The 72,089-nt window shown below is 38.2% G+C and overlaps 4 protein-coding genes and 1 pseudogene across 5 annotated transcripts; 2 read left to right on the forward strand and 3 right to left on the reverse strand.

The window, feature by feature from the left end:
* Positions 1-29,001: 29,001 nt before the first annotated feature.
* On the reverse strand, positions 29,002-32,707 carry LOC145155549 (mRNA-decapping enzyme-like protein). The gene is made up of 8 exons (XM_079075604.1): positions 32,434-32,707; positions 31,688-31,728; positions 31,563-31,612; positions 31,334-31,478; positions 31,049-31,099; positions 30,853-30,976; positions 30,286-30,768; positions 29,002-29,326 (listed from the first exon to the last, which is right to left on the reverse strand). The coding sequence occupies exons 1-8, from the start codon at positions 32,590-32,592 to the stop codon at positions 29,270-29,272; spliced, it is 1,110 nt and encodes a 369-aa protein (XP_078931730.1). The 5' UTR covers positions 32,593-32,707; the 3' UTR covers positions 29,002-29,269.
* Positions 32,708-33,173: 466 nt separating this feature from the next.
* Positions 33,174-34,312, reverse strand: LOC145106093 (casparian strip membrane protein 1). Its single transcript, XM_079043139.1, has 3 exons — positions 33,927-34,312; positions 33,637-33,760; positions 33,174-33,521 (listed from the first exon to the last, which is right to left on the reverse strand). The coding sequence occupies exons 1-3, from the start codon at positions 34,214-34,216 to the stop codon at positions 33,315-33,317; spliced, it is 621 nt and encodes a 206-aa protein (XP_078899265.1). The 5' UTR covers positions 34,217-34,312; the 3' UTR covers positions 33,174-33,314.
* A 2,602-nt stretch (positions 34,313-36,914) lies between these two features.
* LOC145155565 (large ribosomal subunit protein eL21x/eL21w-like) lies at positions 36,915-38,736 on the reverse strand. Of its 2 annotated transcripts, XM_079075606.1 has the most exons (3): positions 38,450-38,736; positions 37,896-38,172; positions 36,915-37,266 (listed from the first exon to the last, which is right to left on the reverse strand). In XM_079075606.1, the coding sequence occupies exons 1-2, from the start codon at positions 38,684-38,686 to the stop codon at positions 37,915-37,917; spliced, it is 495 nt and encodes a 164-aa protein (XP_078931732.1). In that variant the 5' UTR covers positions 38,687-38,736; the 3' UTR covers positions 36,915-37,266; positions 37,896-37,914. The 2 variants fall into 2 exon arrangements, with proteins under 2 accessions (XP_078931732.1, XP_078931731.1); XM_079075605.1 differs by lacking the exon at positions 36,915-37,266 and having other exon boundaries at positions 37,722-38,172.
* A 3,573-nt stretch (positions 38,737-42,309) lies between these two features.
* Positions 42,310-43,029, forward strand: LOC145106100 (dirigent protein 22 pseudogene; annotated as a pseudogene).
* Positions 43,030-45,915: 2,886 nt separating this feature from the next.
* LOC145118853 (uncharacterized) lies at positions 45,916-46,845 on the forward strand. Its single transcript, XM_079054517.1, has one exon. The coding sequence runs from the start codon at positions 45,916-45,918 to the stop codon at positions 46,843-46,845; it is 930 nt and encodes a 309-aa protein (XP_078910643.1).
* Positions 46,846-72,089: the final 25,244 nt, after the last annotated feature.

The raw sequence follows: 72,089 nt of genomic DNA on the forward strand, positions 1-72,089 counted from the left end.
ACAAAGTCACTCTGATTTTATTATAAAGCATAAACAAAATCGGTCTTTTCTAGCCGTCAAAATAGGGATGTCACACCAACCCAACCGTTTTATTAAAATCTCTTTTTTGAAAACATTTTGTGAAAATTCTCGGATCCTAGTTTGAGTTTGGATTCACACAAGTGCTCCTCCAAATCCCTCAAACCAGGGCTCTGATACCAACTTGTAACGTCCCATTTTCACAAACAAATTCTTCATTTTTAATTTGGGTGAAAACACCATTTTCATAAAACCCAAGTTAAGAAAACCCATTTGTTCCAAAACCCATTTGTTTGAAAATTAGAGTAATATAAGTAATGCGAAATCTCTGATGCTGATGATGAGTGTGTACAGTCACGCCTTTGCCTTCCCACGTCACCAATGGTACCTGAAAAACATTTAATCCACAACTGTAAGACAAAGCTTAGTGAGTTCCCCCAAAATACCACACAACACAAAACACATACAATGCAAGCATGCATGAGCCTTTTCTCTATCTGGCCCACCTCGCAAGGCCTACAACATGCCTGGACCACTCTCTTGAGCCTACAGTATGACTGGAACGCCTCGCAAGGCCTACAGTACACTTGGATCGCTTTATATCAGCATAAAGCTGATCCACACTTGGCCGACAACATATTGTTAGCCCGACCGAGTATCTTGGCCTACAATGCAAAGCAGGACCGCCTCAAACCACCACCCTATATGTCGACATATAGATCAAACAAACAATCAAAGAACACATAAGCACATACAACTATATGTACTATACTACATGTCTAACATCCCTCTACTACATACATGGTATCATACAATACTCTACGAAACCACCGACAAATCACTAATGAATGCATAGTTATATGTAATCAGAGGTGAGATAGACAGTCGAACAGGTGATCCCACTCTAGAGCCAATACCAAAAAAAGGAACAGGCAAGAAAGCCTAGATTAATAGTTCTCAGGTTATCCTATGTGACTACATACAACCCCTAGGGCACTCGACTAGACGATCACCGACCCCTGGTACTCTAACCAGCATACCACTACTCCTATATCCTAACATACAAGGATATATAGTGTAACACATAGTATAGTGAGGAAACTCACCTGAAATGTAGAATTGGATAACAGTGCAACACTCTCAATTCTTTGCACTAGACAATCTCGCGAACCAATGGTAACTAAATCAAAGAACACATCTTGATCAACAACGGGGTTAACTATAGGTTAAACCCAAGTTCAAACTTGTCAAAAGTCAATGGTTAATGGTTAACAGGTCTACGACCCCCACGACGTGGCAAGATCTTGACCATGTCATGGCTAACTATGGACAAAACCGTCGAGCATCTGAGCACCTCCACATCGTGGCTTCTGGAAGTATCCCAAAATCTTCATTAAGTGCTTAATCTTTACAGATCTAAACCCAAAACTTCAAATCTACTTCTTTTCAATGAATTAATAGATAAAGTTTCCAACTTTATCCATTTGACTCTATTGTAAGGCTAGATCTACAATCCTAAGTCTACTAAGTCCTTAATGGGGCCATAACTTATGCATGGACACAAGGTGACTCCAACATGATCTTTTTTCCCATTATACAAAACATATTGACCATAGAGGAGCCATACCAAGCTCTGGAGTTCCTTAAACTTCAAGTGCATCCATGGAAGGGACCAAAACCACCCAATTATGACCTCAAACTTGAATCTAGAAGAATAAGTGCCAAGGTATGAACTTTATACCTTCAACAACTTAGAAATCTGAAGAGAATGTTGGATCTAAACTTTCTCCTTCTTCCCTTGCACCAAGATAAACCTCTACTTTCCCCCAAGCTTCACCAAAATCCAAAGAATAAGCTCTAAATCAAGCCATCAACCAAGCACGAAGGCTAGGGTTTTGTTTGTATAGGTTAGTGGTTGAAGAGGATGTCATAAACCTTGATTTTAGGTGCTTAAATATGGAAGAAACCCTAAAATCATGGGCTTAGGCTTCAGCAGCTGCCACATCGTGGTACCCTTCCTTGACACGTTGTGGCGACCATCAGATGTGGTACCCTTCCTTCAAGTGCCCTGGGATGGGAATGATCTCTATCCTTTCTCGGTATTGCGCTATGTGCTCTTCAGGATCCGTAGTTCCATCGTAAAGCTTCATGCTAGGAGTTTGGAAGCGCTTAGGAACTTCGTTATCGGCTATCGCGGGAGCGAATCTCGAGATCCTGTGACTTGTTGGTGACGTTTCTGGTATTGGTTGAACCACCCCGGGTACGCTTGAGATCATTTGTCTCAACTGTTGAAGTTTCATGGCCATGTTTGGGTTTATTCCTGCATCAACGTTAGTATAGTTAGTATTAATAGTATTGTTGTTTAAGAAGTTACTAGAATCAAGGTTTCTAGGAGTGTTGAAAGGCTCATTGAGATCATGGATCATAGATGCTCGGTTGTCCATAGTTGTCCCCCAGGGTGACGCCACAGTAGTGGAGATTGTGTTCTTCTGGTGATTTTCTGAGGATCCCGCATTATCAAAGTTCGGGATCCTTGGTTGTACAACTATGGGCGTTGTTTCCTGGGATTTTTGAAATTCCGCCTTCATCATTTCCACTTCTTTGAGTAGTGCTCTATTCTCCTCCTGCTGTTGGGTCACCTGTTGCGTCATTTTCCTCATCATAGCGAAGAGTTCTGCAATAGTGACCGAGGCAGTCGGATCCTGGAGTCCTAAAGATCCCAAACTTCCTTGGTTAGTGACCGAATGGGTGATTTTCTTGGAAGTGCCAGGCGTTTTCCTCTGAGTAGGAGGGCCACTCAGAGGAGGTGGTAGGTTTTTGGTTGGAATGGAAGGAATAGGGGACGAAGAAAGGATCAGTTGCGTAGACATGGTTTTTTCAAGGATTTTAAACACCACGGCCCTACGGTGGGCGCCAAATTGTTTTGGTCAAAAATTACACAACTACTAATCAACCAAATTGAATGAGAGGCTATGATGTTCAGATTGTGAAATAGCAAATGATAAAAAAAGAGTGGCATAATGGCTTACAAGGAAAGCCCTTGATCCTTGCTAGGATCTCCGGCACAAAACCTTGTGAGGTGATAATGATCACCTACCTTGATGATTTTATTAATGTAAAATGACGATGACAGAGAATGGTTCAGTAAGAACAAGTGAATGATTGCGTAGAGTAAGCTTCGAGTAAAAAACAGTGTGTTGTGTGCGAGATACAAGTGTCAATATATAGTCTAAGCGAGCCAACAAGATGTCCGATATTTCGGGATCCTCTATGACCAGCTTCACTGTGACATCCCCATTTTCACGGCCAGAAGAGACCGATTTTTTTTATGCTTTGTTTAAAAATCAGAGTAACATTTTAAATAAAAGTGTTGCGGAATTTGTTCCCAAAATAAAATATGATAAAGATTTATCAAAGCATTTCCGTAGAAATGTATTTCATTAAAATCCTCGGGATGTCATGTTCTATACAGATCAAAAGCATAAATAGTACAATATAAGCCTTACTACATTTATTCATATCTACATGCCTATATCCGTAATCCCTCATCCAAAACATCACATCTATGCTCGAGCGCCACTACCTGTAATACATGAAACTGAGTGGGTCAGGCTTGGGAGCCTGGTGAGCACATAGGGTTTTCAACCCACAATAAATAAGTTATTTAATTTCATCAACCAACAATAACCCGATTACCCGTTCCCGTTATCCTCACTTTACATCCCTAAAAACCTATCATAAGGGACCTAGCCTAAGGATCATCATTGGGATGGATAATACTGCTAAGGGGATTCCTCAGCAATAAATGTCCTTAAGGCAACCATGAGGGGGATGGAGTACACCGGTGAACACATTGTTCACAAACACCTACAGGTTGCGAGCCTGCTAGTGTTCCATTGGACTGTCTAGAAGAGTCTGTGGTCGTCATCCATACTCCGCTAGATGACAGAATCAACAACAACAACATCGAGTCCTCTCATCATTTTATCACACATCGTCTTATTACATCTACCCATGTTTTACCCCAACATTTTTGTAGATATAAAATACATATACAATTTAAATCATTTAAAACATCTATAAAAGTCATTCATCCAGCATAGATAGCAAGTATCCAGATAATATGCACACATAGCACGTAATTTATAAAAAATACTTCATATCTATGTGTAAGATGAAAGTAACTAGGAACTCACCTGAAAAGGTGGTGATTCCGAACTCAGACAACGCTTCGCTTCTTAAAAATAATTTCCTTCGACGAAACCTACTATTATTACCACTAGATTTTAGTCTAATATTTACCGTGACTAATTATTAGTCTTATTATTATTATTATTATTATTATTATTATTATTATTATTATTATTATTATTATTATTATTAGTATTATATAAGCGTTTAAACAATATTTTTCCAACCACTATGTACAGACAGGGGCCAAACATAAAACACCGGAGGGCAGTACCATTTTTGCATATAGCACTTCTGAAATCCAACAACCCTATGCGGCCCTTTAAACCAGATTTCCCGTACCGCGAGTAGTTAAATAGATTTTATAACGACACTTATATAACTCATAATAATAGCCCAATAATTATTATAAGGTCCTAATAACGTTACTATAATTAATTAAAAGTTATATTAAAAATAGCGTAGACGTAGCTCATTTACAACGGGTTTTTTCTCGAAAACCGGGCTTCGCTCGGAGCAGCGTTCCCGAGCCGAAAAGCTCTTCTTCTCGGAGCCGTCGAGCACTCCGGGGCTTTCTTCTAGCGCTACGGGAGTTCCCTAGGGCTTAGGGGGGGTTTTTGGGAGGTTTAAAGAGAGGGTAGAGAGAAGAAATAATGGGAAAGGTGTGAAGAAAATGAGGGTGAGAGAGGTTCTATCTATAGGGTGAAATATGGCTGAACTTGGTGCCACATGTTACCATCTGGTGGCAAGACTTGGGGAGAAAGCAATGGCCAAGATTGTGCCACATCACCCATTTTCGCACAGCACACTTCCGACTTCTAAAATCCGTAACTTTCGCATACGAGCTCCGTTTTTGACGTTCTTTATATCCACGCATAGGTAAAAATAAGATCTACAACTTTCCTTTTGACTCCGTCGGCTAATTCTCGACCGATCTTAAATTTAACAGTAGAAGGTGACTACACTGTTAAAATGTCCGTGTAAAATTCATGACTTCTACATACGGACTCCGTTTTCGTCTGTCTTTTTGTCTTTGAGTTCCTATTAATGAGATCTTCAATTCTCATTTAGGCCGCGTTGGCCAAAAACCGCTCGATCTAAAATTCGAGTTTCGGGTCGTGCACTGCTAGGCCAAATCTTAGAAAAATCATAACTTCCTCATTCGAAGTCAGATTTGGGCGTTCTTTTTATGCATGCTCTCGGTTTAACGTATTCTACAACTTTTGTTTAGATCACTAAGGCCAAAAGTCGCTCTATCGTAAATTCACTATTTACGCTTCCCGGTGCTGGGCCGGTTTTGCCGTAAAACTTCAACGGGTCATAACTTCTTCGTTATAACTCGGATTTCGGTGTTCTTTATATATCCGGAATCCTTGTTTCGACCACTACAACTTTATCTAAAGATATAGGGCTTATCTCACACTTTAATTTTGACGCTTATTTTTATTCTTTATTAATTATATCTTTATAATTAAGTATAAAGCACATAAATTCACATAATTCACATAATACTCAAATAATTCATCTTTATTACTTCAAAAAGAGTTACATTAGTTGACCTAGACTATCACATCATCTATTTATTCTTAGCCCCGAAACACGGGCGTTACAATTCTCTCCCCCTTAGGATGATTCCGTCGCGGAATCATGCATCAGCAAACAGATGTGGGTAGCGACTCATCATGTCACTCTCTGTTTCCCAAGTGAGATTCGGCCCATTCGAATGTTTCCAACGGACTAGCACTAAGTCGACCATTTTGCGTCGTAACTTCTTAGTCTTACGGTCAACAATTGCCTCGGGCTCTTCAATCAACCTCTTATTCTCATCCATTCTTAACTCTGAGATTGGAATTATGTCGGGAACTTCTCCTGTGAACTTCCTCAAATAACACACATGGAAGGTGTTATGAATTCCATCCAGTTCTTCGGGTAATTCGAGCTTGTAAGCTTGGTTCCCAATCTTCTGAAGAACTTTAAACGGTCTAATAAACCTTGGACTTAGCTTTCCTCGTTTCCCGAATCTTATAAGTCCCTTCCACGGTGAGACTTTAAGCAAAACCGAATCCCCAACTTCGAATGTCATCGGTCGTCTTTTCTTGTCAGCATAGCTCTTCTGACGATCCTGAGCTGCTAACATCCTTTCCCTGATCACCTTTAACTTCTCAGCAGTCTCATGGACTATCTCGGGGCCCATAAACTGCTTTTCCCCAGTCTCAAGCCAACAAGACGACGCACGACACTTTTGTCCGTACAAAGCTTGATAAGGTACCATCTTGATGCTCGAGTGGAAACTATTGTTTTAGGAAAACTCTACCAAAGGTAAGTGCTCATCCCAGTTACCTTGGAATTCCAGGGTACATGCTCTCAGCATATCTTCAAGTGTTTGTATTGTTCTTTCGCTCTGACCATCAGTCTGCGGATGGTAAGCTGTACTTAAACGCAATTTCGTACCCAATTCCTCTTGTAGACTTCTCCAAAACCTTGACGTGAAACGACTATCACGATCCGATACAATCGTCAGAGGAACACCATGAAGTCTTACCACTTCCTTCACGTAAGCATTTGCAAGCTTATCCATAGACCACCTCTCGTTGGCTGCTAGGAAGTGTGCACTCTTGGTGAAACGATCAATGACTACCCAAATCATGTCGTGACCGTTCTTCATCTTGGGTAGTTTAGTCACAAAATCCATGGTGATGTCTTCCCATTTACCTATGGGTACAAGTAAAGGTTCTAAACTCCCATACAGTTTATGATGTTGTACCTTAACTCTTGCACAAGGTACGCACTCGGCCACATACTTAGCAACATCGAGCTTCATCGTCGGCCACCAGTAGTAGGGTTTTAGGTCCCTATACATTTTTGTGCTGTCAGGATGAATTGAGTACATGGTCTTGTGAGCTTCTTCCATCAGAAGATCTCTTACTCCTCCTGTGTTAGGTACCCAAATCCAATCTTGGAATACCTTCAGTCCTTGACTGTTTGTACCGAACACTAACGTTTTACCCAAACGTTCTTCCTTTCGGTTATTCTTCTCTGAAGCTTCTTCCTGAGCTTTCTTTATGCTTTCCACAATTTTCGAGACGACTTTCTCAACGCTCTTGGTCTTTTTCTTTCAAGGTTGACTTTCCGACAGAGAGCATCAGCAACAACATTTGCTTTACCAGGGTGGTAAAGTATCTCACAGAAGTAGTCCTTGAGTAACTCTAGCCAGCGTCGTTGTCTCATGTTCAATTCCTTCTGATTAAAGAGATACTGGAGACCCTTATGATCAGTGAAAAGCTTGCACTTCGTGCCATAGAGGTAATGCTTCCATATCTGTAGAGTAAATACTACCGCTGCCAACTCCAAATCATGAGTGTGGTAGTTCTTTTCATGCTCCTTCAACTGTCGTGATGCATATGCTATCACCTTTTCTCTTTGAGTTAGAACACATCCCAACCCGACTCCCGACGTATCGCTATATACCGCGAAGTCTTCAACTCCATCGGGTAGAGAAAGAATCGGTGTTTCACATAATTTCTTCTTTAGCTTCTCGAATGCTTCTTCGTGCTTCTCGCTCCATGTATAAGTAGCTCCTTTGTGGGTCAAAGCTGTCAATGGAGCGGCTATCAAAGAAAAGCCTTGGATAAACCTTCGGTAATATCCAACTAATCCCAGAAAGCTTCGAATCTCCGTGGGACTTTTCGGTCGTTCCCACTTTATCACAGCTTCGATCATTTCTAGGTCAACCATTGTCCCTTCTTGGTTAACCACATGACCCAAGAATTGGACTTCTCGGATCCAAAAATCACATTTGGAGAACTTCGCATACAACTTCTCCTTCTTCAATACTTCTAACACTTCCCGCAAGTGTCTGCCATGCTCCTCTTGACTTTTCGAGTAAATCATAATGTCATCTATGAACACTATCACAGATTTATCGAGGAATGGTTTACAAACCCTGTTCATCAAATCCATGAATGCTGCCGGAGCATTGGTCAGTCCAAACGACATAACCAAGAACTCGTCGTGTCCATATCTCGTTCTGAACGCAGTTTTCTCAACATCCTGATCTCTTACCTTCAGCTGATGATATCCTGACCTAAGATCGATCTTTGAGAAATAGCTCGAACCTTGCAGCTGATCGAATAGGTCATCAATCCTCGGCAATGGGTACTTGTTCTTTACCGTTGCCTTGTTCAGCTCTCTGTAATCTATACACATTCTCATGCTTCCGTCTTTCTTCTTCACGAATAGCACCGAAGCTCCCCAGGGTGATGAACTAGGTCGAATGAAACTGTTGTCCAACAAATCCTGAAGTTGCGTCATAAGCTCCTTGTAACGACCCAATTTTCGAGTCCAAAAATTTCTTTTTGATTAACTGACTCATAAAAACATTCATAAGAAAATACTGTGAAAACACGTCATCTCATAAAACAAAGCATCATGTCTGAAAACCCAAGTCATAAAATAATACATATCAGAGTACAATCCCAGAAAGCTCCATGCGGAAATCATGTGTGTGGGTGTGATGCGATGCTACGCCGCCGGCTCCTTCCCCTTAGACGAAGAGGTACCTGAAACCAAAACTGAAACCGTAAGCACAAAGCTTACTGAGTTCCCCCATCATACCATATACCATACAATATCCTCGGTATCTTTCAACCGGTAATCATCGTCGGTATCTTTCAACCGGTAATCATCATCGGTATCTTTCAATCGGTAATCATCATCGGTATCTTTCAACCAGTAACTGTCATCGGTATCTTTCAACCGGTAACTGGGGACTATTCCACCCCCTACCACTAGCATACAACAACAAGATATAAACATACAGTCAGGCATATCCGGGTACTGACCTACCCTTTGGTCCTAAGGACCGCTATCAGGGAAACCAATCCCTATCATACACGTAACATGTCATACAAATAAAACTCATGACCAAAGACAATCATCTTCTAAATACTCCTCTTTGGTGGGCCGGCATTGTGGCCTTAGACCCACCCCTACTGGAAGGTAACTCACCTCGTATGAGTAGCTGCTGATACTCCGGGCGGGAAACCTCTGTCTGCTGCTGCTCCGGAAATCCTCCGGCTACAATCCCCACAAAACACTCAGTCAGAAACTGATATCTACTCTTAGGGTAAAATGACCATTTTACCCCCAACCAAGTCCAAGACAAAGTCAACTTCCAGTTGACCCGACTCACCGAGTTGGTCCGTCAACTCGTCGAGTCCCTTCCCTTTACTCGTCCTTATCCACGAATCGACTCGTCGAGTTTGGCAACGACTCAACGAGTTCCCCTTCCTTACGAACATCAATGAACCTTCATCCGACTCGCCGAGTCGTATGAACACTCGTCGAGTTCACCTTCAACTGATGAACAAGTCCTGACCTCAACTCGCCGAGTTGTATGAACAACTCGTCGAGTTCATCTTCAAACATAAGGAGATTGCCTTGGACTCGCCGAGTCTGTTCTAGCACTCGTCGAGTCCCATGAACTCCAGGTCTAAAATTAAGTCCAATGCGTTAGGTCACTGTTTCTGTCCTGCTACAACCCTTCTAACACCCAACTGAGTCCTTTTGACCCTCAACAGATATGGGACTCAAAGCCTTGGACTCGTCGAGTCCCAAGAACAGACTCGCCGAGTCGATAACACCCACACCCTAAATCCTCGATTTCTGATGTACAACACTTGACCAAATGATAGATCCAAGCCCCTAAGCTCGATCTAGCACGTAAAGTTACGAACTTTACGTGCATGCATGGGACTTTTGAGCCAAAAAAGGCTCTAAAATGGCTCTTATGTTGCATGGGGCCTTCCTTGAGTGCAAAAGCAACCCAAATCTGCCTTGTGACCCCTCCCAAGACTTAGATCCGAAGTCTTGACCCCCAACCATGTTTGAAATCATGGTTGGCTACCTCATATGGCTTAAAAAGCCCTAAATCTTCCCCAAAAAGGGATCTAACAAACAAGCAAGCAAGGTACAGACTTTATACCTTTCAAAGACTGCAAATAATGAACCAAACTCGAATCCTTCAGTCTCCTCTTGACCCTTCTATGCTCTTCCTTCTTCCTTGAGGTCAAAACCCACAAAAATCACTCAAAAGCCTTAGATCTTGCACCAAAACACTTAGGGTTTGCTATGGAGGGTTTCTGGGAGCATAAAGGGGCGATGGAGGCTGCATAAGGTTGTTTAAATAGGGTGCAAACCCTCATATTATGGTTTTGTCTAGTCAGAGCCTACTCGTCGAGTCCGGGACCCGACTCGACGAGTCCATCACTTAAATCCCGCGCCTCATCTTGCTTCTACTCGGCGAGTTGGGCCTTCAACTCGCCGAGTCCCAGGCCAAAAATGCAAAATCACTGAAATAAAATACATACCAAGAACCAGGTGCTACAAATCTCCCCCACTTATTTTAGACTTCGTCCTCGAAATCTGCTGCTCAATCCTGGAACAGCTCTGGGTAATGCTCCATCATCTCATCCACCGGCTCCCAAGTCCATTCTAAGCCCTTCCGGTGCTGCCATTGCACCTTTACCAGCTCAACCCTCTTGTTCCTCAGATCCTTCGACTTCCGGTCGAGAATCGCTACAGGCCGCTCGATGTAATTCAGGCTGTCATCGACCTGAATATCCTCTAATGGTACCACTGCCGAGTCGTCCACCAAACATTTCCGTAGTTGGGAGACGTGAAAAGTGTTATGAATCTGACTGAGTTCGGCTGGCAGATCCAACCTATATGACACCCGGGCTATAACCCTGAAGGGTCCAATATACCTGGGACCCAACTTGCCCCGTTTCCTGAATCGGATGACGCCCTTCCATGGCGACACCTTCAGAAGAACCATATCCCCGACCTGAAACTCCAGGTCCGACCGGCGCTTGTCGGCATAACTTTTCTGCCAACTCTAGCAGTCTGAAGTCTGCTCCGAACCTGCTGAATCCTCTCTGTCGTCTTGAGCACCACTTCGGTGCTCCCCATGACCCTCTGGCCAACCTCACCCCAACATATCGTGGTTCTGCACTTTCTCCCGTATAACATCTCGAAGGGAGGACGGTCAATACTCGCATGATAGTTATTATTATACGAGAACTCCGCCAACGGATGGTAGGTATCCCAGCTACCTCCGAAGTCTAAAACACATGCCCGCAGCATATCCTCTAATGTCTGGATGGTCTGCTAGCTCTGACCATCCGTCTGCGGGTGAAAGGCGGTGCTAAAATGCAGACGAGTACCCAGCTCGTCATGAAACTTCTTCCAAAACCTGGAAGTGAACCGCACATCCCTGTCTGAAATCACCGATACTGGCACCCCGTGCCGCGCCACTACCTCCCTGATATAGATGTCGGCCAACCTTTCGGCCGAAATACTTTCCTGAATCGGGATAAAATGGGCGCTCTTGGTCAATCGATTGACGATGACCCAAATCGAATCCACTCCCCGCGCGGTCCTGGGAAGCTTTGTGATAAAATCCATCGTAATGTCTTCCCATTTCCACAGCAGGATATCCAACGGCTGCATCTTGCTGTGTGGCCTCTGGTGCTCGGCCTTGACCTTTCTACAGGTCAAGCACCGCTCCACATACCATGCTACGTCCCGCTTCATGCAGGGCCACCAATAATCAGGACGAAGATCTCTATACATCTTCGTCGCTCAGGGATGGATAGAAAATCTGGATTTTTGTGCCTCCTCCATCAGGATCTGGCGCACGCCTCCATGATAAGGGACCCACACCCTACGGTGAAGAGTCAATAACCCTCGGCTATCATAGTCGAAGGAGGAAACCTGCCCCACAATCCGCTCGCTCTTCCGATGTTCCTCCTTCATGGCCTCCTGCTGGGCCTCCCGAATCTGCTCCAACAGCGGAGTCACCACTGTCATCCTCAGACAGATATCCCTGATCGGCGCTGCCTTGCGGCTAAGCACGTCGGCCACCACATTGGCCTTCCCCGGGTGGTAGAGGATCTCACAGTCATAATCCTTTACCACATCAAGCCACCGACGCTGCCTCATATTCAGATTTGGCTGGTCCATGAGATACCTCAGGCTCTTATGGTCCATGTAAGTCGTACAACGAACCCCATAGAGGTAATGACACCAAATCTTGAGGGCGAACACAACAGCCCCCAGCTCCAAATCATGTGTCGGGTAGTTCGCCTCGTGAGGCTTCAGCTGCCTCGAAGCGTAAGCAATGACATGCCCTCTCTGCATCAATACTGCTCCCAAACCCGAGATGGACGCATCACAGTACACGACGAAATCCTCCATGCCCTCTGGCAGGGCTAAGATTGGCGCCTCGCACAATCTCTGTCTCAGTGTCTCGAATGCGGCCTGCTGCTCAGGCCCCCAGCGAAAGACCACGGCTTTCCTCGTCAGCCTGGTCAGGGGCACGACTATCGTGGAGAAGTCCTGAATGAATCTCCGATAGTAGCCTGCCAATCCCAGAAAGCTTCGAATCTCAGATGGAGACCTCGAAACCTCCCATCTCATCACGGCCTCCACTTTGGCCGGATCTACCGAAATCCCGTTCTGGTTGACAAGGTGCCCAAGAAACTGCACCTCGCGCAACCAGAACTCACACTTGGAGAACTTAGCATACAAGTTCTCCCTTCTCAAAGTCTCCAGAACCTCATGCAGATGCTCCTCATGTTGCTCTCGCGTCTTGGAGTAAACCAAGATATCATCAATAAACACTATCACAGACCGGTCTAACATCGGTCTACACACGCGGTTCATGAGGTCCATGAACGCGGCAGGAGCATTGGTGAGCCCGAAAGGCATCACCACAAACTCATAGTGGCCATAGCGCGTCCGAAACGCAGTCTTCTGTACATCCTCCTCTCTGACCCTCATCTGATGATACCCTGATCGCAAATCAATCTTGGAGAACCAAGATGTTCCCTGTAGCTGGTCAAAGAGGTCATCAATCCTCGGGAATGGGTAACGGTTCTTCACCGTTACCTTATTCAGCTCCCAATAATCTATACACATCCGATGCGACCCGTCCTTCTTCTTCACAAACAGAATCGGGGCTCCCCAGGGAGAACTGCTCGGTCTAATGAATCCCTTGTCTAACAGCTCCTGCAGCTGTGTAGACAACTCCTGCATCTCAGGAGGAGCCAACCGATACAGTGCCTTGGCTATTGGAGCCGCACCAGGGACTAGGTCGATCCTGAACTCCACCTGTCGCTCCGGAGGTATCCCAGGAAACTCCTCGGGGAATACGTCCGCAAACTCTCGTACTACGGGCACATCGCCCACCGTCGCCCTACCCGCCTCCCGGGTATCCATAACATAGGCGAAATAACCTGCGCAACCCTGCTGGAGGTAGCGCCTAGCCCTCGCTGCCGAGCATAAAGTTGGTCCTTGTTGTGGCCCTTCGCCCTGAACCACCAGCTCTCCCCCACTAGGGGTCCTAATCCGTACTGACTGCTGCGCGCAATCAATCACTGCCCCATTGGGGCTCAGCCAATCCATACCGATAATAACCTTGTTCCCCCGCAAAGGTATGGGAACCATATCTACCAGATAACGCTCCTCAAACAGCCTCAAAACACAATCCCGGTAGACCTCTGACGCCCGTACCGACCGGTCGTCCGCAATCTCGACCTCTAGAGGGCAATCCAACATGCCCGAAGACTCTGGAAACTTCTTGCTAAGCGCAAGAGAGACAAATGATCGGGTGGCACCCGAATCAAACAACACCTGAACTGGGATACCGTTCACATGGAACGATCCTAAGCAAGGCACATAATATATCAAAATCACAGCGACATAACATAACAGCATACAAATAAGAAATCATACCCGTCAGCACATCGGGTGCAGCGCGTGCCTCCTCGGCTGTCAGCTGAAATGCTCAGCTCCGAACCATTGGAGCCTCCATCTTGGCCTTCCGGCCATCCACAACCCGTGCTGTCGCTGGAGTCGGCGCCACTGTCGGCGCCGCTGCTGCTGTCAATCTTGGGCAACTGGCCTTTTTATGGCCCTTCTGATTGCAATGAAAGCAAATCAGGTCTGATATCTGAATCGCAGGAGCTGGGGCAGTGCAATCTCTGCCAAAATGCCCAACCTTGCCACACTTATAGCAGCCTGAACCCGGCCCAGTGCGACAAGCTCCCTCGTGTGACCGACCGCATTTCCCACAGCGGTCCCGCCCTGACTGGCCTTTTCGCCTACCATCAGATCCCTTGGGCTTCTTCCCCGAAGCCCCCGTCGTCAACCCCTCCGCTGCCTTCCTCTTCCGGATGTGCTCCAGATCAATCTCCCTCTCCCTATCCCTGGCAATCATGAAATCCAGGGTAGGGTAAGCTGAGAAACTGACATGCTCCCGGATGTCAGCTCGTAACATATCATGGTAGCGGGTCCTCCTCATGTCCTCATCACCCGCATACTGGGGCACCAGCAATGCCCTCTCCCGGAACTTGGCGGTGATCTCTGCCACAGTCTCCGTAGTCTGTCTCATGTCCAAGAACTCCCTGGCCAGCTGCTAAAGCTCCACAGCTGGCGCAAACTCCGCCCTGAACCGGGTCACAAAATCCGGCCATGTCATAGCCTCAACAGCCGAGGCTCCCAGAGAGTCACCAACCGACTCCCACCAATCTCTGGCCCTGTCCCTCAAGCATCCTGCTGCATACCTCACCTTCGACCCCTCGGGGCAGAAGCTAGTCAACTGTGCAGACTCAATGTCTACAATCCATCGTCTGGCAGCAATGGGGTCCTTCGCCCCATGGAAATCCGGCGCACCGGTCCCTTGGAAGTCCTTGAAGGACAGTGTGCGCGATCCTGACTGGCTGGCCGCCATGTCACTCCTGAACGCCCTGAGGCGATCCTCCATCAACTCAATGATCCCTTCCTTGATCGACCCGAAGATAACCGGCGTCGCATCAAGGATACCCCTCGTGATCTCGGACGCGATGAACTCGCGTAACCCATCATCCACATGCTCGGATCCTGCGCCCGAGCCCGATCCTGACCCAGATCCTGAACCTCCTGCTCCATTCCGCGTGACCACCATTCTGAAAATAGCATAAGAATGTCAGGTTCACATATACTTTCGGAGGTCTTGCACACTTTCCAAGTTTCCAGGTTCCATCTAGGCCCTCCTTGATTCGAGTACGGGTCCTCTGCTTTCAGTAGTACGGGCCCATACTACCTTCCACATCTACCCGTACTTTCATCAAGGATTGCTTCAACTTCACCAAGTCCCTTTTACCGATACCCTTTCCACTGACCTCATCCTAGGCTTTCCTAAGACACTCTCCGACCTACCCTCCGCCATCAGCTGCACTAGGATTCCCCACCACTTCCCCTTAACTAACTTGCGGATACTGTTACATATCCGTTCCTTAGCTAGTTGAAGGTGGCCAGGACCCCCATAGCACAAAGCAAGCAGCATTCGTGCATTGGGTAACCAAATCAGGCATAACCTACACAGGCCATCCTACTGCTGACTAAACAGTCCTAGCATACAGCTCATATAACAGGCATGTAAGGCATCCTCCTAGATCCTTAGCCCTAACTAGCATGCAATTCTCAGAATCATATATCAGGCACACAAGGCATCCTCCTAGATCCTTAGTCCTATTCTAGCATGCAGTTTTCTGAATCAAAACCATATAGCATAACATATCAAGTATGGGTATCTTGGGGAAAACTTACTTGAGCCCGGCCGGTCGCATGCATCACACACTTCGTCTTTCGTAAAATCCTTCCATTTAGATTTTAGAAAACCATTTTTCCTTGTAAAAACCTTTTAGCCCCTCAGTTTGAGTCCAGACACCCCCGAGGGTGTGTCCGAATCCCTCAAACCAGGGCTCTGATACCAACTTGTAACGACCCAATTTTCGAGTCCAAAAATTTCTTTTTGATTAACTGACTCTTAAAAACATTCATAAGAAAATACTGTGAAAACACGTCATCTCATAAAACAAAGCATCATGTCTGAAAACCCAAGTCATAAAATAATACATATCAGAGTACAATCCCAGAAAGCTCCATGCGGAAATCATGTGTGTGGGTGTGATGCGATGCTACGCCGCCGGCTCCTTCCCCTTAGACGAAGAGGTACCTGAAACCAAAACCGAAACCGTAAGCACAAAGCTTAGTGAGTTCCCCCATCATACCACATACCATACAATATCCTCGGTATCTTTCAACCGGTAATCATCGTCGGTATCTTTCAACCGGTAATCATCATCGGTATCTTTCAACCGATAATCATCATCGGTATCTTTCAACCGGTAATCATCATCGGTATCTTTCGACCGGTAATCATCATCGGTATCTTTCAACCGGTAACTGTCACCGGTATCTTTCAACCGGTAACTGGGGACTATTCCACCCCCTACCACTAGCATACAACAACAAGATATAAACATACAGTCAGGCATATCCGGGTACTGACCTACCCTTTGGTCCTAAGGACCGCTATCAGGGAAACCAATCCCTATCATACACGTAACATGTCATACAAATAAAACTCATGACCAAAGCATGTAACTAGACCAAGATAATTATCACAAAGACAATCATCTTCTAAATACTCCTCTTTGGTGGGTCGGCATTGTGGCCTTAGACCCACCCCTACTGGAAGGTAACTCACCTCGTACGAGTAGCTGCTGATACTCCGGGCGGGAAACCTCTGTCTGCTGCTGCTCCGGAAATCCTCCGGCTACAATCCCCACAAAACACTCAGTCAGAAACTGATATCTACTCTTAGGGTAAAATGACCATTTTACCCCCAACCAAGTCCAAGACAAAGTCAACTTCCAGTTGACCCGACTCACCGAGTTGGTCCGTCAACTCGTCGAGTCCCTTCCCTTTACTCGTCCTTATCCACGACTCGGCTCGTCGAGTTTGGCAACGACTCGACGAGTTCCCCTTCCTTACGAACATCAATGAACCTTCATCCGACTCGCCGAGTCGTATGAACACTCGTCGAGTTCACCTTCAACTGATGAACAAGTCCTGACCTCGACTCGCCGAGTTGTATGAACAACTCGTCGAGTTCATCTTCAAACATAAAGAGATTGCCTTGGACTCGCCGAGTCTGTTCTAGCACTCGTCGAGTCCCATGAACTCCGGGTCTAAAATTAAGTCCAATGCGTTGGGTCACTGTTTCTGTCCTGCTACAACCCTTCTAACACCCAACTGAGTCCTTTTGACCCTCAACAGATATGGGACTCAAAGCCTTGGACTCGTCGAGTCCCAAGAACGGACTCGCCGAGTCGATAACATCCACACCCTAAATCCTCGATTTCTAATGTACAACACTTGACCAAATGATAGATCCAAGCCCCTAAGCTCGATCTAGCACGTAAAGTTACGAACTTTACGTGCATGCATGGGACTTTTGTGCCAAAAAGGCTCTAAAATGGCTCTTATGTTGCATGGGGCCTTCCTTGAGTGCAAAAGCAACCCAAATCTGCCTTGTGACCCCTCCCAAGACTTAGATCCGAAGTCTTGACCCCCTACCATGTTTGCAATCATGGTTGGCTACCTCATATGGCTTAAAAAGCCCTAAATCTTCCCCAAAAAGGGATCTAACAAACAAGCAAGCAAGGTACAGACTTTATACCTTTCAAAGACTGCAAATAATGAACCAAACTCGAATCCTTCAGTCTCCTCTTGATCCTTCTATGCTCTTCCTTCTTCCTTGAGGTCAAAACCCACAAAAATCACTCAAAAGCCTTAGATCTTGCACCAAAACACTTAGGGTTTGCTATGGAGGGTTTCTGGGAGCATAAAGGGGCGATGGAGGCTGCATAAGGTTGTTTAAATAGGGTGCAAACCCTCATATTAGGGTTTTGTCCAGTCAGAGCCTACTCGTCGAGTCCGGGACCCGACTCGACGAGTCCTTCACTTAAATCCTGCGCCTCATCCCGCTTCTACTCGGCGAGTTGGGCCTTCAACTCGCTGAGTCCCATGCCAAAAATGCAAAATCACTGAAATAAAATACACACCAAGAACCAGGTGCTACACTCCTTCATCTCTATTGGTGCTAATCGGTACGGTGCCTTCGCTATCGGTGTTGTTCCTGGTAACAAGTCTATTCTGAACTCTACTTGTCTATCAGGTGGTAATCCAGGAAGATCTTTGGGAAAGACCTCCGGATAATCACACAACACCGGTATATTCTGCACCTCCTTTTCCTTTTTAGCATCGATAACAAATTCCAGGTACGATGCACATCCCTTGGACAAACATTTCCTGGCTTTCATCAGGGAGATGATTCCAGAATTTACTTTGCGTTTGTCCCCGTACACCATGAATGACTCTTTTTCGGGTGGGTTTACTCTTACTATCTTCTTTCGGCATAGTATCTCGGCATCATTGGCACTGAGCCAATCCATTCCCAGAACGATGTCGAAACCGTTCGATTCTATGGGCAACAGCTCTTCGTGGAATTCGTTTCCGTTTAAGTTGATGACTATGTTCTTAATACGATCACTAACAGGTGCGAACTTTCTACTGGCAACTTCTACAATCATGGCATTATCAAGTTTTTCTACGGGCAATGCTAGTTTCCCACCAAACTTATGTGACACAAAGGAGTAGTTTGCTCCGGAATCAAACAGTATATTGGCAGTCAAACCATTTACAAGAGAGGTACCTAAAGTGACATCTGCTGCCTCCTTTGCAGCCTCGAGCATCATCTGGAAGGCTCTTGCCTTCGGCTTCGGTGGAATGTTGGGTCTTCCTGCCTCCTTCTTCGGGCAGTCCCTCGAAATGTGCCCCTCCTCGTTGCACTCATAACAAACCTTCTTAGTGAACGTGCACTCGTTGGCATAGTGCCCGGGCTTTCCACACTTGAAACAGGTGACCCCTCCGTCACATTTTCTTGGTGCTTCTTCTTGCATTTGTCGCACCATTTTGCTTCGGCTCCTCCTCCTCTCGAACCAGAATTCGAGAATTTACTCTTCTTGCTGGACCTTGAGGATCCATCAAATTTCCTTTTCTCGCCAACCTCCTCTCTCTCCAGACCCTTCTCTCGAATCTGGGTCTCCACATTCTTAGCAGCCCAGATGGCGGCTTTCAGAGTGGTTGCTTGCTTGACCATCGGACCAAAGTCCGCTGGTAATCCGTGGGGAAACTTGTTAACCTTGGAGATTTTGGTTGGAACTAGGTACGGAACAAGCTTCATTTTCTCTGTAAAACTTGCAGGGTATTCAGCGACGCTCATTCTTCCCTTCTTCAGATTATGGAACTCATTGTTGATTTCCAGAAGATCCTGCTCTGAGCAGTATTTCATCTTCAGTTGCACCAGAAAATCCTCCCAAGACATCTTGCTTGCTTCACCCTTGGGCATTGAATCAGCTAGTAGCTTCCACCAGCTTAGTACTCCAGATTTTAATAGAGGAACCGCGAGAGCGGTCTTCTGTCTGTTGCTACACTCGCAACTCTCAAACATTGTCTCCATCTTGGAGATCCAGTTCATGACTTCCACCGGTGTCGGGTTTCTAGATAGACACGGTGGTTTGGATGCCATGAAATCCTTGTACTTGCATCTACGTCCGTCATTTCATCCATCCTGGTTGTTTCGTCTAACTATCGGTGGGTTGGCTTGACCAACAGTCCCACTGTAGTTCCCTCCTTATGACTGCCCATCATTCAGCTCGGGCTGTTCGACCAGTATTGTAGTTTCTTCTTGATTCTGTTGAAGCAAGTGTCTGGTTTCCTCCATTTTACGATCTAACATCATTTGGATCATCGCTTGTACTCCGGCCATCGTGATTGGCTCAGGAGCATCTGCTACAACAGGTATTTGCTGAATCACTGGGGGTTGATTCCTATTCCCATTTGCATTCCCAGTTCCATTGCGGGTTCTTGCCATTTTGATCTATACACCGAATAAGGTGAATTTAGATCTTTATTTAGGATAGACGTTTAAATCACCCTTATCGCTCCGAAACGTTTACATGCTAGTTCTAATATCGTAGTCGTACGTTTAGAATCCTAAACACATAAGGTTTCCAGATCCGGTCGGCAACAGACCATAGATCTGAACAAATAACAGCATATAAGGCATAAATCATTTAGCACATAAATCATATTAGGCATACTTTCCTAAATAAGCTAGTGCTCACATCTCACAATCATCGCTTAGCATTCTAAGTTTAAGTCTAGAAATCCTACAAATTCCTAGTTTGCTTAAACTAATGCTCTGATACCAACTGTGACATCCCCATTTTCATGGCCAGAAAAGACCGATTTTGTTTATGCTTTGTTTAAAAATCAGAGTAACATTTTAAATAAACATGTTGTGGAATTTGTTCCCAAAATAAAATATGATAAAGATTTATCAAAGCATTTCCGTAGAAATGCATTTCATTAAAATCCTTGGGATGTCATGTTCGATACAGATAAAATCATAAATAATACAATATAAGCCTTACTACATTTATTCATATCTACAGGCCTATATCCGTAATCCCTCATCCAAAACATCACATCTATGCTCGAGCGCCACTACCTATAATACATGAAACTGAGTGGGTCAGGCTTGGGAGCCTGTTGAGCACATAGGGTTTTCAACCCACAATAAATAAGTTATTTAATTTCATCAACCAACAATAACCTGATTACCCGTTCCCGTTATCCTCACTTTACATCCCTAAACACCTATCATAAGGGACCTAGCCTAAGGATCATCATCAGGATGGACAGTACTGCTAAGGGGATTCCTCATCAATAAATGTCCTTAAGGCAACCATGAGGGGGATGGAGTACACCGGTGAACACATCGTTCACAAACACCTACAGGTTACGAGCCTGCTAGTGTTCTACTGGACTGTCTAGAAGAGTCTGTGGTCGTCATCCATACTCCGCTAGATGACAGAATCAACAACAACAACATCAAGACCTCTCATCATTTTATCACACATCGTCTTATTACATCTACCCATGTTTTACCCCAACATTTTTGTAGATATAAAATACATATACAGTTTAAATCATTTAAAACATGTATAAAAGTCATTCATCCAGCATAGCTAGCAAGTATTCAGATAATATGCACACATAGAACGTAATTTATAAAAGATACTTCATATCTATGTGTAAGATGAAAGTAACTATGAACTCACCTGAAAAGATGGTGATTCCGAACTCAGACAACGCTTCACTTCTTAAAAATAATTTCCTTCGACGAAACCTAGTATTATTACCACTAGATTTTAGTCTAATATTTACCGTGACTAATTATTATTATTATTATTATTATTATTATTATTATTATTATATAAGCGTTTAAACAATATTTTTCCAACCACTATGTACAGACAGGGGCCAGACATAAAACACCGGAGGGCAGTACCATTTTCGCATATAGCACTTCTAAAATCCAACAACCCTATGCGACCCTTTAAACCAGATTCCCCATACTGCGAGTAGTTAAATAGATTTTATAACGACACTTATATAACTCATAATAATAGCCCAATAATTATTATAAGGTCCTAATAACGTTACTATAATTAATTAAAAGTTATATTAAAAATAGCATAGGCGTAGCTCACTTACAACGGATTTTCTCGAAAACCGGGCTTCGCTTGGAGCAGCGTTCCCGAGCCGAAAAGCTCTTCTTCTCGAAGCCGTCGAGCACTCCGGGGCTTTCTTCTAGCGCTACGGGAGTTCCCTAGGGCTTAGGGGGGGGGGGGGTTTGGGAGGTTTAGAGAGAGGGTAGAGAGAAGAAATAATGGGAAAGGTGTGAAGAAAATGAGGGTGGGAGAGGTTCTATTTATAGGGTGAAATATGGCTGAACTTGGTGCCACATGTCACCATCTGGTGGCAAGACTTGGGGAGAAAGCAATGGCCAAGATTGTGCCACATCACCCATTTTCACACAGCACACTTCCGACTTCTAAAATCCGTAACTTTCGCATACGAGCTCCGTTTTTGACGTTCTTTATATCCATGCGTAGGTAAAAATAAGATCTACAACTTTCCTTTTGACTCCGTCGGCTAATTCTCGACCGATCTTAAATTTAACAGTAGAAGGTGACTACACTGTTAAATGTCCGCGTAAAATTCATAACTTCTACATACGGACTCCGTTTTCTTCTGTCTTTTTGTCTTTGAGTTCCTATTAATGAGATCTTCAATTCTCATTTAGGCCGCGTTGGCCAAAAACCGCTCGGTCTAAAATTCGAGTTTCGGGTCATGCACTGCTAGGCCAAATCTTAGAAAAATCATAACTTCCTCATTCGAAGTCAGATTTGGGCGTTCTTTTTACGCATGCTCTCAGTTTAACGTATTCTATGACTTTTGTTTAGATCACTAAGGCCAAAAGTCGCTCTATCATAAATTCACTATTTACGCTTCCCGGTGCCGTGCCGGTTTTGCCGTAAAACTTCAACGTGTCATAACTTCTTCGTTATAACTCGGATTTCGGTGTTCTTTATATATCCAGAATCCTTGTTTCGACCACTACAACTTTATGTAAAGATATCAGGCTTATCTCACACTTTAATTTTGACGTTTATTTTTATTATTTATTAATTATATCTTTATAATTAAGTATAAAACACATAAATTCACATAATTCACATAATACTCAAATAAATCATCTTTATTACTTCAAAAGGAGTTACAATAGTTGACCTAGACTATCACATCATCTATTAATGCTTAGCCCCGAAACACGGGCGTTACATTCACGAACGTTATTTGACCAAGTATTACGGGTATTTAACATAGTTGAGATGATTCTTCATTGAGGATTGGTCTTCCCTTGACTATTTATGCACATGTATTAGTTAGAACAAAATATAACCGTTAAGAATATTAATAAAAATATTAACGGTGATAGTCGGGATCCTGAAGTGGCTGAGGATCCTGGATATTTGAGGATCCTGAATATTTTGAGGATCCTGGCCCTAACACCATACATAACAGTAGGCCCTGCTCTAGGGGTATATTTCAACGCATGTGCATGCTATGATCCCACCATAGTCTTACATACACTTTTTTTGCTACATCTTCGCTACAGTCTTTCATGCAATGATCTTCCATGTAGGTGTTGTGATCCAACCATAGTCTTTCATACAAGTGTTATGATCCCACCACAGTCTTTCATGCAAAAGTCACATAGACAATCTAACATGACTCTTGGTGTCCTACATAGTATAGTGAGAAAACTTACTTGATCAAAGAACTAAAATACACTTATCAAAATCCTCACCAAATCAGCTACACGAACCTCCTAAACTAATCACAAACAATACCTTAGTCTGCAACTCAATATCTCCCCAAGTTTGACCAAAGGTCAAACTAGTCAAAAGTTAATCAACTTCAGCAAGTCACTACGTCGTGGCCAACCACTAACCACGTCGTGGCAGCTACACGACAAAACATTCGTGAAAACCCATCACCACATCGTGGAGAGCATCATGTCACGTCGTGGTTTCTGGCCCAAGACATCTTAATCGAATAATTTCTAAATCTGTTAAGTCCTTTGCTCAGACTTTCCAAAAGGCTTCCTCACATTCCAAAGAACCATAAAAATCCTTACTTTATGTACATGCATGTCCAATGCATGTATTTCCCAAAACTAGTTCAAAAATGGAGAGAATGGTGACCTAATTCTCATGCATGACTCCAAAAGACTCTCAAGTTCATGATTTGAAAGATAAAACACTCAAGATACACTCAAGGTTGATAAATTTACAAACTTTATCTGGATTTCATCCATAAACTCCAACCAAGATCATAAAAAAGGACTCAAAGTGCAATAAATGTGAGATCTATAAAGCTAGGACCATCAAGAAAAGAACATGGACATTTACAAAGATCCAACATATTCACAAGAGGTTAAGTTGATGCTTGTGTGCTACGAAGTAACTCCACAATTCCTTCATTTTTCCTTCAAAGAGTTAGAAACGCTAAATGAAGCTCAAATATGAAGTTGGATGGATTAGGGTTTGGTTCTAAGAACTTGGAGGGGATGGAGGCTGAGGGCCCAAGGCCCGAGATTTAGGGTTTTGATCCCCATCCGTCACCACTTCATGGCCAATACATGACCACGACGTGACCGCTTAAAAATGATCGTAATTCATAAGATGTTGCCAAGTCATAGTGATCCTCCTATACCACGTCGTGGCCACCAAAAATTCACAAGATTGAAGCTTAAGACTTATACATGAACACCGATATTACAACTGTTTATCCCATGTTATTAGAGGCAAATCAATTCTCAAGCTAAGCCAAGCTATTACACTTGCTAAGTTGGAACATCTTTTACTATGAATTTTGTATTATACATTACAAGGGTGAAAACGGTACTCCCACTAGCATTGACATTTGTATGGCTATTATTCGTTTCTCGAAATTCAAAACTCCTTGAATTTTCTCATTGAAATAATAATTCTAACTAATCCTACTAGCTTTGACATACTTATGGTCCACCTTTGTTTCTCTGAATTCAAAACTCTTTGAATTTTGTCATTAAAGCAAGGATTCCATTTAGATGCTTGTTTCAGTTCATAAATGAACTTACACATTTTATCTTCCTTCGATAATGTGTTTGCACCCATCCATATTTGTTATCTTCTTGAAGATACACAAATACTTACGGTTTTAAGGTCAAGTGTTTTATCAACCAAGATTCAAACTTACATGGATTGATTCTCACTCTTCATGTCATTCTTTCTTCTCACAACTTTTTAGGGCATGTCATGACTTTCAATAGCTGGAACACTCTGATTGTCATCTATCAGTGACTCATATTCCTCAGTAATATAGATTCTATATAACTAGGTCTATGACGTCCTCTATCAAATTTATTAGGAAGAGTTGGAGGTATGACGGTTTCCTTAATAGCCTATTAAAAATCGAATTGATTTTTATGACAACTATAGGTTCTTCATTGGTCGACTCTTGAATCTTAGCAAGATCAGTGTGGCCCTTACTAGCTCTTTTGGATATCAAATTCATCTCAATAAGGACTTCCCTTCCAGTAACAAAAGGTTTGTAAAACAGTTATCCAAAATGCTTGTTGGGATGTCCAACGAGACAACACATCTATAATTGAAGTCATAGATTGTTGAGCATTTTACGAAGAACGCAAGTCTCATAATAGTAGACTTCCATATGTGCTAGTAAGGGATGATCCCTTACTCCACGTTTCAGAGAGTGTCTAATAAACCTTCTTAGTTGGTGCAAGACCAAGGACTCTTATAACACTTGTTCATGGTACAATTTGTGAATTGATTGTAAAGCATATCTATCCAACTATACTCCCTATGGCAGTGTTCTGGTTGGGGAAACTTGTGAAACCTTTTCAAAATTCCTTAGATGATTGACATAGTTTTGATCAAGATGCTCATAATTCTTGTAGGATCTAAGTATCTCATCCTCTTGCCGAGTTGATTCTTAACTTTTTTATGAGAGTTCTGAACACCTAAAAGGTTCCAAACTCATGTTCATACTCTTTTGAAGCTACAAAGTTGTTCATGTATTGTGGTTATTTTGAACGGTTCATTAGTGTAAACTAATTCCAATTGATATTTACATCACTTAGTGATGCAAATATCATATATCTTGATAAACAAGATTTGTATTAATCATAAGACTTGAGGTCGAATGACTTCCAAAATCTTATCTCACTGGATCTTTGGTAATGCAATTTTTTATTCATATCAACAAGACTATGATTTGACAAGTACATTTCATCCAAAATTTTCGATGTATTTGAATTAGTATGTTTTGTGGTCAAATCTGAACGGACAATTAGTCAGACCAATTCCTTCAAATATTCATCTACCTTGAAAGGATATGGCTTGCATTTATCATAAGACTCGTGGTCAAATGAATTCTAAAATCCTTCCGACTAGATCTTTGGTAATGCAACTCTCACTTCCAAGAAGAAGATTCCACATCAGTACTTCAGATTAAAACATTCTAATCAGTTTTGAACTATTGTTCATATACCAGTTTCATAGATTTCATGAGTTTTCTTTAAATAGAACAACATATAAATTGTTCCACATTTAAATTAGTTAGAACAATCTTATGAAATTTGTATAAACAATTTTAATCATAAACCATAGACTTAAAACATTTGGGAGAATGATTATCTTTTGATCCTATGAATAGTAGCAAGGGCCCGATATTCATGATCAAATTTCCTTCTCCTTCTTTTAGTCTTCTTACTCCCTTTTAGTCATTGAACATTCTTGCAAATATTAGTACTTTATACTTAGTAAAATACTCAGGGGTTGAAAGTAATGTTCCAATGGTATTATAAATTTCCATATCTGGTTGTAGACTAAATATTCACGAGAATGAGTTGTCGTTTGATCCTATGGATAGTATCTTGGGCTCGTAATCCATGATCAAATTATCTTTTCCATGTTTCATTCTTATCCATCAGACATATTGGGCATTTATGCTTTATTGGTCATTTTCTTGTTATGGAAACGAATATTTTATCAGAATAAGTTTTCCTATTGTCCTTAGCGTTTGGGGCCGAACTGGTATATCACCACTAATTGCCTTTTACACGTGGGCAACTAACTTTCTTCTTCTTGATACTTCTATTCATAATAGTGAATGTAGGAGTATTTTTGAAGTTGGAGTTTCTATGAATAGCCATGTTAGTCCCAAATGACCTCAACATGCCATGCAACTCCTTTATGGACATTTCCAAGATGTTCATATAAAAACATAATGAAATGATTATATGTATATGTTAGCTAGTTGAATATGACCATATTCAACTCCTAACTTGATGAAATTTCATTTTACTTCAATAGCTTTCTCATAGGACTGATCTCTTTATTCGTTTATGAGAATAATTCTCAAGCTACAGATTTTGACTAGATTGATCATCCTACAATCTAATCCTTGTCGAGGTTCTTAACATGAGATTTTAGCGGATTATCTTATAGATATCATTCGATATTAATTCCATTCTTATTTGATTTATTAATCCTTAAAATAAATTTTAACCGTAATTAATTATTTCAAAAGTTAGGATCCATATTTGGCTCTATGATGTTTAAATAGATGTCGTAAACACACCATTAAGTTATTTAGGTAGACAAAGCACTTTGTCAGTTTCAATCTCTTATTAAACTCCTAGATTATTTAAGATTCATTGACATTCAATGTCATGTTAATCTCAGATTGTGCTCATCTCGATTCAATGACGGAAATGTCGCAGATCATTGAATAGATGGTGAATTAATCATGCAAAACCACATGACGATATTGACGTGTCGGTTAACCACACACGCTCCATCAACATTATAATTTCACGAGTGGCACATGATATTAACTTCTATTTTCGCAATGACTTGTCGGTTAACCACACACACTTCATCATCAAAATATAAATAATATGTGCACATTTTCATGGGTAACACAGGACTCACGTTTTATAAAACGAGAATTTTGTTTTATTACTTTAGTTAATACTTTTAACTTATGAACGATTATCTAATCAACCATTTCAGTAACTTCAATCTCAAAATGCAAAGAGGTGGTAAGGTTGATAAGTCTAAGGGTTTTTAAAAACCAACCTCATTTGGAATCGAAGAGACTTCCTTAAACATCTCTCAAATTACCCTCATATTGACGCGTCGGTTAACCACACACGTTCCATCAACATTATAATTTCACGAGTGGCACATGATATTAACTTCTATTTTCACAATGACTTGTTGGTCAACCACACACTCCATCATCAAAATATAAACAATATGCATTTTCATAGCTAACACAAGACTCACGTTTTATAAAATGAGAATTTTATTTTATTACTTTAGTTAATACTTTTAACTTATGAACGATTATCTAATCAACCATTTCAGTAACTCCAATCTCAAAATGCAAAGAGGCGGTAGGGTGATAAGTCTAAGGGTTTTTAAAAACCGACCTCATTTGGAATGGAAGATGCCTCCTTAAACCTCTCTCAAAGCATTAAATTATGTGAGTTTAGTCATTGATTCGACGATAACATTTCTGCTAAACATATGAGGACACGTGTTTATAAGATTGTTATACATATAATAATCTTACCATATATCCTAAATTTAAACCTTTTAAATTTATATATTTTTTTTAAAAAGGTTTAGCTAATAAACTTTCAAAATTTGTGATTATTTGAAAGTTTATATTTTGGAATGTGTAACATAGTCGTGTTGATGGCATGTCAATGATGATCTCTAGTCGATTAGATTGAAAGGTTGACTACATCCAACACATCCACAAAGAATAGAAAAAAGATCCCAATACATATATTTTATGATAAACTGCTACCCTGAAGAAAAAAATTACTTATCAAATAGGAAGATAAGATTCATTCCATAATCCTATATAATCAAAATTGATTATGATAAAATCTCTAATCAATTATCTAAATTAACTATAAATAATGAAAAATTTTAAATTTTAAAAACAGAAAAAAACAAGTCTCTAAATAATCTTAAATGACCAAAAAAACACCTTAAATCAAGGCAAAACAACAAAACAATGGATTCGATTAACCGGTCCATTTTCCAACTTTGGATTTCATGTTTTGTATCGTTGATGAACAAGCACAAGAACAGGATGAATGCTTGAGATTTTAACAATAGTAATTTAAAATAAATTAAACTATATAAAGAATGAACTTCTTTAAATATTAAGAAACCTAAAAATAAACAAAAGTCGACATGTACACCATCTCAACATCACATAGATATAGAGTACCCGAATTTGTCTGTACTTGAAACAAACTTGTCCCTATCCAAAAATAAATAAACATATAAAACGTGTTTAACATAAATATATAAGTGAAAGAAATCGCGTAATAAAATTGGATTCTTAAAAAGCATAATGAAAACTTATATACCAACCAAGATCCAATTCACAAACCCAAAAATAAACCATACTAAATACACACAACTCTACATAAAAACACCCAAAAGTTCATATATCATATATCGACTCCAACAACTTCCACCTTCCAACTTCCTATTTCTATAAAAAAAAACAAAACAACATGCCATCATCAATCAAGACTCACATCCAACAATTGGGGTGCAAAAAAAAAACATAATTCGAATGTGGACTGACTGAGTGACTATAATCATTGTTGGTGTACTTTCTGTAACGCTTGGTGGAACAAATCAATGAACTGATTATCCTGCACATTATAATTTATACCAATGATTTAAATACAACTTGATAAAAAAAATAAAGTATATTACAAAAAATGGTCCATGTGTTTTATAATTTTTACTGTGTTTGGTCCAAAATTGAAACCTTTTCCAAATTGGGTCCTTATTTCAAGGTTACATATCGATTTTGATCCCTGCATCCTTGAAATAAAGACCAAACTCAGAAAGTCCCAGGGACCAAAAGTGATACAAAACCAGACTAATAAGGACCAAAACTGAAAAATGCTTTTATTTTGGAGTAAAAATCAGAAAGCATATGGACCATTTTGTAACTTACTTTAGATTTTAATACCGCATGTAATCCAATATTGAAACATTTTTCAATTTTGGTCCTTATTTCAAGGTTTCATATCGCTTTTGGCCCCTAATAAAGACCAAAATCGATACAAAAACTTGAGATAAGAACCAAAACTGCAAAATGTTTTAATTTTGGACTAAACACAGTAAAAATCGGAAAAAGCACATGGACCGTTTTTATAATTTAATTTAGATTTTAATACCCGTTTGTAGTCCAATACTGAAACATTTTCAAATTTGGTCCTTATTTCAAGGTTTTATATCACTTTTGGCCCCTATAACCTTACAATAAAGACCAAAATCGACATAAAAACTTGAGATAAGGACCAAAACTGAAAAATGCTTAAACTTTGGACTAAACACGGTAAAAATCAGAAAAAGCACATGGACCATTTTTATAATTTACTTTAGATTTTAAAATATTGTTTGTAGTCCAATACTGACACATTTCCAAATTTGGTCCTTATTTCAAGGTTTCATAACCTTAAAAAAAAGACGAATCAAAATGAAACCTTGAAACAAGGACCAAAACTGAAAAATATTTTTAAGTTTGGACTAAACACGGTAAAAAAAAACACACACACACACATATAAGATTTTTGTAATGTAGTCTAGAATATTTATATACCTGGGCAAGCATTAGAAGGGCATCACGGACTTTTTCCCTGCTGAATGAACCATAATTTGGAGAAGAACTGGAGCCAGGGGTAAGGGAAGGGGGTGGGGTGGGTGGGGGGAATGGTTGGAGCAATGGAATCCCATGGCTCCGTGGTTGAACAGGAGCCCCTGGAATAGATGGTGGAATGGAATGTGTCATCAATGGAGTTGGAGTTGGAGTTGGAGTTGGAGAGGGTGTAAAAAAAGAAAGGGGTTTGATAAGATTAGTGACACGTGTACTGTTATTGTTGTTGTTGTTGACCTGGTCTTGACTTTCATGGAGTGGGATTCCGATTCCGGAGGTTGATGAAGGAAAGGATGGCATTTGGAGTGGCGTATGGTTGAGTGAAGGGGAAGATGCAACACGGGAATGTAATGGAATTGATGTGGAGGTGTGATATGGTGGAATGGAATTGACTGAGTTGGATGGATGGTGTCCAAGATTCATAGTATTCTGAAAGAAAGGAATTAGTTATTAACGTATAAAATAAAAGGAAAAATTACAGAAAAACCATTATGTTGATGAAATAATACATACACCAAAGAAGTTTGCAAATGAAGAATCTTCAGGGATATCTGTGGAGCTTGAAGTGGTAAATGGTGGTTCTAGTGGTCCTTCAATTACTGAAGAGGTAGGTACAGCTTCAAGTTCCTCAAATTCACTATATATAAAAACTTTAATTATAGTTATTGTAAATAAATTTTAATGAAATAGTGAAAATAGTATTGAGTACCTTTTGTTTACTTTTGGCTTGAGAGGGACCTTTGAATATGCACCGAGTATCCTGAATAAATCAATAAAAAAATGTGTGTGATTATGATATTCTTAACCATTCTATTCCTTCTTCAATTCCATTATACTAAACACTACCTAAGTAGCAATAAAACTTATACTCTTCAACAATCCAAACATAAAGTTCACAACTTGAAATATCTCTAGAGTTTGATAGCTCAATTCCAACTCATAACACTCTATATGCATATTTAATATATTAAGAAAAAGGAGGAGAAATAAATACCTAGTAAAAAGATTTGCAACATCTTCACACTCACGTGGATTGTAGAACCAAATACCATTGACTTCTTGAGCAGGATTTCTATAAAGGAGATATGGAACTTGAAGTTCATACTCAAAATCCCCTAAAAGATCCTCAACTAGATTTTCTGTGGAATGTTGATAAAATAAAATATGTAAAACAAAATATAAAAAGTAGAGTGCCTCAATTAGAAAGGTGGAAGGAAGCTTGCCTGTATTTCTCCGATTCATTACTATAAATTGAAACCTTGGCTGGGCATTCCTGCAATTAGATCTAAATAAGAATCCATAATTTTGTTTATAATCAACAAATAGCATTGTTCACAATGACAACAACCTTTTAACCACAAAGAGAGACCCTTCAACATCCTTGCGACTCTGAAAAAGTAAGCAAACCACCAATGATGAATAAATTATATAAGTGATCAGAAATATCATAATCTGTGTTGTTTGTATAACTATAATATATTATCATATTCTTCTCCAAAGATCTGGTGTAAGGTGCCTGGAGTCTAAAGAGGATAGCTTTATAATTACATTACTATTGTTTGTTGGCTTCTGATGGGAAGACAAGAAGAATCTTAGGACCATTTAGTTATTTTATCTGTGCTCACAAAGGTAGAACTCTAATTCTCTATATAATGGAGTGATCCTCAATATTGGCTGTTGAATAATATAATATACAATGAGATAATTTTTCATTACATTTGATATGTCAAAAATGTTATTTTGGATATGATGCCATAAAATGTAAGTAATCCAGGTTCGAAGTCTAAGATCCCTAGTTCCATTTTAGTGTTTCCCCCAAATACTTCCTCTAAATCTGTCGTGCATCAACTTAAATCAACTCATCCCTGCTCAAACATTTAGCCAAATAACAAACAAATGAAATAAGCAGACACATAATCAACAAATACCATGAACTGCATTCGAAAACCTAATGCCGATATTGTCGTATCGCGTCAGAACCCTAATTAATCGTATATAGCTAACGTTTATCATTTGTTCTAGTGCCGTTTCACGTACGAATCCTATCGAAAAAGCTAAATGAATCAAAATCAAAACAGAAAAAGAAATCCTAACCCATTGATTGAGGTCAACGTTGAATTCGTAGAAGGTAACATGAGCGGCGGTGATTAAGATCTCCTCAATGTAAGGATCCATTCTCTGAAGTACAGTAAGGTTAAGGATTTTTGTACTGTTTTGATCCAGATTGGGCATCAATTTGCCATTTTGAGACATCTTCTCTCTCTGATGAATTCGATCGAAATCAATCCAACTCCTCCAAGGAAACCCTAAACCCAAGCGAGAGAGAGAGAGAGAGAGAGAGAGAGAGAGAGAGAGTAATCTGATAAGAAAGTCGGTTATATGATTTTTGTTGGCGCTAAATAGTCCATGAATTTTTATACTTTATCGACATTTGTCGTGTTTATAAAACCTTATTTTTTATTTTGGATTATTTAGTAATAAGACGCTATTTTTAAAAAAGTTTGTTTGTTTTTTTTTAATCTTAAACTAATACGTATAAGAATTTTTTGTGTTTTTCTTGAGATTCATGTGAAATCATAGAAAAACCATTTTTGTCAAATTTATAAATGTATCAAAGGGACCACAGTCCACATTTATAAATATAAAATAACAAGTGTATAATTTCTAAAAAATCACATTTCTAAGTAGTTGAAATTTACAAATTATGTATTGATGATGAAATCTAGGGTTTTGATTATTTTGACAAGCAACTAATCCGCTTTGTGTAAGAAATATAATACGATTTATATGTTAACTTAAACAACATTCATATCACCACATTCTTGAACATTAAGTTTTGTTGTTAACAAACAACTAGATCAATTCCATTGATAAACAACTTTACAACAATTTCATTCACACTCATATCGATCAATGTTGAAACACAAATCATGAAAATGACAAACTATGCAACCATGAAGAACAATTCGTGTGTTTTAAAGAGAAAATGCAGATAAAACGATCAAGCACATGAGGACAACAACCGCTAGAAAAGAAGCCACCACTGCCCCACTAATTTCCTGACAAAAATCATTAAATTGTTGACAAATCGCTGGCCAATTTGCATCTGAATTTCCGTTATGGGCCAAATAGACTATGGATGCAGCACCACCGGCTGCCGATGTTGTCAAAGCAACCATAACCTATCATAAATATTCCAGTAGTTAATATTATATGGTAATACTTATAGTAAAATAAAGAATGAATAATTGATAAAAGTGACACAAATGTATAATATCATAGTATTAAAATGCTTACGATGTCAAGGAAGATGAGAAGGACCCTTGGAGCCACCAATTGAGGACGAATAATGCATACAATTGAGATAGGGATCGAGAGGGCTAGGTAGGCAGCAGTGATGGCATTAGCAATCACAAAAAATCTGTCATACATAATAAACTATAAGATAGAAAATTTGACTTATTATTAAAAAATATATAGTATTGATATTAATATCATAGATTTTTTAGTAGAGAAGATATTGTAAAGTAAATAAAATTGGAGGTGTGTAAAAACTTCATTCGGTTTTGTTTTTTACTATGACTTACGTAAAAGCTGGCAGATCATCAAACTGAGCTTTGAATTGGAAAAACTGAGTGAAGAAAGGGAGGGTCTGGTCTGTAGACCCCATGGCTATCGCAGCTCCTAAAGCAGCTGCGATACCAGCTAGCCTTAGAACCACATCAAATACAGCTAACCCTCTTTTGTACCCTCCCTTAGGAGCCTTTTGAACAATTGGTTTGATGGTACTTGACGATGGTGGTGCCAAAAGTGGTGCCTTCCCTTTCCTTTCCTTGGGTGTCTCAGTAATGTTGACTGCGGTTGACTCGCCTTCCATTTTGGAGAGAGAAAGAGAATGATAAAATGTGATGTAGAGAGAGAATGTGAATAAGGGAGAGGTGTTGAAGGTGATGAGGGAATGTTGGGTGGAAGAATGTATATATAGGAGATTGATTAATGAAGAGTGGGTTAACCGATTTGTGTTAGAAAATATAATGGAGTTTGGAGGAATAGAGAGTGGTTGGTACCTTTTTCTTTTGTTTTGTGGGAGAACATTTATTTTTTTGGAACATATGATCGTAAAATGATAATGATAATAATCTTATTATTAATTATGTAATAATGTTAATATATGAAGTAAATTCAATGTTCATCAAAACATAAGTAGTCAAATCACGGCAAGAAGATGACGAAAATGATAATTTAATGGAGATGATGTTGATTAGGCAAATAGTTGTGATTAATATATCTTTTCATGCAAATATGTAATTCACACATATAAAATTTTTAATTCAAAGAAACTAAATAAACCCTATATTATGTTTTTTTATTTACAAGATCCAATAGAACAATCAACAAAATACATGTAAAGTACATAAAAATATCATCATAATGTTTTCATGTATGTGTTTCGTTTTTATTAAATTAAAACAATAATTATTTTACGGTAAATATATTGTAACGAGATGTGCATATAACAAAAGAAAGTCAACTAAATACCAAAGTTTTTATCCCAAAATCAGTCAACTAAACAACTAAATCTTCCCTGCTCCACTTATGTATGATGGAAGGGAATACCGTATACCACCTAAACACTTTTCTCTATGTTATCTTTTTGTTATAAGATAAATAAATAATGGGGCATATGTATTTTTAATATATTTTTATTCTAAAAAACTTCTTTTTAAAACCAATAGTTAAAAACCTGTGTTATTCGATTAAAATCAATAAAATACACTTTCCTTCATAATCGTGTATGTATATTTAGACATTAATTATATAAATTTTAGTGATCAAAATTAAATGAATCTTGATAAAAAAAACATATGAGAAATGATGTTTTAAACGTTCAGTTCAAGCAATCAAGTGATCTTTTAAAGAGATGAAACCGGTTACAGATGAATTCAACAAAAGAATGGTATGAATCGAAATAGAGAGTGTTCATTAATGTGTGGACATCTAATGTGTTTAAAAAAATTACAACACCTTGGGGTGTAGTAATGCTTATGGATAGAATATCTCCATCCGTAGAGTGCATTATAACTCCAAAAACAAAAAATAAAAATAAAAATAAAAAAAGAAGCCGAGTCCTCAATGTCAAAGCATATGTGCTATGACAACGGTGACCAATGGTAGTCCAAGAGTAGATGGTAATGATGGAGACAAACACAAGCATGATGTCGTTGTTGGAGATGTTCACGTTTCGTTGTTTTCAGCTACATCATACTTTACACGTAAAGAAAAGCATGGAAAGAAAAAAAAAAGTCGAAAGAAAAACGTCAATCATGCCCTTAATAAAGAGTTTCATTCGATTTTTAGAAGTGGCGGGAGCTTTGGGATAGGAAACGACAAGAATCAAAACAAATTTACAAAAATTAATAGAGTATTGGTGTGGAAACGGGAATAAATGAATTTAATAACCCTAAATATATGTAATATGAAAGGCGGGTGATGATGAATCTTGTTCGGTTCAAGGAATTAATTTTTTGGGTCTACAAGAAACACGAATGATTAGAATGGAACTATTGAAAATAAAGGGCTTTAGGGTGAGCATTTCGATCGGACCAAGTTTGACAAAAATTAGAAGACTATGGACCGGACCTATTAAGGTTTACCGTGTCTAGGTCCGGATCCAAGTCCAGGTCCAAGTTTTTCGGTTCTTGTACCCGTTGTACCGATACAACTTTTTGAAACCCTACAAAATCTACTACTTTAAAACAAATACACTGTGGACCTAGACCGGACCTACCTGGTATTGTACCCGGACCAATTTTGCATGATTCAAATAATCGATAACCAAACCTACTCTAAAAACCCGATCTAGGTCTGGGTACAAATGTCTTGTTTTCGAACCAGTTCAAATGTTCATCCCTAACTAGTAGTGATCGGGGAAGATCACATGAGATTAACTCCATTTAAGATCCTTTGGTTTTCTGAAGAGTAATACTTGTATGAACAATTGTTGTTATCATAGAGAAAGAATAAGTGTTTCACAATTTAAAATGTTGAAGAGTATACGAACAATGTTGGTATCATACAGGGAGAATAAGTGTTTCACAATTTAAAAGAGAAAATGACACTATGACACAATTAAGTTTTGTGTTTGTTCCGGATTGGTCAAGTTAACTCTACTGACTTGGCATCCTACGTGGCAAAATGGATTAAGTTAATGAAATATGCTGCTTACGAGGCGTCCACATATATTACTATTTACGGACCCACATAGATTACTATCAACTTCCTCAATCTTCACATATATTACTATCACCGTTTCCGATATTCTTCTTTAAATTTTTTTTTGAACGGCAAAATCATATTAAAAGGAAACTCGCGAGAAGCTAGAAAATAAAAGTTAAGACCCACTGGTCATTCTTCTTTAAATGGGGAATATAAGTTTAGGCCCACTAGTCATACTTTAGCTCTTTGAATTTTGTTAAGCGAATTGTATGATGATTATGAGTTAAAACAAAGTCACTCCTCTCATTTTCTTCATCCAAGTTTTCAAAACCATATTTTAGGGGATTAGCCATTTGAAATTTCGAACTAAAAGCAATTCTTAATAGTAGCATTTCTGATCAAACGGAAGAACAAGATCCAAAAGTCAAAATCATGGAAACTAACAGCTTTTCAAAGGTTAGAGTTCAAAGCAGAAGACTTCATCATGTGTTTAAGAGACGAAAACATAATCAGAAAAGGTGGTACCGGAATCGTCTACAATGGATCAATGGCATACGGAATCAACGTCGCAATCAAACGATTAAGAGCAATCGGTATGGGTGCATCTCGTTTTCGTGGAGGCTGACGTGGACGTCGACAACGGCGTTATGACGGGGCACATTTGCAAGATACTCAGTTACGTTTGTAATTGTGACACAAACCTGTAAAAGCCTAAAGGGGCACATTTGCAATGTCAAACAAGGTTAAGGTTAAGATTGCGATTGAAGTTGAAATATGTAAAAATAAAATTAATTATAATATCTATGTGTAAATGATGTGGCACAACTTGGATTAAGAAGTTTTAGAACATGATTGAATTGGTTAAGTGACTTTGAAAAGATCGATGCACACAAGGCGAAGATTATAATTTGTATGGAGAGTTAAAGAATATGAAAACTCCAAATTTTTCCATGGGACGCTAAATCAAAGAATGCTTCAATTGTCAATTCGTGATATAAGATCATATATGTTATATAATAGTTTAATTGGAGCTTAATATAAGATCATATCAAAATTGCTTTGATTGGAGCTTAATATAAGATCATATCAAAATTGCTCCCTAAAAATTTATTAGACATGTTAAGATGTTTACATTCCTATGAGAAAATATGAACAATCTATGCAAATTAAGAGCACGAAATAGCCAGATATGTTCACATAGCCAAAAAAAAAACTTTCACGTGTTCAGTCCTCATCAGAATCCTAAAACCAATTCTTAATATCCTCATAAAAATTAACAGAAAACAGATCAAGAGACCCAATTCCCATAAACACAAAGAAACAAAATTTAACACAAGAACCTGAAACAAGATTTCTGACTTAATATCCACCCTTGAGATCATTGACAACATCATATGGAATGGGAGTCACTGTCTCTAGAGTAGTGCCTTCAACCATGAACCCTGGTTTTGGTCCCAAAGGTTGTCTTTTTGTACTGATCACTACACCTTTAGCTTTGGCTTCAGCCTTTAGTACATCGTTCTTCTTAACCCTTTGCTTGAATTCTTCTGTGCATCTTGATGGCATCACATGCTCCACACGAACATGAATCCTTTTCTTGATGATCCTGTTACCAACCTGCAACACATAGGCATGTTAATTACAATGTTTAACTTCAAAGAATCCGTTAGAACGATGAATAAACCTCTAAGAAAGTTGAGAAACAGTTAATTTAGGGTTCTATCCTAATGAACTACTTCGAATACGATTACCATTTGCATCAATTGAGATGAATTGTTGAAATGTAAGGAAAATTAAAGGACGAATTCGTCAAACGGAGTATCACTGGGCATTTGTGTGGATACAAATCATGGCATTTGTAAATCGGAGAGATTGGTGGTGGAATTAAACTGACCTGTTTGTTCATTTCAACACCGATGGCGCGCTTGGTGACGTTCCATACCTGACCGGTGCGACCATGGTAGAACTTATGCGGCATACCTTTGTGAACGGCGCCATTAACCTTGATGTCAACGTAATCTCCAACGTGATAAGTTCTAAGGTAAGTGGTTAGATGGATAGTACCCTTCTTCCTGAATCCTCTTGCGAACAAATCCCTTGTTCTTGACCTCAATCCATGGCCAGCCGGCATCTTGCTCCTTTCTAGTTTGAGAAAACACAGGTGAAGAGAAGTATAAAACCCTAACTTGCACCGTGTGACGTTTTATACCGATTCGGGCTATAAGGTACTCGGCCCAATGGGCTTGTAGCATTTGCATGTTTAGAATAAGATTTGCAATAAGTTTGGGCATAACACAAATTTTGATCTATGTAATTTTCGTACTATTATTATATATCGGATTTTTTTATAATAAGGTTGGGCATAATATGAACAGGAACAGGAATAGGAATAGGAATAGGAAGACAAGGAGATATATGGTTGGTATGGAATGAGCAAGATGATTGTGAGGTATGACAATGAATGATGATGCCTAAATCAATTTGTGGTCTTTTGTTTTAGATTCATATCGTTTTTCTTTACTCCTCGTAAGATTCATAATTGGATCTAGATATCTTTGTGAAATTCAGTTGGAAATGAAAACAATGTCAAAAGCACCATGGATCGTAGTCCGAATTCATTTTATAGTCAATCGATGCATTAAATCATTGACATCATCCTTATAGATCCCTATAGATATTATATGAATGCATCAACGACTCATCCTGAATAGGTCAATTGGGAATATGGAACATAGATTAAATGAATGCATCCACATCTCATCCTGAATAGGTCAATTGGGAATATGGAATGCGAGTGATAAATCAAGGATTTCTTCTCGTTACAAAATTATAACTTTATGTAGATAGAAACTATAAATTTTAAATGATAAAACCTCATAAATGGTCCATGTGTTTTTTTGGAATCTGGGATATAGTCTCAAAGTTTAAAAAACCTCATAGATAGTTTATATGTTTTCAAAACTTTTAACAAATAGTCATTCAACCACATAAAAAAAGGCTTATATACCCTTTTTAATTTATTTTTGATTTTCTTTATTTAAATCTATCTTAATAAATAAATAAATAAAACCCCTGCCTTAGGCATCTCTCTCTCTCTCTCTCTCTCTCTCTCTCTGGAAAGTATCAGTCAGCCCCCCATTCACCTCCTTTCATCTATATCTCCGACGAATCCAAAAATCCTTCATCCACTTGTTGGAAACCACCAACCCTAACCCAAATCGAAACTAGAAACTTAATTTTGATACATAGTGATGCTTTTGGTTGGGTTTTTTGGGCATTTAATCTAACGCTCCCATTTGGGGTTTTTGATGATGTCATGATGGAGAAGAAGACTGGACAATCTCCTCCATCTATTTCATCAGGAACCACTTACGATTTCTAAGGTCAATCAAATTCATCAGGTTTAGATATGCCTTCAATTTCATCATGAACGAGTACTTATTTGATTCATGGGTGAACACATCTTCAAAGATGAAAAATGGTGTCGGGAGGTAGGAGGCGAAACAGATAAAGAGTTTGTTGGTTGAACTCTGGCACTTATAACTCCACCTCCTCCCATCTCAGTTTTGCAATCACTACCAACACATTCTAGCATCTTTCCTAATAGGCATTCTAGCATGCAACCCTGATCATATCCGTATGTTATCTTCTAGTATGCAAAACAAATAACATAACAACATGTATGACTATTCTGGGGATCACTTACTTGAACTCGGTTGATTGCAGACATCACACCCCTTTAATATATATATATATATATATATATATATATATATATATATATATATATATATATATATATATATATGTGGAATATATTAAATTGAAATAAAAAATTGAATGAATTCCATCTCACCAATGTTATATAAATTACAACATCCAAAACGATTTTGATACCTTTGTTTTTTTTTCTATGCATTCTTTTTCTCCTCTAGCAATCCATACTGGAATGTACTACAAATCCATGGCTTTTCATGTTTCATAACAGTTCAAACTCATCAATAATAAATATTTTCGTTTCCTTAACAAAAATTAATTTCAATTTTTGTTTCCCTTTTATGTATATATCCTTTGTTTTTGTTTTATGTATAATATGACCTCCAACCAACTACATTGTTATTTCCGAAAAACTCCATATAGAAGTAATATGAATTTATACTATAGTTTCAAACTAAATTTACTATGAGAGTATATCTTTTCTAAAGCCTTCAACAATATCAACAATATCTTTTTTGCTTTTCAGTATACAAATTTATTTTTTGTTTTCTGATTTCATTTGCTGTATGATATCACCTGTTTCATTTTTCTGTATAATATCACCTGTTTCATTTTCTGTTTTCGTTTTTTCGTTTTTCTGTTTATTTATACATTTTTAATAACAACATATTGTCTATACATCTATGCTTATCTCTTCATGTATATTTGTATTTTAACAAAAATTTCATCTATATATATTTTTATTTTCGAAAGACTCCATATACAAGTAATATGAATTTATATATCCTACATTTTCAGACTAAATGGACCATTACAAATTGACAATATATATTTTCTAAACTCTTGAATAGTATCAAAAAAATCTTTTTTGGTTTTGAGTATACAAATCTATTTCTTTGATTTTCTATTTTCATTTCAAACTAAATGGATCATGACAATATATCTTTTCATTGTATTATATCGTTATTTTTTTCTTTTATTCACAAATAAAATTTGTTTAATACATGTTGAAAATTAATCATATTTTTATTTTAATCAACTATTATAATTTTACAAAACTAAATAAAATATCTCTTAATTAATAATTTATTTAAAATAATTAATTAATAATTATGAGTTTCTACTATGAAAATATATATAATTTTGTAATTATGGTTCTCACGGGTTATAAACTAGTTTTTTTTTTTTTTTTTGAAACAGCAAACGAATTAATTTTGTAATTATGATTCGCAATATTTGAACGAGCAACCCGGATTCGAGCTCATTTACAAGACAAACCCAACCCCATAGGGATTTCTAGGGAAAAATTCCCTACTTGTGGCACTATAAGAATGCATAGTTAAGAAATTACTTATTTTGACTCTGATTCGATTTGATTTGGTGCATTTTATTTTATGGATAAAGTTAAATACCATAAGGAAAAGTCAAAAGCTTACACTCGTTGACCATGGAGAAGGTCAATGGTTTTGATGACTTGAAGGCTTCACGACCATGCAAATTTATTGACCTTATCCAAATATGAACGATGCATGCAATTAGTTAACTTCAAATTGTCGCAACTGTATATTATTATTATTATAAATTTAGATACATATATATGCAAGTAATTGATTTGTTAGATTTTATCGAATAGAATTTATAAATTGTAATACAGTGTAGATTTGGTTTGTCTTTAAATTCTATATGAATCAAATTAATGAGATCTCAGTTTTATCCAAACATTTAGTAACCTGTAAAAACCAAACTGATGTGTTTGTATAAGTTTTTAGAGATCTAAGACGAGTCAAAACTACAATGCACAGCGTACGCGTGTATATGTCAATTCATAAAAGAGCTCGATACATGCATTTCTTTTCATAATTAATACAAACATTTATCTAATAATATTTGTTACACTTGTAAATATATAAAAGAAGTTCATGCTTGAAAATATGTAAAAATAAAATAATAGAAAATATTCCATGGACTTTACTCGTTCCTGTTCAAGTATAAATACCCAAGCACAATGCAAAGGAAAAACATCATCATCCACGATTTTCCATTTCTCAGTCTAACCGAACGCCATGGCCAACAATCTTTTCTTAACAAATTCCACCGCCGCCACTACCTTCATAGTCGTCCTTTTCTCCCTCCTCCTCGCCGGAAAATCCCAAACTTTCTCAACCAACTTGCCAAGAACAGCGCTGCGACTTGGGAAGCAAAAACTAACACACCTCCATTTCTTCTTCCACGATGTTGTCGGTGGTCCAAATGCAACCGCCATTAGGGTGGCTGCAGCCTCTATCACCAACACTTCCACCACAGGATTCGGGGCTGTGATCATGATGGACAACCTCTTGACGGTGGGGCCCGAACCAAACTCTACCAGGGTGGGAAGAGCACAAGGGATGTATGCGTCTGCGGATTTAAATGACATGAGCTTTATGATGGTTCAGAACTATGTGTTTGATGAAGAAAGGTATAATGGAAGCACTTTGAGTATATTGGGTCGGAACCCTATTATGTTGCCGGTGAGAGAGCTTCCGGTGGTCGGTGGAAGTGGTGTTTTCCGATTTGCTCGTGGGTATACCGAAGCTCGGACTTATTTTCTGAATGCTACCAATGGAGATGCCATTGTCGAGTACAACGTTTATGTCATTCATTATTGATTTCATCTTTTCATTCTCGCTTATTTATGTTTATTTTTCTTGGTTTTAATTAGTTCATGAAAATTCATTTGATTTTTAATTTGTTTATTTATGAGTACACATTTGTTTATTTGTTTATGCTGAATTACTTAATTACCTGTATTTAAATTTGAGAACTTTGGTTGGCAACGATATCTAGAATATAATTTGGGCTAATACAAGAAATCACAATGCATTAATTATTAATCTTTTTATTGTAATATTGTCTTTATATTTATCTGTTATGATACTCACTTAAATTTTATTTACGCATCTTTTAAATTAAAAACTAACAATTATGATAACGAGTAACCAAGTGTCTTTTAAACTACTCATCGTATTTCACCGACTCAGCATAATTAGGCTATCCACATTGGCATTTTCAAAGGTCTTACAAAACAATTTAAATTCATATTTATTTGAGATGTGTTTAAGTCAAGAATGGCCCCATTTTTAATCTTAAACATTATTATGTAAGACTACGAAGATTTTTCTCTCACTACAAGAAAATCACCCTTTAGCGGCGACGCTATTACCGGCGACGGAGGTCTTTAGCGGCGACTCTAGAGATTGTCGCCGCTAAAAGCCCATGTCGCCGGTAATAGCGTCGCCGCTAAAGGGTGATCACTCGAATCCGCGTTATCCCCTTCCGTTACATCTAAACCGTTCGATCAAATATCCAATCCAACGGTTGGGGTCCTTTATCCGAACTAACCTAATACCGGCGACATATGTGTCGCCGCTAAAGGTTGAAATTGTCGCCGCTAATAGTTCACTAAAAAATGACGCGGTACCCTTCCCTCCAGATTGTCGCCGCTATTGATAAGTGTCGCCGGTAAAACCCTATTTGTCGCCGCTAAAGGCGTCGCCGGTAAAGCCTCTCGCAGATAAAAAAAAACGCACGCAATAGACTTCATTCTTCCATATTCTGCTTTCTGTTTACCTTCGCTACCCTTCGCCCCTTCCAGCTTCTTCCGAGTTCATCTTCAATTTGCTTGTTCCATCCCGATTTCTCCCCACATTGTGTCATATTAAGGATATTAAGGATGAATGTGTGATTTGGGACCGATTTCTAACTCAATTTCTTGAAGAAAGGTAATTTGATTTGATAATTTCTTTGATAATTTCTTTGATAATTTCCTTGTTAATTTGTATGTTAACACTGAAAAAGTGTTGATTAAATTTCTAAGATTTGGTAATTTAATTTGTATGTTACCCTTGCAAATATTGTTGAAGAGATTTGTGACATCTTGGATAGCTCCTAGGTTTTGTTGGAGGACATTTAACCTTACAAGCAAGGAAACATCATCTTTACTGTCGATTTGTAGCTTCATCGGGTGAATAGCAGTTTTTCCGGCTACATATCCATTGATTTCCGCCACTACAGGTTCTATTATTTCATTTTTTTTTTTGAATTTGGTATTTGTATGTGAAAATTATCTGAAAATTGCCATATGTGAAAATTGTGTGTATATTTGATATTTGTATGTGAAAATTGTGTGTATATTTGATATTTGATGTATGTGGTATATAAGTATTTGGTAGAAGTATATATATGATATGTGAAATTATATGTATTTGTTATAAGTAGGATGTTATTGTGTGTATGTGAATGTATGTATGTTTGTTGTAAATGTGGTATATGATTGTGAAATTTTTGTATTTGGTATAAATAGGATGTTATTATCTATATATGTGAAATTATGTGTATTTGGTTTAAGTAGGATGTTATTTTGTGTGTATGTGAATGTATTTGTATTTGGTGTATATGTGGTATATGTATGTAAAAGTATGTGAATTTCATGTTCTTATGTATTATGGAAAAATATGTGGTTTTGGTATAAGTAGGATGCTATAATTGAAAAAAAAAAAAATTATTGTTATAATTGCAAAAAAAAAAAAAAAAAAAAAAAAAAGCACAAAAAAATGTTATAAAATTGTTAGGGTACTATACACATATTCATGTGTGTATTGGATATTTTTTGGGGGGTTTGAACTTTGAATGATTATCCCTTTTTAAATCATGTCATTTTGATTATTGTGGCAAAGTGTTAAGAATCACATTTTAATGTTTGAATAGATGTGAATATAATAAAATTAAAATGATTATTTAAAAACCAAATTGTCAATACGCACCAAAACAAATATGATTTTTAGGAAAACGAGAAAAATTACTTATCAAACCTGTTTTAAATACTTTTAAGTCATATTTCTTATTATTAATAATTTTATTACTAGAAAAAAATGAGAATAAAAAATTGCAAAATAATATTAGTAAAAGCTTTAAAAAAATAAGATTATTATAATTGACAAAAATAAATCAGCACTCTAAAACCAAAAATTATTGCTACAAACTCTTTTTAGTGATTAACTTTTCTAAAATCGTCCAACCCCGAAATAACGTATTTATATGTTATAAATAAAAAATATATATATTTTTTAATCTCGACGGTAAATTACAAATACTAGAAACAACAACACAACAACATAATATGTTACAAATATATATATTTTTTAATCTCGACGGTAAATTACAAATATATATTTTTTTTAATCTCGACGGTAAATTACAAATACTAGAAAGAACAACATATTTATAATGTTATAAATAAAAAAAAAATATTTTTTTTAATCTTGACGGTAAATTAAAAATATATATATTTCTAGTTTCTACCCAAGCTAACCCCAAATTAACCAATAAGTTATATAGTTAACTTATAATCTTCAAATTAACTTATAATGTTATATTTCTATAGTTTCATATTTATATTTAATAATTACAACTTTTGCCTATATAAATTACAAGTAATTGTAATTAAAATTAATTAAAAAAACGCATATATAAAAAAATTTTAATTTAATTTTTTAATTTTTAATTTTTTTATTCTTTTAATTGTAAAAAAATGTGGATTGGAAAAAAAACAATGCTAATTCTATATACTAAACTCTAAACCCAAAATTATGTTTCAGCAACATCATGTCTATTGATAAAAGCTGGACTACTAATCCATATCGAAACCATCCCGAGTTCCAAGCAGGACTCAAAGCTTTTATCGAGAAGTCCAAGTCACACCTTGATAGTAATGGTAAAATCAGATGTGCGTGTGAAAAATGTGATAACCGTTACTTCAAGTACCCGACTGCAGTTGAACGCCATATATTTATAAATGGTTTCAGTAAGTCGTACAAAATTTGGATCTATCATGGTGAATCTTTTATTCCTCAAATCGTCTTGCCAAGTAACGAAATGGCCGATTTAATCGACGATGTGATGTGGGAGTCGAGAGAAAATGATACCAACCTTGATGAAGGAACCTCGAATACAAGGGGTAGCGGTGTGGATGATGATTTTGCACAGTTGTTGGAAGAAGTGGAAACTAAATTGTATCCTGGTTGCATCTTTTCTTCCCTTGAGTTTCTAGCAAAGTTAATGCATATCAAGGTGAACAACAAATGGACTGATAATTCATTTGATCAACTCCTTGAGTTGTTGCAATTAGCGTTTCCCAAAGGCAACAAGGTTCCCCTTTCACATTATCTAGCCAAAAAGAAACTGAAGTCTATTGCTCTGGGGTACAAGTCGATACATGGGTGCAAAAACGATTGTTGTCTCTTTTGGAAAGAACAAGATTCATTGCAAGTTTGTCCCGTTTGTAAAGAGAGCCGATGGATCGATAAAAACACCAAGGGTAAGAAAGTACCTCATAAGGTGTTACGGTACTTTCCTGTGACCCCTAGACTACGACGTTTATATTGTTCGAGGCACACTGCCAAAAATATGATTTGGCATAGTACTGGACGTTCAGAAGATGGTGTGATGCTTCATCCTGTTGATGGGGAACATTGGCAAGATTTTGATAAAAAAAATACCCCGACTTCTCGAGTGAACCCCGTAACGTATGCCTAGGTCTTTCAGCTGATGGTTTCAATCCATTTGGAAACATGTGTAATCCACATAGCACATGGCCGGTCATACTCACCACATACAATCTGCCACCTTGTCTTTGTATGAAAGAGTCATCATTCATGTTGACTTTGTTGATTCCCGGCCCGAAAGCTCCTGGTAAGGATATGGATGTTTTCCTTAGGCCGTTGGTGGAAGAGCTTAAAGATTTGTGGCACTCAGGCGTACGTATTAAAGATGCGGCGACAAACACATTCTTCACGATGAGAGCTATGTTGTTGTGGACAATAAACTACTGGCCAGCTCGTAGTAGTCTATCAGGTTGGAGTGGGCAAGGGTATAGAGCATGTGCTACTTGCAATGAAGACACTCCTTCGTACCGTGCAACAAACAAAGTCGTATATATCGGTCATCGTCGTTTCCTAGATGCTAATAATCCGTTAAGAAAGAGGTTGGACTTTAACAGGATGGAAGAGACAAGACCCGCCCCGAGACACTTTAGTAATGACTACATACAAGAGCAACTAGATCGTCTACTAACTCGTAAACCGGGTAAACATCCTGAGCATGGAGGCGGGGAGCCAAAGCGGCAAGATTACGAGTTGAATTGGTCGAAACGAAGCATTTTCTTCGAACTCGAGTATTGGTCTTCTCTACAGTTGAAACACAACATAGATTTCATGCATGTCGAGAAAAATGTTGTCACACCCCCAAACCAAGGATGGCGGAAATGTCCGGGGGTGGAGGACTTCATGTATAGTATCATAACAACAATTGTAATAGTAATTCAAGCAAACACAACCAACATATATATAATTGAAAAAGTTACATCATTGTATGAATTACATGTTTACGAATCAATTACAATATGTTGACAAAATATGAAATAGTAGACGCCTTAGCGTCCCATCCTCAAAAGCACTTGGTTACCTGTTTAATGATTTCCTGAGAATACAAGTTGTTTGAAAAAGTGTCAACACAAAGGTTGGTGAGTTCATAAGCTTTTGTTTGGTATTATTAAAAGTCTTTCGTTTGTAAAAGTAGTATTTGTTTTAGAAAAATCCAATATTTTCCTTAAAATGTATATGTAGTCTTAAATCCAAAGACCGAAATGTATAAGTAACTTTTCTTACTTATAATAAATAATGTAAGTTTAAATCGACATAAACTCATTTAATTTTAATGAAGTTCCCGTAAATTCCAATATTCATTAATACTTTATGTGAGTTTATTAAAGCCTTTTCTTATAAAAGTAGTGTTCGTTCCAGAAAATCCAATATTTTCCTTAATGTGTAAATGTAGTCTTAAAACCCAAAGACCGAAATGTACAAGTAGTGTTCGTTCCTTATAGTAAAACAATGCAAGTTTAAATCGACATAAACTCGTTTGATTTTAGTGAAATCCCCGTAAATTCTATGTTTGTTAATACCACATGTGAGTTATTATAACCATGCTATGACCTAGTTGGCCTGAAACGACGTTCTTCAGGCGTCGAAAATGTTATGACATTTGTCACCCCAGACCTATCGGTCTAACTGTTGCATGCAGTTTAGGTGTGGGTTTGTCAAACCCAATATAGATCTATACACAAGTATCACGCTCTCCCTCGAGGAGACTCTGGTTATAATACAGTACTTATTTGTAAATTGAATCGAATGTCTCACAGAATTCATTAACGAATTTACGTGTAGTGTAATGAAAACTTGGTACCGTATGGCCGTACCTTGCTTAATGAAAATATCCTTTGTATAAATGTACCCTTTTTAAATGTATGTGTTATGTAATGTTTCATAAAGTCATTAACGGAATTTCGTGTTATGAAAACTTGGTACCGTATGGCCGTACCTTGCTTAATGAAAATATCCTTTGTATAAATGTACCCTTTTTAAATGTATGTATTATGTAATGTATCATAAACTATACCTATTATAGTTTATCAACCAAGGGTAGTACGTAGTAATGTATGCAAACTATATTCAAAATAGTTTATTAAATGTTTGAATGTATCGGTTGTACTTTGATTATAATCACTTGTTATTCTTTATATTTTATATGTCCAAATCCATTTATAAACTGATGTGTGTCTAAATATTAAGATAAAATGTCATATATTGCAATAACATATAATCACATAAAGATATACACCTTGCTCAACATGTTACAAGGTGAAATGAAATTGACAGCAACTTTTTGTTGTATACAGTTTCTGTTACTGTTCTTAGAAAATTTATAGAAAAATCATCAAAGCTCTAAATCCAAATCCGCAAATTCTGAGAGTTTGGAATATGAGTCTAGTTTGTTCGTAAATTTTATCATGATTTTTAGTGATCTCTAACAGAGGTGAAAATGTTCATAATCACAGACTGGTCCGGGTTTGCCTCTGAAATGATAGGCAGTTTTGTAAAAATCACCATAAATTGTAGAAAAATCATATGGAGATGTGCAAGTAGCCATTTTAAAGCTAAGAGTTTGAACTACTTGCACCTGGAACAATTTTGAAAACTAAAATATTTAAGTTGACCAAAACAGTTCGTGATCGAAGTTCATCTTTTCTGATGTAATCTGATAGAAAAAGTTTAATTGTGTTCTTGATGATTTTACTTGTATTCCCCCCCTTAAAACTTAAGAAAAACATGTAAATGTAGGGGTATGAACTCACCCTATGTGGTTTCAGTAGATGAAAGTGAGAGAGAGGAAGTGTTCAATCCAAGAACACTAAGAAGATGTCTTGATGATTCGAGAATCTAACATCGAATAAGATGGAATTTGTGTAAGATATCAATGATTTGAGTAGAATGGAGTGTAATAATTATATGAATGATGAAGATACTTACTAATTGAAAAAATAAATCCCTGAAGAAAGCCTTGAAGTTCTTGAAGTTGAGAGAAAAGATGAGAGAATTTTGGAGAGTGTCCTTTGGTTGCTAAGTGTAGAATGAAAGAACTTTATGGAGAATGAGGAGAGAGGATCAATCCTCCAGCTCTTAGAACGTGGGAAGAGCTAGAGATTGGGTGTAAAGGTCCACTAAGGTGACAAGGAGTAGTGGGAAAGAGTGGCTGATCATAGAGTGAGGTGGTGGTGGTTTGCTTTTGCCATAAATTAAGGAAAAGCAAATATTTCCTCAATAATTAGTTCAACCACTAATTATTTTAATATATTTTTATAAAAAAAACCCTGGAGATTTATATATTTTGGGGCCTTAGTTTATAAAATAAAGTTTTGGGTGAAAATCCCACGTTAAAATAATGAAAAACGGAGTTAAAACGAAGTCGTAGTCGAAAAACCGGTAAAAAGGGGCCGTCTGCGAGACCTCTCGCATGGGCTGTCTGAGAGGCTTCTCATGCGAGGCTTCTGTCCTGAGAGGCTTCTAATGAGAGGCTTCGGTCCTGAGAGGCTTCTCATGAGAGGCTTCGGTCCTGAGAGGCTTCTCATGAGAGGCTTCAGTCCTGAGAGGCTTCGGTCCTGAGAGGCTTCTCATGAGAGTTTTCGCTTCTAATAGGAGGGTTTTGGTTCCTTAAGGTTATTTTACCCGTTTTTACCCCGTTTCAAGTGGTTTTTGACCCGGTTAAGGGTCGAGATGACCCAAATGATTACAAAAAGTTAAAGTAACTTTTGAGAGAGATTCGGGAGAGATTTGGGAGAGATTTTAATAGAGAGAGATTGAGTGAAAGAGATTGAGAGAGGTTTCGTTTGTGATCTTTTTGAGTGTCCGGTTTCGCAACGCAAGGTCCATAAACCCCCTTTAAGCCATGATTTAGTGTCCTACACAATCCCGATGATTGTGCAATAGTGTTTTATCGCTTTGGTTCGTTGTTTAGCACTGTTAAGGCTAAGGAAAATCAAACACATGAACTTTCCAAATGATGATTTCTCATTAAAATAGCGAATTGTATAGTGATTACATAACGTAAACCCTAACATACAAGGGTTATTGGAGTTGACCGGTTTGACTTGTTGACTTTGTTTGACTTTGACTTGACCGAAATTTGACGGTTGTCACATCATCCCCCCGTTAGAAGGAATTTCGTCCCGAAATTTTCATTTTGACTGGGATTTCAAGAGTTTGGGAAGAGATGTGGATACTTTTGTTTCATCTGATCCTCGCGTTCCCAGGTGAATTCGGGTCCTTGTTTAGCGTTCCAGCGGACCTTCACAATAGGAATACGACTTTGCTTTGTTCTTTTGATCTCTCGATCCATGATTTCTACCGGTTCTTCCACGAAGTGGAGACTCTCGTTGATTTCAATTTCGTCAAGAGGTATCACGAGGGTCTCGTCGGATAGATTTTGTCAATCATATTTTCGGGGTTAAAAAATAAAGTTTTATTAGTTACCTATAGCGACGACTTGTCGTCACCACAAGTTTAATCTATTACGATGACTTGTTGTCGCTATAGGTTTTTAACAAGAGCCAACGACATACCTATAGCGACACACAAGTCATAATTTGCATGTGTGAAGACTTGGAGTACTTTCTAACTGGTTCATGTGTGAAGACTTGGAGTACTTTCTAATGAAAACTGTGCTATTGGGGAAATTGGAAACTGGTACGTAGCTTCAAAGTCAAGAATATGCAGTAGGCATGTGATGCATTAAATGCATGAGGCACACAAGTCATAATTTGCAGCAACATATACGTATATGTGTGTGAATTGAAGAAGAAGGTTACGGCTCAAAGAATATATATATATATATATATTCATTTTCTCTTCATTTGTTAGATACACAATAACCATAACATCATAGACTATATATATTCAATTTCATTTGTAATTTTCACTAGTTTATATTCCGCGAGTGTTACCGAAATCATTTATCAATTTTTCAGAAGTGCTTAACTTGTTTTGTTGCATTCCCAACAATTTGCTATTAATTACTTCTCCCATTTTACTTATATAAATCATCACATTCTTACCGCGACTTTTAACTTCTCCCTCACAAATGGATCCACCTGCAGATCATCAAAACCCCATAGATGACCTTGATTGGTTTCAGTACTTTGATCATCAAGATCTTTTCAGGTATATATAAACATCACTCATTACACCATCTTACGCACAGAAAAGTGATTTTGTCGACATTGATCAAAACATGGTTTGGATTTGTAGTGATCAAAAAGAGTCTTTCATCGTGTTGGATTTGATTATCTTGAGTTTTTGGATTTTTGCAGTGGTGACATGCTCAACCATCATGATTACGAGTTGTCGGAAAAATTGCATGAAGTGCTCGATCAGAACGTTTCCACAGTACTTAACAAAGATCAAAACATCATTTCTAGAAATGAGTTTCACGATTTTGATCCCCTTGAAGATATAAGCTTATGGGATTGTTGGGAGGATAGTAATTTACCATTGGTTAGTTTCAGTGAAGACTGTAAATCCGGTGGTGAGGCTACATGTAGTTCTAGTGCTGCCACCACTGATCACGGTGGCCGGAAGGTGGCAAAGAGATTGAGACCATTGGAGTTTGAAGAGATAGAGAAGTACTTTGAGATGCCGATAATCATGGCAGCAAAGGAACTAGGGATAAGTTTAACAGTGTTGAAGAAAAGATGCAGAGAGCTAAACATAAACAGATGGCCTCATAGAAAACTTAAGAGCCTTCAATCCCTTATTGAAAATGCCAAGGTAAATTATGATAATAACCTTCTATACATTACTCATGCACTTGGTAACCAAAGTAGTTTTGCTATTTTCTAAAATTTTAATTGTTAGTTTCTTTATAACTAAACATAGGTCCTAGGCATATGCCACATCAAATCAATTGATTTACTACGATCTCCTGATTTATATTTATATAAACTTAACTCATTGTAAATTTTGTGAACTCACATGAAAAATATATTGCATCTACCTTTAAAAAAAAATTAGGAGTTGGGATTAAAGGAGGAGATAGAGACGTTAGAAGGGCACAAGAAGATGATGGAGAAATTGCCAGGTATGGAATTGACAGAAAGAACAAAGAAGCTTAGGCAAGCTTGCTTCAAAGCTATTTATAAGAAGAGAGGACTTAACAATCCTTAGCCATTTTGTTATAATTAGTGGATTTTAATCTACATTGTATGTGTTTTTCTCTTGATAGTTTGATACCCTTTTTAGTTTCATTTTATGTATTTGTCTATTGATTTTTAATGCAGAAAATTTTGTATAATTTGGGTATTATAGTTTGTATTATGTATTTAGCCATATTCTAGATTGCCGACACGACTACGCCGACGACTCTATACCAGAGGTCTATATAAATAGACTTATGAATTTAGTAGGAATAACTTGATTATAATCTTGTGATTTGTTCCATGTCTGATCCACTCCTAAGATTCACTTGACATGCCCCCAGTTATGTGTAATTAAAATTTTATTAGACTGTTGATCCTAATGAGTCTACCCTAAGTCCACAACCAAACAAGGAACAGGTCCTAAGGCGGACTCACCATTTCTAGGTCAATCATTTCTTAATTACACATAACTTCGAGGTACACCTAAAGAATCTTAGAGTTACCAGTTGTAAATTGTTTGTAATACCAAGTAGTGAGATTCAATGAAATAAAATGCATGCCTATTTCATTGATAAACCTTTTAGTAAATATCCTTACCATTTATATACACATGTATAATTTCGCACTTTAGTGAACTATTCTTGGTGTTTCTGTTAACGTCTTGGAGACGGAGTTATGGTAGTGGGTAGAAGTAGGTTTTGTACGGGCGTTAAAATTTACACATCATGTTGCTCGTGCGAGAATAGGGGTAGAAGAGATAATTAATAGACGCCTAATCCTATAATTACTTATAGGGGTGATCCTTATTAATTACGTCTATAATCACGTAGTGCATATCAGTTATACATAATTTGAGATAGAATAGACTTTCGAATAAATGACTCTACTCTAAGTCCACAACCAAACAAGGAACAGGAAGTAGAGCAATAGTCATAGATTCTGAGTCTATAATATCTTTAATTATGTATAACCTTGGCGTATGCACTCAGTTATCATAGGCCTACTAATAGAGGTCTTTAGTTTTCACATAAGTTGGTTATAGTATCACCAAATACTCCTATAGTATTTTTAGGTGTTTAGATTCGATTCTTAAAGTATTCCCTGTAGGGTGTAGTTAGGTTGTTAGATTTGTTGCCCATTATGACTATCCCCCAGTATATGCAAGTCACTCCTCGGACAGATATAGTTGATCAGGCTATATCCTTTCCAGACTTGATTTACATATACCAAGGCATACCCATAATGTACAACTCCTCTTCTTTAACTTTATGTTCTTCTAGTTATGACACTATATGAGCATGTATGCATGTATTTATACTTTTAATAAGAAACCATTCATTTTCTAAAAGTATATTTATTTGAAAAATGCACAAATCAGAGACTATTAGTCCCAATTGTGTTTATAGTTTGTATATATTATGTGGTTTGATATACTTAATTCACTATAAACTGTGCTCTGATACCAATCTGTCACACCCCCAAACCAAGGATGGCGGAAATGTCCGGGGGTGGAGGACTTCATGTATAGTATCATAACAACAATTGTAATAGTAATTCAAGCAAACACAACCAACATATATATAATTGAAAAAGTTACATCATTGTATGAATTACATGTTTACGAATCAATTACAATATGTTGACAAAATATGAAATAGTAGACGCCTTAGCGTCCCATCCTCAAAAGCACTTGGTTACCTGTTTAATGATTTCCTGAGAATACAAGTTGTTTGAAAAAGTGTCAACACAAAGGTTGGTGAGTTCATAAGCTTTTGTTTGGTATTATTAAAAGCCTTTCGTTTGTAAAAGTAGTATTTGTTTTAGAAAAATCCAATATTTTCCTTAAAATGTATATGTAGTCTTAAATCCAAAGACTGAAATGTATAAGTAACTTTTCTTACTTATAATAAATAATGTAAGTTTAAATCGACATAAACTCATTTAATTTTAATGAAGTTCCCGTAAATTCCAATATTCATTAATACTTTATGTGAGTTTATTAAAGCCTTTTCTTATAAAAGTAGTGTTCGTTCCAGAAAATCCAATATTTTCCTTAATGTGTAAATGTAGTCTTAAAACCCAAAGACCGAAATGTACAAGTAGTGTTCGTTCCTTATAGTAAAACAATGCAAGTTTAAATCGACATAAACTCGTTTGATTTTAGTGAAATCCCCGTAAATTCTATGTTTGTTAATACCACATGTGAGTTATTATAACCATGCTATGACCTAGTTGGCCTGAAACGACGTTCTTCAGGCGTCGGAAATGTTATGACATTTGTCACCCCAGACCTATCGGTCTAACTGTTGCATGCAGTTTAGGTGTGGGTTTGTCAAACCCAATATAGATCTATACACAAGTATCACGCTCTCCCTCGAGGAGACTCTGGTTATAATACAGGACTTATTTGTAAATTGAATCGAATGTCTCACAGAAGTCATTAACGAATTTACGTGTAGTGTAATGAAAACTTGGTACCGTATGGCCGTACCTTGCTTAATGAAAATATCCTTTGTATAAATGTACCCTTTTTAAATGTATGTGTTATGTAATGTTTCATAAAGTCATTAACGGAATTTCGTGTTATGAAAACTTGGTACCGTATGGCCGTACCCTGCTTAATGAAAATATCCTTTGTATAAATGTACCCTTTTTAAATGTATGTATTATGTAATGTATCATAAACTATACCTATTATAGTTTATCAACCAAGGGTAGTACGTAGTAATGTATGCAAACTATATTCAAAATAGTTTATTAAATGTTTGAATGTATCGGTTGTACTTTGATTATAATCACTTGTTATTCTTTATATTTTATATGTCCAAATCCATTTGTAAACTGATGTGTGTCTAAATATTAAGATAAAATGTCATATATTGCAATAACATATAATCACATAAAGATATACACCTTGCTCAACATGTTACAAGGTGAAATGAAATTGACAGCAACTTTTTGTTGTATACAGTTTCTGTTACTGTTCTTAGAAAATTTATAAAAAAATCATCAAAGCTCTAAATCTAAATCCGCAAATTCTGAGAGTTTGGAATATGAGTCTAGTTTGTTCGTAAATTTTATCATGATTTTTAGTGATCTCTAACAGAGGTGAAAATGTTCATAATCACAGACTGGTCCGGGTTTGCCTTTGAAATGATAGGTAGTTTTGTACAAATCACCATAAATTGTATAAAAATCATATGGAGATGTGCAAGTAGCCATTTTAAAGCTAAGAGTTTGAACTACTTGCACCTAGAACAGTTTTGAAAACTAAAATATTTAAGTTGACCAAAACAGTCCGTGATCGAAGTTCATCTTTTCTGATGTAATCTGATAGAAAAAGTTTAATTGTGTTCTTGATGATTTTACTTGTATTCCCCCCCTTAAAACTTAAGAAAAACATGTAAATGTAGGGGTATGAACTCACCCTATGTGGTTTCAGTAGATGAAAGTGAGAGAGAGGAAGTGTTCAATCCAAGAACACTAAGAAGATGTCTTGATGATTCGAGAATCTAACATCGAATAAGATGGAATTTGTGTAAGATATCAATGATTTGAATAGAATGGAGTGTAATAATTATATGAATGATGAAGATACTTACTAATTGAAGAAATAAATCCCTGAAGAAAGCCTTGAAGTTCTTGAAGTTGAGAGAAAAGATGAGAGAATTTTGGAGAGTGTCCTTTGGTTGCTAAGTGTAGAATGAAAGAACTTTATGGAGAATGAGGAGAGAGGATCAATCCTCCAGCTCTTATAACGTGGGAAGAGCTAGAGATTGGGTGTAAAGGTCCACTAAGGTGACAAGGAGTAGTGGGAAAGAGTGGCTGATCATAGAGTGAGGTGGTGGTGGTTTGCTTTTGCCATAAATTAAGGAAAAGCAAATATTTCCTCAATAATTAGTTCAACCACTAATTCTTTTAATATATTTTTATAAAAAAACCCTGGAGATTTATATATTTTGGGGCCTTAGTTTATAAAATAAAGTTTTGGGTGAAAATCCCACGTTAAAATAATGAAAAACGGAGTTAAAACGAAGTCGTAGTCGAAAAACCGGTAAAAAGGGGCCGTCTGCGAGACCTCTCGCATGGGCTGTCTGAGAGGCTTCTCATGCGAGGCTTCTGTCCTGAGAGGCTTCTAATGAGAGGCTTCGGTCCTGAGAGGCTTCTCATGAGAGGCTTCGGTCCTGAGAGGCTTCGGTCCTGAGAGGCTTCTCATGAGAGTTTTCGCTTCTAATAGGAGGGTTTTGGTTCCTTAAGGTTATTTTACCCGTTTTTACCCCGTTTCAAGTGGTTTTTGACCCGGTTAAGGGTCGAGATGACCCAAATGATTACAAAAAGTTAAAGTAACTTTTGAGAGAGATTCGGGAGAGATTTTAATAGAGAGAGATTGAGTGAAAGAGATTGAGAGAGGTTTCGTTTGTGATCTTTTTGAGTGTCCGGCTTCGCAACGCAAGGTCCATAAACCCCCTTTAAGCCATGATTTAGTGTCCTACACAATCCCGATGATTGTGCAATAGTGTTTTATCGCTTTGGTTCGTTGTTTAGCACTGTTAAGGCTAAGGAAAATCAAACACATGAACTTTCCAAATGATGATTTCTCATTAAAATAGCGAATTGTATAGTGATTACATAACATAAACCCTAATATACAAGGGTTATTGGAGTTGACCGGTTTGACTTGTTGACTTTGTTTGACTTTGACTTGACCGAAATTTGACGGTTGTCACAAATGTGGACGAGAGTTTGTTAGGTACTCTTCTAATGAACGATAAAAGCAAAGACACATCAAATGCACGAGAGGACTTCAGAATTCTAAACATTCGGAGAAATGAATGGTTGCAAAAAAATGGTGACAAGTTTCATAGACCCCATTCAAGATACTCTTTCACGAAATCTAGTCGACAACTCTTTTGTCAATTTATAAAAGATGTTAAACTGCCGGATGGGTTTGGTTCTAACATCAATAAGAAAGTGAACGATACCAATACTAACATTATTGGGTTGAAATCACATGACCACCACATTCTTATGCAACGTCTGATACCGATTGGAGTAAGAGGGTTGTTAGACAAAGACACTTATACACCTATTGTAGACCTTTGTACGTTTTTCAAGCAACTTTGTTCCAGAACATTGAAGGTGGAGGATATGAGGAAAGCAAAAGTAGACATTATTGCAATCTTGTGCAAGTTAGAATTGATTTATCCTCCAGCGTTTTTTGACATTATGGTTCATTTACTTTTGCATTTACCTGATGAAGCGATTGTCGGAGGCCCGGTATGTATGAGATGGATGTATCCCTTCGAAAGGTATATGAAAAAGCTAAAAAACTATGTCAGAAACAAGGCGAGGCCGGAAGGTTCTATAGCTGAGGGTTATGTTGCTGAAGAAGCTTTATCATTTTGTTCGATGTACCTTCGAAATGTAAAGAATCGTCCGGAAAGAAATGAAGATGTTGTCATTGAAAAAACAAAGTTTTGGATGTTTGAGTCTAAATGTCGACCGGCCAGCACAACTCAAATCAAAACTCTTAATTTAACGGAAATGCGTAACATGATTTGGTTTGTATTGAATAGTTGTGAAGAAGTCACACAGTATATCAAGTAACTAATCTTATCTCTAACTTTCATCCTTAATTTTTTTTAATCTTTTTAAATCTATATCCTTTGGTCATCAACATATGAAATTCAAATCTGAACATCCCCAAAGTGATGAAAAGAGAGAATTTCGTAATTGGTTTCGTGAAAAGGTAATATAAATTAATAAACAAATTTGTTTCATTGATCTAACGAATACATAATACATATTACTTTATAATTGCTAGGTTCATCAAATGAAAATAGAAAACTCTCCAGAATTCCACAAAGAGTTGTCGGCTCTTGCAATGGGTCCGCAAATGAATGCTTATTCTTACACCGCATGCATAGTCAACGGTGTTAGGTTTATGGTACTTAGTCGTGACGCACAACGTACAACACAAAACTCTGGGGTTTTAGCGGTGGGTGAGAAAGGTGAGAAATATTATGGCCAGTTAGAAGAGATTATAGAGTTGAGGTATACACATGATTATTCAACTGTACTATTTCGTTGCAAGTGGTTTGATACTCGAACAGGAGTTATTACTAGTGATAATTTCACCAGTATCGATACACAACGCGAAGCATACAAAGATGATCAACTCATATATGCTTCACAAGCCAAACAAGTGTTCTACATCAAAGAGCCAAACAGTAACCATCGGTGTGTTGTCGAGCATGTTAACCATCAAAGTATTTGGGATCTACCATCAAACGATGACCGTGTCCAAAATGATGACAATGGCTCACACGAAAATGTAGATAATGTAGATGTACTTCAAAATATCTCTTCATCCGATGCTCCACTTTTTATCGATTTCAGCATGTACTTTCAAAACATTCCTAGAGTCATTGTTGATGTAGAAAGTGCAACTGAAGTTCCTCCACCAACTGGTATAGTCAATGATGTTTCTGATTGCGAGACTGATTACGATGAGACCGATTCTGATTATGATACCGAAGAAGACACTGAAGGATATGAGGAAGATTCTGATTAGAATAGTTCTTATGTAATACGTGTTTGTAATATGAACTTTATTTGGATTTCTTGTTTAAATAGAAATGTTTAGTCCTATGTAAATGCTTATTTCTATATAATGTGTATTTGTAATAAAAATTATATTTGTATATCTTATATTTTTTCAGGAAACGATGACAATATGGCTTTTGTTTATGTATACCATGGCTACTGTTATGGGTCGTGGACACGGGGGTGATGGAGCTGAGGACCCACCTCTCCCAGGTGGTAGAGGTGCTGGTCATCACGAGCAGGACGGTAAGTCTTATTATGAATTTTTATTTACTAATTTTGTTCAGTTATTATAAATTAAATACCGTTTCTAATAATTTTTAATTACATTTGTAGTTGAGCAAACTGCACGAAGGAAAGTTAGAGGCAAAGCGAAAAATATAAAGCTTGAAAAAGCGATCTTACGGAACAAGGGCAAACCGATTAGCATGGAATATGATAGGGATATCACATTTGATCCCGTAGGAGAGCCGAACGACATGTTTTCCCGAGAAGTTGGAAAAACAATGTGGCAGATGGTCCCATTTGATAAATGGACTTGGAAAAAAGTTTCCCCTGCAATACAGGACACCGTATTACAACATTTAGTGGTAATAATTTATTTAAATATATTTTATATGGTTAACTATAATTGTTTTTTACTTGGTTAAATTTTTTTTTGTAGACAAAGTTTGATTTGGATCAGATGTACCGGGATGTACAAGCTAATTTGTTGACAGAGAGTTTTCAAGCAGCTTTGTTAAAAGGTTATCGAGAACGTAAAGCTAACGCAAAAGAATATTTTATGTCAGTCGGAGGGTATGAAGATATCCCGGGAGCATTAACCAACCCTCCAGAGGGTATGGAAGTTGATAACCGGAAGAAAGCAGTTGAGTATTTCCAAACAGACGAACACAAAATTGCTTCAGAAAGGAACAAAAAAATTCGTGAAATGCAAACAAATGTGAATCGTGGGGGGTCGAGCTCGTATAGCAGTACATGCTATAAGAAGGTAACGTACGATACATGTAATTATTTATTTAAAATATAATCTAATTTTTAAAGTTAAACAGAACCTGAAGAGAGTGGAAACGTTTCGCAAAGCTCATACCGATAAGAATGATGTATTTGTTACTGCTGAGGCGGAACAACAATATGTAAGTATTTAATTATAATTTTATCATATAATTAAATGTTTATTTATACTTAATTGTTACTCACTTTTGGGAGTTACATAATCGGTTAGTTGAAGAGCTGTTAGAACAAACTCAAGGTGAAAGTCAGTTAACACCCGCCCAAGAAAGAACTGCGTTTGAGAAAGTATTAGGAGAGCGACGTGGCCATATTAGAGGCATTGGCCGTAAACCTTCTGCTCTTCCGCCGATTCCACAGCCTTCGCAACCATCACCACAACCATCACAACCATCACAGGTAAAACAATCTACTTTGGTAATTTTGTTTTTGTGGTGATTATTTGCTAAAAAGTTTGGTAATTAGGTTTTTGTCCCAAGTGCAAAAAATAACAACGTACTTTGGTTTTTTGTCTTAGTTTAAAAATATCAATCTACTTTATCATCGTAAAATGCATATTGATTTGGTAATTTTGGTTTTGTGGTGATTATTTGCTAAAAAGTTTGGTAATTAGGTTTTTGTCCCAAGTGCAAAAAATAACAACATACTTTGGTTTTTTTGTCTTAGTTTAAAAATAGCAATCTACTTTATCATCGTAAAATGCATGTTGATTTGGTAATTTTGGTTTTGTGGTGATTATTTGCTAAAAAGTTTGGTAATTAGGTTTTTGTCCCAAGTGCAAAAAATAACAACGTACTTTGGTTTTTTGTCTTAGTTTAAAAATAGCAATCTACTTTATCATCGTAAAATGCATGTTGATTTGGTAATTTTGGTTTTGTGGTGATTATTTGCTAAAAAGTTTGGTAATTAGGTTTTTGTCCCAAGTGCAAAAAATAACAATGTACTTTGATTTTTTGTCTTAGTTTAAAAATAGAAATCTACTTTATCATCGTAAAATGCATGTTGATTTGGTAATTTTGGTTTTGTGGTGATTATTTGCTAAAAAGTTTGGTAATTAGGTTTTTGTCCCAAGTGCAAAAATTAACAACGTACTTTGGTTTTTTGTCTTAGTTTAAAAATAACTATGTATTTTGATAGTTTTTGTTTATTTTTGATAATTTAACTTATAAGTTTATATATGTTGTTATTAATTATGTAGTTGGAAAATCTCCGTGCGATGCTGAATGACCCGGCATGTAGGGATGAGCTGTATTCATTTTTTCAATCCCAAAATAATCGAGGAAACGATGGGAATGAAGATGATGGTATATAGGCCAGGATGAGTTTTATTTGCATATGTTATCACGCTTTGCTACTTGGTAGATTGTAAAACTTTGGTTGATTTTTGTAATTGCCGGCGACACTAATACCGGGCGACATTATTACTTTTTATATTTAATCGGATATTATAACTTTTGATATTTAATTAATTATAATCGGATGTTTGTTTTGTAATTAGCATCGACACTATTATTTTTTATATTTAATCGAATGTTGCTATGTAATTACGGAGTACATTATTACCGGCAACCAAAATCGTTAATTACAAAAAAAAATATTTTAAAAATGAAAATCGTAATTACCGGCGACAGAGTTATTACCGGCGACACATATCATTAGCGGCGACATCTATTATTAGCGGCGACAAGTTCATCAATAGCGAGGAAGTAGTAGCGGCGACTTATTACCGGCGACGCGTCGCCGCTATTACTATTACCGGCGACATCTTGGCTTATTACCGGCGACTTTTGTCGCCGCTAATGATCGTTTTCCTTGTAGTGTCTATGATTCTTGTATCTTGCCATTAATTCTCATTTGAATGACAAGTAGAATTATGCGATTGTAATAGTATTCTATTGTATCATACTCTTTCATACGCATATTTTCGAGTTCACATCTCAGAGTTTGAAGTCTAACTATTTTACCTTTTCTTTCCCGACCATTGTACGTCTTTAATTTGTAACATCTCCCATGCTTGTTTCGAATTAGATGAAGTGGAAATCCTTTCATCTCGTCCACTGCTGAGGAAAAGTACTTTTTTGTCTTTCTTCTTGTTTCCCTTTAGATATTTAGATAGCTTAATTGTTGTGGGGTTAAGTAGAGATGATATATCTGATAGTTTTGCATATCCATTCTCAATGATCTTCGAGAGGTCTTGTGATTCGTAGAGAACTTTCATCCAAATATTCTATTGATGATAATTTCAACCGTTAAGTTTTGGGAGTTGGGGTTGCAACGTTTTATTAGAACTTGAAGCCATTGACTCTGATATCAATATGTTGGGAAGAAGGAAATGGTTAAATGTTTAATTCAAGAACATCTAGACAAGTAGTGATATAACTAATCTTTTATAGAATACCATGACAACTACTAATACAAAGATAATAGATAGACTGTTTATATTCTGTATGTGAACCGGTGCAATCCTTCGGAAACGTTGCAATCATTCTGAAAATTGGTTAGATAACATACAGGTAACCGCCATGCTAACTTTTAATCATAATAATGGCTTAAATAATAATTAGAAATGTTAAATGTTAAATGTTAAAATTATAACAATTTGATTTTTAGGGTTAAAAATGTCAAATTGGATAAAGTGTGTTTGACAATAGGGTTGACTCACCTAAATGATTTTGAATCATTAAATTCATAAATTGTAACACCTATTTTCAGATGTTTCTATTATCAGGATAGCCGGCCGTAAATGGATCAAGTAAAGGTCTTGGGCTTCAAGGGAATACAGTTTAGACCCTATCAGATGTTGATAACGTTGGGCTAAGTGATTAAAGTCATCGAATTGCGCTTCGAAGAAAAATGGTAAAATGGGAAAAGTTATATATTGGGTGTCTTTCATTGATTATGGTTTTAGTTAGAAATGTATTAAGGCAAAAGTAATTATATAGGGTTGTGGGGCTCGTCAAGACCTTTCCCTGCATATAAAGATCGTCAAAAATGAAGTTGAAACGATGAAGTTATGACTGTTTGAAGTTGGAGTGGAATTTGGGGAAAATTGTTATCACGAGGTGATAGGAATGTTGTCACGACATGAGAGCCCTCATGAGGTGACAAACAGGATGTCACGAGGTGAAAACTGTACAACCCAAACCCACGAAAATTTTAGGGTTTTCAAGGTATTTAAAGGTAATGATTCATGTTTAAGGGTATTTTCTTAGCGTCCATCATATCTAGAACCCATTGGGAGAAACCCTAGTCTCCCCTTCACCAGTTTGAGCCTCCCCTCTCCTCTTTCATTAGTTTTTAGAGTTCTTGGTGGATTTTGGAAATAAGCTCTTTCAAGATGGAGTTTTGGAGCATTGCTTAAGAAGATCTCAACTTCCAACTATCTTATGAACCTTGGGTATGATTCAAGTTTCGACCTTTATGCTTATAATGTCACACCCCCAAACCGAAACGGCAGAAACGTTCGGGGGCGGAGGACTTCATGTTCAGTATCATAATCATAGTGAAGAAAGTAAACACAACCATCATAAATATAATCTAAAAGGTTACATCGTTGCAAAATACATGTTTCCAAATAAATTACATATAATGTCAAAATAGTTCAAAAGAAATCTACGCCTTAGCGTCTTGCCTTCAAAAGTCTTGTGGTTACCTGTATTACTGATTACCTGAGAATACAAGTTGTTTTTGAAAGAGTATCAGCATTAAAGCTGGTGAGTTCATAAGCAATTTATGAATGAAAAATGAATGTTGTTCCTTAAAGTTTGTTACAAGTTTGTTTCCAGAAAATCCAATATTTCCTAAAAGGTTTAGTGTAGTCTTAACTGAACCAAGACTTAGTATATGTAAGTAAATCATCATACTTATATGTGGTTTTATATTTAAATAAACTCCTTTTTGTGAAATCCTTAAATTCCCGTGCACGGAGTGTTTGTTAATTTCCCATGTAAGTTGTTATAACCATACTATGACTTGAAGACCTCGTACTCGACGTTCTTCAAGCGTCGGAATGTTATGACACTTGTCACCACAGACCTGCCGGTCTAGCTGTTGCAAGCAGCTCAGGTGCGGGTTGTTAAACCCAATATAGATCTATATACAACTATCATGCTCTCCTTACAAGAGATTCTGGCTATAACTACATGACTTTTCTATTGTACTAAAGAGTACTCCGAAGATGAATGTCTCACAAATTTATTCATTAACATGTTCACGTAGTTTGTAATAAAATACTCGCTTTGTAAATCGATAGTATTACCACTTCTTTGTTAAATGAGGTGTCCAAACTATACCTATTATAGTTTTATCAAAATGTTTTATGTTGTAAATGAAACCTTGTTATGCATGACCTTGTATTTCAATAAACTGACATTTAAAATGCTAAGTATAAAATCTTACACACCTTGCTCAGCATGTTACAAGGTGTGAATAACTCTTAAACTTGTTTTGACAATTTAACTCTTAACTGCCATTGTTTTAGATTATTTATAGAAAAATCATCGTAAGTAGAAAACTAAATCTGTAAACTCTGAGAGTTTTCAAACAGAGTCTACTATGTTCACAAATTTTCTTATAATTTTTGGTGGTCTCAAACCAGTGTGAAAATGTTCATTTTCACGACCTGGTCTGATTTCGTTGCTGCAGTGATAGGCAGTTTTGTAAAAATCACCAAAAATTGTAGAAAAATCGTATGGAAATGTGCAAGTAGTCATTTTAAAGGTATAAACCTGAACCATTTGCATATTGAACAGTTTTGAAAAATATTAAGTTTAAGTTGGGTAAAACAGTTCGTGAACATGTCACAACTTTTCTGTTGTAAGCTGTCAAGTTAAGTTTCAAATATGTTTTGGTGTTTTAACTTGTATTCCCCCCCTGAAAACTAAAGAAAACTAGAAAATGTAGGGGTATGAACTCACCTTGAGTGATTCTTGGAAGAGTGGAAGGTCGAAGACGAGGAGTATCAAGTCAAGAACACTTGATGAACACGTGAGAGTTTGGATGATCCTAAGAATGATTTTTTTTGGTGTTAAGATATGAGTCAATGATCCAAGAGTGTTATGAAATTATGGAATGACACTTGAGTTTAGATGGAATACTTACCAAAAAGTGCTGTAGCAACTCAAGAACACTTGCACAAGGTGGTGGAAAGTAGAGAGAAAGAAGCTTTCTTGAGGTGATATGAGAAGTGTGTAAGTGAAGGATTTATCAAAGTGAACCAAGAAATCCTCCAAGGATTTCTTTATATAAATGTTGCTGGAGCAACTTGCAAGATTGAAGGGATGTTTACCTTGGTTTGTGTGATATGGATAGGGTTGGACTATTGAGAGGATGACACATGGAAGGCAAGTGGGCACACTTGACCCACTTGTGGGGTAAATATCTTCTTAATGTAAACTAATGATTTTTAAATTAATAAATCCTTGAGAAATAAATAAAATATGAGTTTTGGGGGTTTAAAATGGTAAAAATATGAATTTGGTGAAAAAATCCCGTCAAAAACGGGCTTAGGGGGCGAAAGTAGTCGAAAACTGGAAGAAGGAAGCGAACCTGCGAGGGGTTCGGTGCTTAAGGCTGAGGACCGAGAGTGGCACTAGGAGGGACCGAAGGTGGGGGCTCGGGCCCGAAGGGTTCGTTTCGCAGGGTTCGGTCCGAGGGGTAGTTTCGCTTCTGACAGGCTCGCCTTTGACAGCTTCGGTTCTTAAGAGAGGTTCGGCCCTGGGAGGTTCCCTCTAAGAGGGTTCGGTTCCTAAGAGGGTTTCGGCCCTAATTAGCCGTTTTTCAATATAACTTCTCGTTTTGAGTGATTTTTGGCCAAGTTAAGGGTCGGGATGACCCAGTTGACTATAAAAAGTTGAGAGAGATTTTGAGAGAGATTTGGGAGCGATTTGGGAGAGATTTGGGAGAGATTGGGAGAGATTTGAGAGAGATTCACTTTTAGCCATTTTCATCGAATAATCTTGCAATGCAAGGTCCGTAGACCCCGTTATACTTCGTTTATGATTATTTTAAGTCTCCAAAAGGGTTCATAGTCGTGTTTTTGATGCGTTTAACTCCTTTATTGGGGTTTCACATTGATAAACACATAGATTTACCGAGACACTCGAATTCTTGACATAAAAATGTACGTTTTCATAGAATAACTTTTAATCATGCAAGTATCATACAAGATTGACCGGTTTGACTTGTTGACTCGACTTTGACTTGTTGACTTTGACTTTGACTTAAATATGACAGTTGTCACATTATCCCCCCGTTAGAAGAAATTTTGTCCTGAAATTTGCATTTTTGAGAGGGACTTCAAGGGTTGGGGAATAGATGTGGATACTTTTGCTTCATTTGATCCTCACGTTCCCATGTAAATTCAGGTCCTCGCTTGGCGTTCCAGCGGACCTTTACGATGGGGATGCGGCTTTGCTTCGTCGATTTGACCTCTCGATCCATGATTTCAACAGGTTCCTCTATGAAGTGGAGGTTCTCATTGATCTCAATTTCTTCCAAAGGAATGACAAGGGTCTCATCAGACAAACATTTCTTTAATTTTGACACATGAAAGGTAGGGTGCACGTTGCTGAGTTCATGTGGTAATCGAAGCTTGTATGCCACCGGGCCAATCCTGGCGAGGATTTCGAATGGCCCGATATACCTTGGATTTAACTTCCCACGTTTTCCAAAACGTATTAATCCCTTCCAAGGTGATACTTTCAGTAGTACTCGATCTCCAACTTGGAACTCCAAAGGCTTCCGTCTTTTATCGGCGTAGCTCTTTTGTCGGTCTTGTGAAGCCTTCATCCGTTCTCGAATTTGGACGATCTTTTCGGTCGTTTCCCTTATGATCTCCGGGCCAGTGAGTGCACTGTTAGGGACTTGCCCTTTTGCTAGTTGCGTATCGCCCACCTCGGCCCAACACAGGGGTGATCTGCACTTACGGCCGTAGAGGGCTTCGAACGGAGCAGCTTTGATGCTAGTGTGATAACTATTATTGTAGGATAACTCAATAAGAGGTAAATGAGTATCCCAAGCTTTACCAAAGTCTATCACACAAGCCCTTAGCATGTCCTCTAACGTCTGAATGGTTCTTTCACTCTGACCGTCAGTCTGTGGGTGGTAGGCTGTACTCATGTCCAGCCTAGTTCCCATAGCTTTCTGTAGTGACTGACAGAATCGTGATGTGAACCTACTATCTCCGTCAGAGATAATGGATATCGGTACTCCGTGAAGGCGCACTATTTCTCTAATGTAGATCCTTGTCAGCTTCTCCATTCTTTCTGTTTCCCTTATTGGTAGGAAGTGTGTGGATTTGGTTAATCTATCGACGATTACCCAGATGGTGTCAAGCCCACCCGTGGTCTTAGGTAACTTGGTAATGAAATCCATCGTAATCCGCTCCCACTTCCACTCGGGTATCTCTGGTTGTTGAAGTAGTCCCGAGGGCTTTTGGTATTCTACCTTAACCTTGGCGCAAGTCAGGCACTTGCCCACGAAGGTAGCTATTTCAGCTTTCATGTTCGGCCACCAATACATCTTCTTGAGGTCTAAATACATCTTGTCCGAGCCGGGATGCACTGAGTAACGAGTTTTGTGAGCTTCATTCATGACAACGTCCCTGAATCCACCAAATTTCGGTGTCTAGATCCGGTTCATGAGACAACGAACTCCGTCATCCCTGACTTCAAGATTTTTGTCCATTCCTCTCAACGCTTCACCTGCCACGTTCTCTGGTTTCAAGGCTTCTTCTTGTGCCTCCTTGATTTGTGTGGACAGGTGTGAATGGATGGTCATGGTTAATGCCTTTACTCGGCGGCCAGAGTATTCCTTTCTGCTTAAAGCGTCTGCCACCACGTTGGCTTTTCCTGGGTGATAACGAATTTCACATTCGTAATCGTTTAGCAATTCTACCCATCGTCTTTGTCTCATGTTGAGTTCTTTTTGGTTGAGGATATGCTGAAGGCTCTTGTGGTCGGTGAAGATAGTGCATTTGGTGCCGTAGAGGTAATGCCTCCAGATTTTTAGGGCGAAAACTACCGCTCCTAGTTCGAGATCATGCATCGTATAGTTTACCTCGTGCGTCTTCAGCTGTCTTGAGGCGTAGGCAATGACCTTTCCTCGTTGCATCAACACACATCCAAGACCTTGGTTGTATGCATCGCAATAAACCACAAAGTCCTCTGTTCCATCTGGTAGGGACAAGATCGGAGCACTGCACAGGGCTTGCTTCAGTGTTTGAAACGCAGCCTCTTGCTTATCCCCCCAGACGAAAGTTACTCCTTTCTGAGTCAAGGTGGTGAGCGGTTTTGAGATTTTGGAAAAGTTTTGGATGAATCTTCGATAGTAACCGGCGAGTCCTAAAAATTGACGGATTTCTGTGGGCGTTCTTGGCGCTGCCCAACTTTCGATTGCCTTGATCTTTGAAGGGTCCACATGTATTCCTTCCTTGCTGATTACATGACCGAGGAAATCCACTTCTCTAATCCAGAACTCGCACTTTGAGAATTTTGCGTACAATTTCTCTGCCCTCATTGTCTCCAGGACTTGACGTAAATGCTGGCTGTGTTCTTCCTCACTTCGGGAGTAGACTAGTATATCGTCGATGAAAACAATCATGAACTTGTCTAAGTAAGGTCGACACACCCTATTCATCAGGTCCATAAACACCGCGGGTGCGTTTGTTAAGCCGAAGGGCATCACTACAAACTCGTAGTGACCATAACGCGCTCTGAAGGCTGTCTTGGGAATATCCTCCTCTTGAACTCGTAATTGGTGGTACCCTGATCTAAGGTTAATCTTCGAGAAGAAACTTGCTCCTTGCAGCTGGTCAAAGAGGTCATCGATTCGAGGCAAAGGGTATCGGTTTTTAATGGTGAGTTTGTTTAGTTCACGGTAGTCAATGCACATGCGGAACGTCCCATCCTTCTTTTTGACGAACAAGACTGGTGCTCCCCAAGGCGAGAAGCTTGGCCTTAAGAAGCCTTTGCTTAGTAGTTCATTCAATTGACTAGACAATTCCTGCATTTCGGCTGGGGCTAGACGGTATGGCGATTTGGCTACAGGAGTAGCTCCAGGAATTAGGTCGATTCGGAATTCGACTTGTCTAGCAGGGGGCACTCCTGGAAGGTCTTCCGGGAATACGTCAGGGAATTTACAGACCTCCGGAATGTCCTTTATGTTTTTAGCTTCTTGATTCTTATCCACGACGTTGGCTAGGAAGGCGTGGTACTCCTTGCGGAGGTACTTTTGGGCCTTGACACACGAAATGATCTGAAAGTTTGAACTGGGTTTGTCGCCATAGACGACGAGGGTTTCGCCATTTGGCAGATTAAGGCGAACGGCCTTTTCGTGACATAGGATTTCGGCATGGTGAGGGCACAGCCAATCCATGCCAATGATGACATCAAAAATTTTTATGGTGACCGGCATAAGGTCGATTTGGAAAGAGTGATTGTTTAGGGTGAGGGTACACCCGATGTAAATGTCGTTAGTGTTCTCTGTTTTTCCGTTAGCCATTTCTACGGTGAATGTATCTTTTAGTGTTTGTGGTTTTTGTTTAAGCAAGCGTTTAAATTGATGGCTCACGAAGCTTTTCTCCGCGCCACTATCGAAAAGAATTCATGCGTATGTATTGTTGAGGAGAAACGTACCGGTGACCACAGTTGGGTCTGCAACTGCTTCCTCATGTCCTATCGCAAGAACCCTGCCCACTCCACCAGGGTTGGGGTTTATTGCCTTCGAGCAGTTCCGCTTGAAGTGTCCTGCCTCTCCACAACCATAGCAGGTTTGACTTGCTCCAGCGTTGGCAGCTTGTGCGTTTTATTGGACTGGAGCTTTACAAAATCGAGCGGTGTGCCCCTTTTTGTTACAGTTGGTGCAATTCATTTCACGGCAAGCGCCATTGTGGTGAAAGTTTCATTTGTTGCACTTTGGCAGGTGCCCGGCGTATTGCTTCATCGGAGTTGGGTTGGCAGTAGTCGTGGCGGCGTTCATAGCAACCACTTGTTGCTTTTTGGCAGGGTCTTGAGCAGATTGACCCTTCTTCTTGTTCCAGAACTTCCTTTTGTTGTTTCCCCCTTTAGCTTGCTCGGAGGTGGTTGTCACAGTGTCGTAGCTGGCTTTATGGTCGATGAGTTGATGTGCCAGTTCTTTGGCACTGTCAAAGGTAGTTGGCTTTGAGGCCAATACGTTCCCTTGAAGTTGGGAAGATAGTCCCCATATGTATCTTTCCACCTTCTTGCTTTCCGACGGAACCATCCCTGGACACAGTATGGCTAGATCACTAAACCTTGAGGTATAAGACAGGATGTCAGAGCCTATCATTTTGAGACCCCAAAGTTCCTCTTCCAACTTTTGTATCTCGCCCCTTGGGCAGTATTCCTTCATCAACATGGTTTTCAGATCTTCCCATGTTATCGAGTTAGCCACCGGAAGTGTCAATGTCTTGACGTGGCCATTCCACCAGGTGAGTGCGAATGTGCATGCTGCAAACTTGACCTTGTTTGCTTCAGGGCATGCACATATTTCAAAGACGGATTCGGTTTTCTCGAACCATTGAAGTAATGCTATGACACCTCCGCTCCCATTGAAGGTTCTAGGTTTGGCATTAGTGAAGTCTTTGTAGGTACACTCTCTCGAGCTTCCCTGACTGTCCCCGTTGTTAGAATTTGTGGCACCATTACTCGCACCACCCGCATTATTGGTGCTGATTTGGGACATTGCGGCTGCTACTGCGGCTGTTACGGCAGCCTGGAACATTACCAGGTCGAACTGAGGGGGTGGTGGAGGTGGTGGTGGCGGTGGTGCAGCTCCTGCGGCGCCGCCACGTCTAGGATTTCTACGAGGTGGCATTTTCTGCCATAACAAGAATGAAAAGACAATAAGTCTTTGATAGCGCTCCAAAAGTCGAGAGTTAAGCTAAACATTATTAGTTCTTTATGTGCATCATGAGTTCGACTTGTAAAGATATTGTACGAATCCATTCATACTGGAGGTCTATAGATAATAAAATATAGACTTTATGAATGCTGATAGATTTGATTTACATGAAATGTCTGTGATAGAATCCATACTGGGCCCATCCATCAATCGTCTGATGTATAATATTTATATATGATTAAGATTAAATAAACTTTCGAATCTAATGGGTCTGCCCTGGGCCACAACCAAACAAGGAACAGGATCCAAGGCGGAACCACCATTTCTAGGTCGACATGGTCTTAATTATATATAACTTTGATTTATGCATCAAGCAATCATGAATTGCCCATCAGTAAATTTAGTTTGACAACAATCCTGTCATGAACTTGATGTGATAAAGCAAATAGCGTGTCAATTTCATTGATATAACTTAGTATACAATATTGGAAAAAATTTGACCCTATAAGGGTCTATGTTACATCAATGTACGGAAACATTTTGACCGCCTAATAGATCCCAGAAGTGTAAACACTTAAATCGTAGGATCGGACATAACATACTAGAAAATAATAGTAATATCTATCCGCAAAACTAGATTAAGCTGAAGCGAGCAGTGCAAACACTACTTGCGGTGGTTGAAGTTCTGAGGATCACGAAGTGTAGACACGAAGTTCCTCATTTCAGCTCGGGATTCCGCCGCTTGGCGCTCTGCTTCAGCCAGACGGCCTTC

This window comes from Lactuca virosa, chromosome 1, assembly GCF_052849685.1.
Source record: "Lactuca virosa cultivar CGN04683 chromosome 1, Lactuca_virosa_CGN04683_v6, whole genome shotgun sequence".
Lineage (NCBI taxonomy): Eukaryota > Viridiplantae > Streptophyta > Magnoliopsida > Asterales > Asteraceae > Lactuca > Lactuca virosa.

What these genes read in the sequence shown, in the direction of transcription:
- LOC145106093 (XM_079043139.1), bottom strand. Translation starts at nt 34,216, where the DNA reads ATGGAAGGCGAGTCAACCGCAGTCAACATTACTGAGACACCCAAGGAA. An exon ending in GATGATCTGCCAGCTTTTAC is followed by an intron (nt 33,761 to 33,926) that starts GTAAGTCATAGT and finishes TATGTATGACAG; the next exon opens with ATTTTTTGTGATTGCTAATG. An exon ending in TTCTCATCTTCCTTGACATC is followed by an intron (nt 33,522 to 33,636) that starts GTAAGCATTTTA and finishes TATTTATGATAG; the next exon opens with GTTATGGTTGCTTTGACAAC.
- LOC145155549 (XM_079075604.1), bottom strand. Translation starts at nt 32,592, where the DNA reads ATGTCTCAAAATGGCAAATTGATGCCCAATCTGGATCAAAACAGTACA. An exon ending in GTTGCAAATCTTTTTACTAG is followed by an intron (nt 31,100 to 31,333) that starts GTATTTATTTCT and finishes TGATTTATTCAG; the next exon opens with GATACTCGGTGCATATTCAA. An exon ending in CCCTTCTAATGCTTGCCCAG is followed by an intron (nt 29,327 to 30,285) that starts GTATATAAATAT and finishes TATAATGTGCAG; the next exon opens with GATAATCAGTTCATTGATTT.
- LOC145118853 (XM_079054517.1), top strand. Translation starts at nt 45,916, where the DNA reads ATGTCTATTGATAAAAGCTGGACTACTAATCCATATCGAAACCATCCC.
- LOC145155565 (XM_079075606.1), bottom strand. Translation starts at nt 38,686, where the DNA reads ATGCCGGCTGGCCATGGATTGAGGTCAAGAACAAGGGATTTGTTCGCA. An exon ending in GTGTTGAAATGAACAAACAG is followed by an intron (nt 38,173 to 38,449) that starts GTCAGTTTAATT and finishes TATGTGTTGCAG; the next exon opens with GTTGGTAACAGGATCATCAA.